We start from the raw sequence: 72,089 nt of genomic DNA on the forward strand, positions 1-72,089 counted from the left end.
CAGAGCCAAGGGAAGGAGGTCATAGTGTCGGAGGTCAAGGTCAGAGATGGGGCGGCGGTGGGCCGACCGGCCTTGGCCTCTCAAACCCTAGCCGCCATGGAGATGGGGCGGCACCGTCGTGGCCTAGGGATGTCGAGCTCCGGCCCGAGGGTGAGGAGATCGGGCGCCAGTGTCGGGGCGGTGGCTTCGCGGAGCGCGTCCACGGCGGAAAGGTCAGGGAGGCGGCGGCGGCGAGAAGATTTGGCAGCCTGCCGGCGTCGGTGAAAAGAGTCGCGCCCAGGACTTAGCCAAACGTCAGGCCTGGGCGCGCGGCGGCATATATGCTCGGTGCGATTTGCAGGGGCGGCTTAAAACACCGACCGCCCCTACAAATCGATTTGTAGGGGCGGTTCCTGAGTAAGCCGCCCCTACAAATATTTTTCAATTTATTTTAATTAATAATTTTGTAATTTATATATAAAGAACACAATGAAAATTTATATAATATTTTTTGAATTATTCTATATATAAATACTTTCATGATATATATACAGATATAATTATATATTTTGTTCTTTACAAAAAGAATATTTTAAAATTTTAAAATTTAAAATTTAAAACAACTAAAATAATTCCATCTCCACTCAATGAGCTTAAATGAAAATTTTGTAAACATCAAAGTTGTAGAACTAATCAAGATGTACAACTTTTATTTTGGTCATCTTTTTATTTGACTAAATTTGGACAGTTCAAATTTTGAATTTCAATAAATATCAACTTCAAATTAGATTTTGAAACCTTAAATGATTTCAACTACAAAAGTCATTAATATAAAAGTTGTTGAACTCATCACTATCTACAACTTTTATTTTGATCATTTCTTCTTGTGATAAAGTATTAGTAAACATTGTTCACAAATCCACATATCATTCATAGTTTCATAAACTATGAGAGACATGTTGATTTGTGAACAATATTTACTATCATTTTGTCAGATGAAGAAATAACCAAAATAAAAGTTTTAGATCTTGATGAGTTATATAACTTTGGTATTCATCACATTTCCTGATCCAGCCGCCCCTACAAATATTTTCTATTTTTTATATCACAAAAACACAAAGTAATATGAAATTTTGTAGTAATAAAGTGGATGTTCAAATAGAGTCATCTGGATGTTGCAAAGGGTAGTCTCACACACATGCATAAAATATAGTCTCATACACATACAAAAATATGTAGTCTTATACACGTACATAAATATATAGTCTCACACGCATGCATAAATGAAGTCTTACAAACACACACTTACACAAACACTCCACGTTTAACAACTAGCTAGCCCGCTGTAACGACTTTCCCTTCGACACCTTTTCGTTCCCATGGCATTATGTCTTTGGGGAGGTTCTTTTCCACAACACTGATCTTCTTAGGAAAGTCTGTGAATAGCGGCATCTCATCGTACTTATTGTAAGCTTCAACATCATCCACGCCATCAACTCCAATAATGTGTTGTTTCCCAGAGGCAACCACGTGCTTTGTCTTCTTCTTCGTGGGGAGGTTACTTTGTGGGTCAGACATATAGAAAACTTGTGCGACACGTGAAGCGAGCACCCAAGGGTCATCTTGGTAGCCTAGATTCTCGAGGTCTAGGACTCTCAATCCGATCTCGTTCAGTTGGCGTTGTTTGATCCAGCGGCATCGAAACAGGGCCACCGTTATATCCCTTCCATAGTCAAATTCCCATATCTCTTCAATGATGCCAAAGTATTGGATCTTTCGCCCTAATCCATCGAGAGCCTCTATTCGAACGCCGCTGTTTTGGTTCACATATTTACTATCCTTTTCGTGGGTATAGTACGTGTACCCATTGATGTCATAAGCATTCCAAGATGTCACTTGTCTCGATGGCCCCTCCGTCAACCTCCAAGTTAGTCGTTGCTTGTGCTGTTTCATGACCCAATCATCCGAACGGCCATTTCTCTCCGCCATAATGATAGCCAAGTGTTCATCAATATACGGTTGCATCAGTTGTGTACTTTGCAAGACACTGTAATGTGCCCGACTCACCTCTTTGTAATCATGGTCGATGAACACTTTTCTACCACTGGTGCCCTTCCCAGCCAGCCTACCCTTGTGACGAGAATCGGGTTTACCAATCCCTTTCTATACTTTTAGGTACTCTTGACAGCACAAGCACCGGGGACATTTATCCAATGACTTGAACGTTTCGCCACGAAAAAGTATACAGTGGTTGGGGCATACATGTATTTTTTCAACCCCCATTGTCAATGGACTTATGACCTTCTTCGCTTGGTACGTGTTGGCGGGAACTGAGTTTGGTTGTGGCAGCACCCATGACAGGAGATGCAATAGATCATTGAAACTACAGTCTGACCAGCCGTACTTAGCCTTTAGGATGAGCAGCTCAAGCACGAAACGTAGTAATGTCCAATGTGTTGGATAGCCCTTTTCAACACCATACACAGTCTCCTTCGATGCTTTTGTCACTCTTTCCAAATTTTCTAGACCTTTCGGGCTATTTAGTAAAATCTCTGGTCCAAGGGTTCGAATCATGTCATCTAAATCATCTTCAACTCCGACACGTGCTCCATCATCATTATTGGCACCACATTCATCGTTACCATCCCAACCACTAGCATCACCACCTTGTTCATTGCCAAACTCAAAATCCATTCGTGCATCAAGCTCTGCTGAATATTGGGACAGGGATTCTATGGTTTCGTCGTCGTATTCCTCCTCATCCTCATCGTTAACAATAACCGTTTCACCATGATGAATCCACACTGTGTAGTCCTCAACAAATCCTCGCATAATCAAATGTGATCTGATGATAGCCACATCTGTCCATGTCATACGGTTCTTGCAATCTTTACAGGGGCAAATAATTGTATCCTTATTCTCTTTCAATGTCGTTGCATGCTTCGTTGCGGCTTCAATGAGTTTATCCACCTCTTCACGGAAACCTGCCTTGAACCTTAACGAACCATACATCCAAGAGTTCCTGTACTCCATCTTTTACAACAATAACAAAACAAACATTAAAGGACTACTTATTCAGATATATATAAAAATGAATCAAAGTAATAATTATTTGAGAATAATTGTATATACCTCAGATATATATGAATATAAATATAATATAATTACATGAAGCATACAAACACACCATGGTAGAGAAAAATTAATTAATGACCCATTTATCCATAAATAATTAAAATACATATTTATTGATTACAATAAACAATTTCAAAGACAACAATTAGCAATAATTATACTTTACCCAATATCTTTCATACAAACCCTAGTCCAATTTTATCAAACATAAATTTACAAAAACGAAATTAATAAAAAAACCAAACCCTAGATCTAGATCACATGCACATGAAACATCCATAAAACTAACTAATGGTTCACTAAAATCAAGAAACATGGACCAAATAAGGGTATGATCTTGTTTCCCTCCCTAATTTATCCTAGTACATTTAAAAGTTGGGTCTCATTTGCTCATAAATAGCTCAAACACCATAGAAGAGAGAGAAAAACAAAACTCTAATTACTCACTAACCAACCATTAAAACTTCAAAAAAAAATTGGAATAGCATTTTCTTACCTTCTACAACCTCTACATCAAAGGATTTGAGACCAAAACCTTCCCCCTTTAGTAGAGCAATTTTTGGGAGGTGCCCAAGGCCTTCCCACCTTTTTTTTCACGGGTTGAAGTGAGTGACCCGAGGAGGAAGAAGGAGCTGCATCTGTTTTATATGGGGGGCATTTGTAGGGGCGGCTGGTGATTGAGCCGCCTCTACAAATCGGTGCTATAAATACGGGGCCATTTGTAGGGGCGGCTCAATCACCAGCCGCCCCTACAAATACCATTTCCAGGGGCGGCTGGTGATTGAGCCTCCCCTACAAATCAGACCCCATTTGTAAAGGCGGCTCGTAACACTAGCCGCCCCTGCTGTTCCGTTTGTAGGGGCGGTTGGTGATGGAGCCGCCCCGGCTGGTGTCTGGGCACCCTAGCACGCTACTGTAGGGGCGGCTCCATCACCAGCCGTCCCTACAAAAAAAAATCAATCTGTTTCTAAAAATCGTTTTCTACGTAGTGATTCATGAATCCAGGGGGTAGATCTATCTAGCACCGAGGAATAAAACACACTCTTACAATCTGTTTATGCCAGCACTAGCCTTTATTTGGAACTTGTCAACGAATCTTGTGGTATATATACGACATGGTGGTATATATATGTTAATTGCACTTTATTTGTTTTTCATCTTCGCGGGTTCGCCTTGCTGTCTCTTTTCTTCAAACGCGTACTAGAATCCATGAATCCAGGGGTAGATCTAGCACCGAGGAACGAAACGCTCTTACAAAATTTATTGTAGCTATGGAAGCTTAGAAGGATAGGCTAGAGATAGAAGATGAATGGAACTAGGAGCTCCTCTTCACCTTCGGATTTCTAGATCGGCGCCTGCTAGCATGGATGTGTCCTTTGTCAGCATCTATGCAGTTTGTAAGACTGCTGCTAGCCGCAGCGCTAGCCATTCCCTGGCTAAATTTTGATGTGCATCGATCGAGCAGCTGTATGGGTGATAGAGGTCGTATAGTTTGCATTGCCCTTTAAACTCCTTTTGCAACTATCTTTTCTAAGATGTTGAGATAATCATTTTATCTTTTCAATTTACTATGGGCGTCGGGATTTGAACAATGAACCTGCAGATTAAATTCGACTTTCGTTAGAAATAATCGATGTCTGGCAGTTTAGATTTGCCGAACCCGTATCGCCTATTGCTACCATATGTAGGCTTACTTAGTTTGAGCCAAAGGATGGCCATGCATCGGGTCGTTACGGGTGTACATGAAACCTGGAACATACGTTGATTTTTTATGAGGATCGAAACAGGTTCATCTGGAACTTTTTTTTAGCAGAAGTTCATCTGGAACTGCCCCACGTGCTGTCGAGCACAACAAACATCTAGAGCAGCCCGTTTTTAAGAGGCCCATCCTTTTTTTTTCTGAAAGGTTAAAAAGGCCCATCTTAAAAGCAAGACATCTCTGTGAGAGAGAAACCGGACGCCCATGTAATTGTTGAGGCCCATTAAGCTCAGGCCATTGTTAATGATAATATACCTCCAACCGCCTAAGAGAAAGCCAAAAATACCTAACCTTCCAGCCGAAGAAACAAGACACACGTTCAGTTCACACCGTGCCCCAGCCTCTAAAATGAGCGCAACAATAGCAATAGCCACCTCAGACTTCCAAAAGAAAAGAAACATAAACTACACCAAGGAGCGGTTTGGGAACCCTAAACCGCTAAACCCACCCCCCACACAAATCACAAATCCACGAGCGAGATCCATGGAGATGTACGAGATCCGCGGCGAGGAAGCCCCTGCCCCGGCCGCCGCCGTCGCGGACGGCTGAGGCGGCGGCAGTCTGTTGGGCGCCATGGAGCAGCGCATCGATCACGAGGACGGTCCACTCCAGCCCGCGGCCGCAGGTGCGGAAGGAGGAGGCGGCCTCTGTGGCCCACTGCAGCAGCTCATCGACTTCGAGGACCGCCGCCTGCAGGCCGCGAGCTTCTTCATTGTCTGGGTTTGCTGCGTGCTCATCAACGCCGTGGTCCTGAACCCCTCCGCTAACCTGGAGCACAAATTCGTGGGCTTCGTCGTCCTCATAATCCGGCGCCTGGCTCGCTCTCCTCACGCAAGCCGGGGCCGGTGCAGGGCGGGCTGCCGCGCGTGCGGAGAGATTCCTCAGGGGATTGTTCTTCTAGCAAGATCCGCTCATGCGCAGCAGCTGCATAGGGGATAGGGGTTCTGTGTGTTTCCTCTACATTTCTGATCTGATTTCTAGAGTTTGGGCGTTGGGCTCGTGTTTGATCATGTGCCATGCCAGTATGCCACTTAATGATCGACAAGCTTGTAATTATTTCTTGTTCACGTTGTAAATTGTAATACCAGCTCCCCTGTGAATAAAATGCTGCCCATGGACTTTCCCCTTTTGGTATCTATCTACATACCAGTGACCTCCATTTTAATACTCAACCAATAAGCTCATCGATGTTGATCAGTATACTGCAACTGCAACAGAGAGGAATGGGAATGAGTTATTAATTTGTAATTGTCACACATTGAACAATGTTGCAAATTTTATATAATAATCACCGCATTGGTCCAGATTTTTCTACGCGATTAAATTTTAGTCCTTCTGATCATTCCACTGCTGACTACAGTGAAGTGACTTTACATGTATCTGTTGCGCCCCTAAAACAAGCACTTTTTTGTGCAGATGACGGGGGGATCATATAGACAAGGTGCTGCATTCAAACTTACGAGATGCATGCATGGAGCAGCCATATACATGAATAATGATTATCTGTAAGTTGCAACTCCATTTTTTCCCTGATCGATCCTTTGATAAATAAACCAGCTTCCACAGTATTGCACAAGGACCTGATCCAAATGGATTTGCGCAACAGTTCTAGGTAATTGATGTGATTACATCAAGCTGAACTACTTATTCTTTCTCTTGCCATAGGTGGTTGCTAATAAATAAACATGTCTCAGTGGCAGAACCACCTAATCTAATGTCTCCCAGGAGTACTTGTCTTCCATTAGACAGTAAATACTCAAGAGAGGACACTAAACTACGCAGTTCTGTCGAGCACACCCCAAGGAAGAACTCAAAAATCTATATTTTTCCACCAGGATCATAAACGAGAGAATAAAGCTTACAACATTCTTAAGCCATTTCTTACATCACTTTATTACAGTAACAGAATATTACCTCAATTGTTTATAACAACGGAATATAACAATGTTATCAGAGTTTTCAGTGGAAATGTATATAACGACAAATTTAAGCGCTAACATGAGGAACATTTATATACATGGAATGATAACAGGCTGTAAGTCATTTCCTTTGCAAAAACATTTTGTGAAAATTTTGAATAAACACTACGTCAGCAACGTAAGGAAATCCTCGCTAAACCCACCAGGAGGTTTCCACACTCAAAAGTCGTCTACCATCCATCGGTCACCTGCAACAGGGGGAATAAAACCCTGAGTACTCGATTGTACTCAGCAAGAATTACCTGACAGGAGGAAAATCAAAGACTCCAAGGTTATGCAAGGCTTATTTGGCTTGTGGGTTATTGCATCTGCGGAAGCAGTACTAAACGTGCGTCCTTATATTAAATTTTATTAGCAGTCATCATTAGTTCATTAACTATCCATTCTACGTAAGCACCTATGCTAGTTTCAAGCAGGTGGTAAGCAATTAGAACCATTTTATCACATTTCAAGTTCCAGTTCTTACTACGGTGTTAGACCATAGCCAAGTCGGTACTGTTTTACAGAAACGGCGATTCGCGAATCAATGTATCCTAGTTGGGTACCCCGAAACACACGCCTCGCTTGTACCCCGGACACAAACAAGACCAACCCGTTCCATTCCTGTCAAGGGGTCCAGGTCCCATCCAAACTTGAACTCCAAGCCCCCAACACCTGAGACCCAGTCTCAGTATGGTGCTTAGACCTCCACCTTTCCCCGTCTCCAATCAATCGGACCGAAAAGAGCCGGAACCCACGACAAGAGCGCAACGAGCCTTCCCGCTTCCATAAGCAAGTATGTGCTCAGGATAATGAGTCTGTGACCTGACTACCATCCACAGCAATAGACGGTCCTCAATCGACATAGGCGAAACAAGTGCAATCCGAGCCTCGCTCAAATGCCTAACCAAGTCCAGATCCAAAGTACCATTCCGCCCGGTCTCTAATTATCCTCCATATATATTCCATGTGATAGTAATATAATAACAACAATAATATATTTCCTATCTCTCGAGAGTGACAGGTAATCACTTGACTTCTACCGGATCCTATAGCATAGCAATCTACACGATCCTGACATACTATTAGGACTCATAGGATAAGGATATATATATGCAAGTGGTTTTCATTCATCTCCTTAAAACTTAATGCACAAGCATAAAATAAAGTGCACAATAATAGAGGTTATGCGTCGGAGCTTGCCTGGGTAAGATATAACCAAAAGTTAGTATTCCATCGTAGTGACACGATCATCAAGGCACTATCTTTTCTGCTACTCCGATCATCTCCACGATCCATCGTTGTTCCTATTATGACATACGTGGATGCAACGTAGAGACACAATTAATCAACGGTAACCGCAACTTTTAAAAATATGATTACGCCTCTCAAGCTAACGAGCTAGCTCTAACGACTAACGAATTAGGCTACGTACCATGTTGTCAAGTAAGGCTTTGTCTCCAGAAAAATGTCTTAGTTCTAAAATGGCAAGGTGTTTGGACATTTTATTGATTAAATAAATATTTTTGAACGGGGACTCATTTAGCTACCCTAGCAAACTAATTATTATAGAGCTACAAAAATTACAGTGAGCACCTAATAATGTTAGGAATTTTCTGTGAAAGTTTCAGAGCCAATTTATCACAAAAAATTACTACAAATTTATATCTTACAATATTAAGCATCTCAAATTAATTAGATAACTCCTAAAAATATTATAAAACTATGTGAACAAAATATACTAGCAGATAGATCATGATTTTAGGAACCTAACACAATTAGTTTCACAATTTTTGGCCAACTACACAAATTTATATTGAATTTACAAGTTTGCTTAGAAACTAAATTAGGAATTGCTTAAGAAAAAGGGGAAAAACCGGCGGTAGCTAATTTGGCCCAGCAGCCCAGTGACCCAGCGCGGGGCGCGGCCCACGCGCGAGACGGCCCACGGTGGGGAGCCCGCGTGCGGGCACTTTAGCAAATGAGCCCTCGGACTTTTCCCGAACCACGACTAAGTCCTAATACTATTTCTTCCTTTCTCTGGCGAATTCACTTAACCCCTTGGATTTTTCTAAATTTCCCCAAGCGCACCCCCGGCCACCCCATGCACGGTGGCGCGGTGGCACTGGGCGTCCACGTCGGCCACCATGGGCCTCCGTGGACCCATTTAGCGGGTCGGTTGCCATCTACGGCTAAACACGCTAAGATGGGTGGCAGCTAGGGGCTTAGAGACACACTAGCGGGAGCTGCAGCGGCGAGCGGCTATCCGCGGCGGCGGCGTGTCAGTTTCGATGAGCTAGAGCCGCTAGAGGACTAACGCGTGAGCGAGTGAGCATGAGGATCTTACAACGAGCTTGCTCGTGGTGATGGTTTGGTTAGAGACGGTCCAAACAGGGCTGGCCACATGCGACCGAGGGGGGCGGCAGCGCTCTGCGATGGACAACGACGCGTCACCCTACCGACGACGAGCACCCTGGGCAAAATAGCGCGAGCACCGGATGGAGGAAGTCAAGGAGAACTCAGGGTTACGAGCAATTGAACTGTTACCGCTCCAACATGCCTTACCTCCCAACCTACCGATTCGGCGGCGCCCATGACCGACGATGAGCAAAAGGCCAAATTGTCGGTTGGTAGGGCATGACCGAGCTTGAGGGGAAGAGATGGCTAGCCTACTTCCTAAGCTACTCGCTAGAGCGAGGAATTATACGGCAAAGCCGCTGGCGCTAGGAGGAAAGGAGGAGCGGTGGCTCAGCACACCGTGCGGTCATCGAGACGGCAAGTTAAGATGGGTGGCTCCGCTTGATGGTGGCAGCTATACAAGCCTATGCGTATGGATGATGAGACCTCAAGGCTTGGCACGAAGCGCTCGGAATGGCATGGCCAGACCCGAGTAGGGCGCCCCAACGTCGACTAGCGAGGGCAAGTGAGGCAGGAAGGCATCCCATCGCTGTTGTGACCAGGGTCGTCGACCTAGACGCGGTGGGCAGCGGCACATGCTCAGAGACACGACGCGGTAGGTAAAATGAAGGGCGAGGCGAGCGCCATGTCTGCAAGGCGGCGATAGCCGCAGCTCCGTCTCGACCACGCATGCAGCTCGGTGGCTGGATGTTGGCGCGCACACCGCGGTAATGGAACCAGACCGCAGCCAGCCGGGTCGGCCAACGCAAGGCCAGGGTGCAGCGCGGCATCGGCCTGGCGCACGAGCTAGCCAACGACCGCAGCTTGGTCACGATGTGAGCCTGGCACCAACAACGTTGTGCCCGCGGTGACCGTGAACTCAGACCGAGCGACTGCTTTTGGTGACGTTAATGCATTTTAAAGCGAAGCGAAAACTACTAACGATCACAATTGAGGCCCAACTAATTCCCAATCCAAAAGTCAACATTACTAGCGACCTAGCAAACCCATCACCATGGCCAGAGAGCAACCAGAGAGGGGGATAGAAGGATGCCAACATGAGCTCGTCGCGCTGAACGCCAGTTCACGATCGAAACCCGAAACAAAACCGACAGTGCATTCTAGTGAAGTTAGGGCAATTTTTGCGACGCCACACCAACTCCAACTCATCCGTGAACTATACTATGCTAAAGTACTCACTTAGAAGCAACCAACAATACGAAAACATGAAGCTAGTGTTTAAGCATTTTAGTTAGAACTTAAACGCCAAAATGGCATTGTCTACTCCCTTTTTAGACTTAGAAAGGGCAAGAGTCCGGTTAGAACTAACAACCATTAACGCTTTCGTCACAATTTTTAATATGTCTAAACCTTATTAATTTCAACCAATAAGCATTTCACACAATAATCCATACTTCATACTAACCCATAGGAGCAAAATATTTAAGCACCATTTAACTATTTGCTCAATATAATTCACCAAAAATGACATTTTAAACATGAGTTCAAATTCTCGATGATTCAACGAAAAGTTCTAGTTTAAATGTCAGACTCGATGTTGAGCTCCCAAAAGCGCTAGTTAATAATATTCACTTCCCAAAAATTAAAGTTGCACTCTTATCTACACTATTTGCTCATCATTTTTACATAAACACTATACACACGTTATATGTTGTTTCTGTTTACAGAAATTGTTTTTTGTTTCATGTGTGCTTTAACTCGTTAAAATTTGAAAACTCGTTTGGCTAGATTTCTTAAGGCCTTAACCTAGGTGCTAAGTAAGTTCGTAACACCAGAGGTGTTACGGTCTCTGCATGCAAACTAAGGTTCCATATATACATGCCTGCTAGTAAAGCACCTTGCTATTAGTGTAACATGCATGCAACTAAGTGCTATGTGCTAATAAACATGTCTCAGCATGCAACTAAGGTTCCAACATGCAACTAAGTGCTAAAGTGAACTGTAATAAGTTGCCACCACATGCTGAACCTAGCTAGTCAATAGTAATACTATACATGTTACATTTTGACCATATTATTTGGCATCTCGTGGTGAAGTTGAATTTATTGGAGAATACCAAGTTTGAGAAGGACCTTTTAGGTTTAGTTTGTGCTAAACTCAGTACACTTATGTCAGTACTTGGCAGTTGAGCAGGATTGCAATGCGATCTGCTGCCAAAATATAATCTTGGAAGCATGCAAGTTATTAAAAATTATCATTATTTATTGGTACTCCCTCCGTCCACAGAAGGATATAATTCTCATTTTTCAAGGAGTCAAATGATTTAAAGTTTAACCAAAGTTATAACGATGGGGCAATTCTTTTATCGGATCTAAAGCAATTTGGTGTTTTCTCTTACCAAATGTTATGTTATTGCAACTCAATGAAGCATGCTACCTACACCCTCCAACTCTTAGTAATGAATTTCATTGGAAAAGAGCTTGACCTTGATATACATCATTTTTTTTGAACAAGTTGTATGCACTCTGTTACATTTTAATTAGACACAAATCAGACTGTGATGCCATATATATATTGGACATGTTTACCGGTATGTGATGCTAAAGAAGACATTGTGAGTAAAATTCTTGCATCGAAGACAAAATCTTGAAAAGGATGTACGTACTGTATATATATTTTAGCGACGACTGACAAATTAAATAATAAGGCCAACTAGCACCACTCAACTACCACCAGGCGCTATGTTGCAAGCTAGGTTCCGGTAGTTGAGTGGTGCAGATATTCTAACTGGTCACAGGTTGTGCCTATGCATGCAGTGGAGTGGGAGCAGATCGAGGTCCTTATATCCATGGCCAATGGCATTGCTTCGAGCCTCAGCCCCTAGGAGGTGTTATATACAGCGACGGAGCCAGCGCCCGTGCTACCGGGGCTTCCGCCCGGACTTACCGATCGAGGGAACGTGGAGCCCCTCCTCAGCCCCACCTTAATTTTTTTGCCTAATTATATGGATTAGGAAGGGCTAAAATCTTTTAGAAATGGAAAAAAATGGCTCTTTTAGTTATTGGGCCTTCATAGAGACAGAACATCACAACACAGGCCCAAATCTAATCGTGAAACAAACCCTATTGGGTACGGGGTACCATCGGCCGCTGCATCCCTTCCCTCCCATCCCGACTCCTCTTCGCTTGACATTCTAGCGGCGGCGGCGGCTTCCTCTTCCTTCGTCGCTGCATCTTCTGGTGGCTTCGCCCGGGGCGGGACGCAGGCGGCCACGGCGCTCGGCCCAGCGGCGCGGACGCACAGCGGCCAGGGCGCTCGCCGGCCTTGCCCCAGCGGCGCGGGCGCGCTGCTGCTGGACAACGGCGGGGAGCCGAGGAGGCCAGCCGTAGGCAAGGACACGACTACACAAGGTGGGCGGGCGGGCGCCGGCGGCCGCAGCGTGCAGTGCTGCGAAGCTCTGGAGTTTGGAGGCAGGCAGGCGAGCATCAGCCAAGCAACAGAGCAGGTAGGTGATTTTTTAAGGGTCATTTTTAACTGTAAAATTGAGTACGCAGTCCATGATGTGTGTTGAATGTTTGATTATGATAGATTTCAATTTTTTAGATTTTTAGTATGTCGAAAAGAACTTTGATGAACTACTATTCAAGTGCAAGTGGCAGTGACAGTGGCTCAACTCCACATACTAATGAGAGCACAAGTCAACCAAAGAAACTGAGGGAAGAGTTTAGTCATTCAAACCTAATTGCTGACCCTGCACAACGCAAACCAATTGATTCTTATGATCCAACAATTAGAGACCAATTAAAGAGAGCATATGCTTTGAGTGGTCCAACCCAACCTCATGAATTTAAATTTCCTTCTAAATGGATGGTTGATCAATGGAGAACGTTTCAAAAGTCTTGGTTTGATGAATTTGATTGGCTAGAGTATAGTGAGTCCAAGGATGCTGCTTTTTGCTTATATTGCTATCTTTTCTTTAATTCGGGAAAGCCTGAAAAATTTGGGACTTCTGTCTTTGCACATCAAGGTTATATAAATTGGAAGAATGCTAAGGATACTTTTCAGAAGCACAGTGCTTCCAAGAATCATACAGAGGCTATACTAAAGTGTGATGATTTTATGAACCAAAGGACTAGTGTGGGTCGAAGAATAGTTGAGGTAAGCATGGAGGAAGAAAAGCGATATGAGATTCGTCTAACATCATCTTTAGATGTTGCAAGATTTCTTATATATCAAGGGCAGCCTTTTCGTGGAGATGATGAGAGTTGTACTTCCCTCAACAAGGGTATGTTCAGAGAGATGGTTGATTGGTATAAAGATAAGGTAAATATAGTCAATGATGTATATGAAAAAGGTTCTAAAAATTGCCAGATGATATCTCCAGATATACAAAAGGATCTTGCAAAAGCTTGTGCAGAGGAAGTCACAGCTGTCAGTATGGATGAGATTCGAGGTAGAAAATTCTCAGTGCTTATTGATGAGTCCCGGGATGTATCAATAAAAGAGCAAATGGCAGTCATTCTAAGGTTAATACTCCACAATTGCAATTTTGGTCAGAGCTTATTTTGTGCATAGATTTTATTACAATTATTTCTACAATTATACTAACATATAAAAAAATGTATTGTGCAGGTTTGTGAATGATAAAGGGCAAGTGGTGGAGAGATTTCTTGGACTTCAGCATGTTCAGAGTTGTACAGCTATTGCATTGAAAGAAGCTTTGGTTGATATGCTTTCAAGTCACAATTTGTCTATCTCTATGCTTCGTGGGCAAGGGTATGATGGAGCTTCTAATATGAGAGGTGAATTTAATGGGGTGCAGAAATTGATTCGTGATGAAAATCCTTATGCTTTCTATGTGCATTGTTTTGCCCATCAATTACAATTAGTGGTTGTTGCTGTTTCCACTTCTAGTGCAGACATTGCAGATTTCTTTAACTATGTTCCTTTAATAGTCAGCAATGTGGGTGCATCTTGTATGAGAAAAGATGCCTTGCTTGCAAAGCATCAGGATGTGTTGCTAGAAAAGATTGAGAAGGGTGAGATTATGACTAGAAAAGGTTTAAATCAAGAAAGTAGCCTAGCTAGGCCAGGAGATACAAGATGGGGTTCACATCTTAAAACTTTGCTTCGCATTTTGGTGATGTGGGAGGCTATCATAGATGTGCTTGAGATAGTGAAAAAAGATTCTATTAAACCAAGAAATAATGGTCGAGCTTTAGGTTTAATTGAAAAAATGGAGAGCTTTGATTTTGTGTTCATCCTGCACTTGATGATACAATTGTTGAGCATGACAGATATTTTGTCACAAGCTTTGCAAAGGAAGGATCAAGACATAGTTGAAGCAATGCATTTGATCTCAGATGTGAAAGATAGCTTGCAGGATATGAGGGAAAATGGATGGGAGCCATTACTCAAAAGAGTGATAACATTCTGTGAGAAGAATGAGATTGAAGTGCCAGATATGGATAAGGAAATAAATGTTAGAGGGACACCTTGAAGAAGGAAGCAAAAGGTAACAAATATGCATTACTATCATGTTGAGCTTTTTCTGGTCGCCATTGATGCCCTCTTGACTGAGATGAATCATCAGTTCAGTGAAACTAGTTCAGAATTATTAGTATGCATGGCTGCTTTTAACCCAAGGGACTCCTTCTCTAATTTTGATGTGAAGAAACTTGTGAGGCTTGCTGAAATTTATGCCGATGATTTTGATATTGGTGAACTTGCTGTTTTGCCAAATCATCTTACACAATTTGTCAACCGTGCTAGAAGAACTCTAGACTTTCTTGGATGCACTGAGCTTGGAAAAGTTGTTGAAATTATGGTCAAGACTAAAATGCACACATCTTATAAATTGGTTTATCGTCTCATTGAGCTAATCTTGATACTACCAGTGGCAACAGCTTCAGTTGAGAGGATATTTTCAGCCTTGAACATTATAAAGACAGATTTGCGCAATAAAATGGGTGATGAATGGCTCAATGATTTGATGATATGTTATACTGAGAAGGAGATATTTAGAAAGATTGATAATGAAAAGATCAAAAAGCGGTTTCAAGAGATGAAAAAGCGACGTATATTATTGCCTAAAAAAGTAGTGGTACGCTCTATTCTCTTCTAAATTTATAATTTGGAGGTCTATATATCAATATATGTATGACTAATCGATTATGTCTATTTTGTGTAGGTTGCTACTTCGGAGGAATAATGTGGGGGGGGGGGGGGATTTATTAGTTTCACAATTGGTCCTTTCGGTATGAATGAACTTCATCTTTTTTTTTCATGCTGTATTTTGTGAATTTCGTCGTTGGTCGACGTTTTCAATATAATATTAATTCAAGCTATTATATATATGTCTATTGTGTGGGGCCATAGTAGAGATAAATCGCCGTAGACTTTTGTTCAACCCGACCTAAATTTTTTCCTGGCTTCGTCGCTGGTTATATATGCATGTACTCTCCTGCCATGTTGCCTCAAATTTATTTGTTAACCAAAATCAACTGAAGATGAAGTGCTCAAATTTATTTGTTAACCAAAATCAATTGAAGATGAAGTGTTTTCGGAAGTAAGTTCAAGATTGAAGAGGGGTCATGCATATGACCCCCTTTGACCTAGTAGCTTATTAAGCTCTTCCACTGGCTGATTAAGAGCCAACAGACAACCAAAGGATAGGAGCTAGCTCTCCTCCCACGACATGTTTGGTCACATGCACTCACAGGTATATATGTCCTCCTGTTCTCCACTTATTATCATATTTAAATACAATGTTCATATGCTTGAGCGTTTTCTTACCATTTCACTACGTAATTAGTATAATTTTTTCCTCTTCTTCTTGTTATTATTGGTATGTTAATTTGGTGAGCTATATATGCTCTCAGCTAGCGAAGTTCAAATATAATTTCAGATATGTAACACGATGCATGCATGCTTTTCTCTTAGGCCCTGTTTGAATCCTTGTAATTGAATTTATTTTAATAATCATAATTTAGACACAGATTAATTAAGCTTATATGGTTGTATATAGAATATATTTGTATATTGTTATGGGCCATACGAGAGAGATACTTATGTATTGCATTTCTACCGAATGGAGTGAGTTGAAGAGCGTGTTATAAGTTGTAAAGTAGAAACATCGTTTGGTGATCTATAGAATCAATTTCCATCACCCACCCTATGAATCTGAGATAGGCTAATATGTAAACTTTGGAAAATTGTGGAATGTCAAATTCAAAGCCAAATATCCTAGTCTATTAAGTAGATTCCAATTCCTCCAAAATAAAAAGATCTAAATGGCCCCTCAGAGAAAGATGGCAATGCTTATTATTTCGATTGGTTGGTCTGGTGCTGCTTTTCTGTTTATTCTTCTTGCTTTTTGGACTTTTGACTTTTCACTGCCCGCCCGCCTCTTGTCTTCTAGAACATATGTAAGCTCCGGGATGATAAGAACGAGATAGTTGGGAATTTGGGCGGTGTTTAGTTGGACGCGCAGGTAAACTTTGCATAGTGAAGATTTCCAACTGTAGCATTTCGTTTGTATTTATGAATTTATGTCCAAATATTGACTAATTAGGCTCAAAAGATTCGTTTCGTAAAATTAAAACAAACTGTGCAATTAGTTTTTGATTTCGTCTATATTTAATACTCCATACATGTACCGCAAGTTTGATGTGACGGAAAATCTTCTTTTTGTATAGTGTATTTTTCAGGAGTTTAGAGGAACTAAACGAGGCTTGGGATAAGGTCTGTCCGTCGATTGAAAAGTAAATAAAAGTTACGGTGTCAAGTACGTTAATTGTCAGCAGAGTACGTAAATTAAGCTGGTGATGCTGATGCCAAGTCAACACTTGACTCATATACCTCTCTGTCCGTTGTCCGCCGAAACGACGACAACGGTTCAAATATTTTTTTTTCTCTGCGCAATTTTTCCTCCATTTCTGAATTCTGACGTACGTACCCTCGACCTCGACAGACCACGAGACGACACACCTCCGCGTCGCCACCGCGTGCGGAAGGCATCACGCAGCCAGCGGCCAGCGCCAGCCTAGTTACACCTGCCCGCGCAAGCGCAGCAGACAGAAGCCGCGGCCGCCCCAGGTCCACTGCAAGGAGCTAGCCGCCATGTTCTCCTGACCCATCGCAAGCTACTACTATCTTCTAAGTTCTTACATCGTGCATGCTAACACAAATCCCCTCATCGTCTGCCATCAGCTCTCGTCCCGTAGTCCGTGCTAGCTATGCGATTCGATCGATCTGGTGAATTCTTGCCTTCAATTCTATTGCCCTCACGCTTTCCTCTTCCTGTCTCCTCTTCCTCCCCTTTCTCTTCCTCTGGACCCTAGATCAAGTACTAGATACCGATCTGCTTCCTAATTTGCGTCTGCTTATAATCAATCAGAGTGAGAGCACGAAAAACAAGCTAGGAGAGACCAGGCAAGAGAGGAATCACAGAAGGACACCTTCGCACGTGATTCAGAAGCGCGGATTCATCAGGAAGCTCATCGGCATGGTGACTACCGACCATCTTATAACTATATAGACACATGCCTTATGAGTTTTCCCCTTTTACAAGATTAATTTCTGTTCTATTTATTATTGTTCCACGCACGTAGGCGAAGGAGAGCATGAAAGACATGGAGAAGCAGGTGACTAAGAACAGCATGGATGCTCTTCCTCCAGTTCAGGTGATGGCCGGAGGCGAAGAACAAGATCCACTGATTTTAGTGGATCGGTGCATCAATCCGGTAAGTATTAATTGCACAACACTGTTACCTAAGAAAAAAAACACTCTCCTGTCTCCACCCCCTCTTCCTCCCTCTCTCTCCCATCTACGCTTTGATAGATCTTGTATCTGCAACAAGTATATTGTTGTAGGGGAAATGTATGGATGGATTTATATGCCAAAACCCATTGCATGTATCTTTTCTCCTAGGATTCCTCCCAGATCAAGTTCACTAATTAATTTCAACCGCGGTGTTGCCTGAATTTGATGATCTTTCATGTAAGCGTGTGTAATAGGAAAAATATTATTTTCTGGAATCAGAATAATTTCATTTCTGGGTTCTATTCTAAGTGATAACTGTATACTTTTATTTTCCCCAGATCACTCTTGTAAAACTGGATAAAATATGATCATCTTATTATGTCCATCTCATGACAAATAATTGCCCTATTAACTCTTTGCTATTCAACTATATCATCCTATGCTTCTTGTCATTGGCTATTCAATCTAGAAAATTTCACCATCAACACTACTACAAACATTTACCAATCCATCAAAATCATTTATAAAAAATAAAATTGTTTCATAAATGTTGTGCCTCAAACTGTTTAGAAACTCCAATCATGTTCATTGTACCTTTGCTTCAAACTGATGTCTTTAGAAGAAAGAGGCTTCAAATTAAAGCATTCGAGGGGCATTTAAAATGACAACGTAACCTAATAATCTATTTAATCAAAATAAATTGATGCACTGATTAGCTTATAAGACTAGCTAGTTTGGATGTGTCCTGTAAACACTTAGTTACTGAATCGTCTGCAAACATGCAATTCATGACTTGGACCATTTTTTGTTCACGTATGAGACTGAATCCTTTTTTCGGTCACTCAAGCGTATGTTCGCAGCGTTTATTAATTTGGCCATTCTTTTCTCTTCATGAATTCTCGCTGCCGGCAGTACTTTTAATGGTTAATATTAGTTACTTTTTCACACCATGCATTCTTGAATACTCATGTAGCATCCTTTGTTTTCTATATAAATCTCAGATCAATGTGATTAATTAACTATTGCTGATAGTGCTTATATTATGGTGTGGGAAAAAGTATATATATATATATATATATATATATATATATATATATATATATATATATATATATATATATATATATATATATATATATATATATATATATATATATATATATATGGAACAATCATGGGGAAACATTATTCTATATATTTTACATTGTTTTTTTAGAAAAAATAGAATTGTATTAGATAAATTTTCTAATTTAATTTCTTTGGATGCTAATCTGAAATGGAGGCATGTATAGTTGGAAACAATGGGTTGTTTAAGAATGCTTTGGTTCCATTTTATAAGGTAATTATTGGCTCTGTTTTTTAGATTCAACTTGATCATCTTAAACCATCTCTTGGCAACTCAAGCTTACTTTGCATCATCTACCAACATTAATTATATATTTGCTGTGTGTTTTAGATGTTCTTTTTTACGAAACTGGAGGGGTGCAAGTCCCTACTGAGAGATTAAATTAAACAAATAAGGAGTCACCAGTTACAAACAACAGTTCAAAGAGACAAAAAGAGAAGAGAAAAAAAGTAAATTCTAAAATGCAAATTACAACAATTATGGATCCATAGGTCACAGATTGTTGAGACACAGGCTTGACTTTGCACTAAATTTCAGCAAAGTGATTTCCAATCATCCTTCATGCGCTATTAACTTAGATTTATCAATCTGATCTCGTGAGAAAGCTTTTCTTTGAAGCTAAAACCATTGTCAAGAATGAATAATAAGTGCTCAGAACATTTGAAAGAATAGAAATAGAGGCATGAATGATAGCAGCTGTGGATAGCCGGGTGGTACCTATTGCATTGTGAATATGTATTCTCTGTACCCAAAAAAAACCCTACCGCATGCATGGATATACACCAAGACCTAGATTAAAGTGGCAAATCGAAGTACTAACTTGGAGCTTCCGGCAATATATATACTTCTGGTGTTTATGGCTAGGTTTTAGCCGTGCACAAATAACTCATCAGAACACCGTACCACTGTGATGTATAGTTAAATCTCATGATATCAATGCAACAATCATCAATGAAGTCATCACATGACTACATATATCGATGATGTTATTAACTCGTTATTCCATATCATTATCCCTCTATGTCTTTATGACCATGTTCAAATCATCATGCATGTAAAAGTGTAGCTTTGTTATCTATCTTTCAACAGGCACCTAAATTCACACATTGTTGTGGTGCCATGCTTTATTGTGAATGTTGCATCTGATATAACACAATGCATGCATCTGGGCATCTTAATTTATTAACTAGTTAGTCTTGTGATGGTAGTGTTTATCATGATGGCATGAGTGTCAAACACGTACACGTAGTAGTATGCACATACTGATCAAACAAACTTGAAATGTCCCATCTTATGCTTCCCTTCCTCTTCCTATATGTATATATGCCACCTTGATAGAGTGTCTAGTGAGTGTTGATTTTAACCTTAAGGACACGTGCATCCTTGACATGTTTGCTTTTCCACCGTTTGTGTATACGTAGGTTGAAGGCGGCGGCGGCGGCATTGTTGCTGCCAAGATGAACCTAAGCCTGAAGAACTGACGGGTCCCCTATTGGCTCATTGCAGGTTGCGTGATCGTCATGACCAACCACATCCACGCTGCCCCAAAGTTTATCCCTCCAGAGCTAGCTATGTTCGCATTATTCCTATGTGGCACTGGCCTCGTGTTCCTCGCCATGATGAAGATGATGTGAGAGCATGTCATAATTCCTAGTCGTCATTATCGTTGAATGTTGAACCCAACAATCCTAGCTAGTACGTCTCGTGTTCTCCATGCTACCTATATGGCTATATTGCCTTACAATTTCAGCTTATTTACATGCCTGCATGTGTGAGACAAAGTTTGTGTGATTGTAATAATTCCAGGACACATGCGAACGCGTATATATACTGGAAATTGTTAGACCTTCGTTCTGGCTCTTTTGGTCGTTGCTTTGCTCGTATGTTTCAGACAGATGGTTTATTTTGGTAACGCTTCTTAACTATTCTACTAATGTTTGGTATAAATCGCATTTGGATTTTCTCAACAGTAGTGTTGAAATGGTTTTATGTTGGATAGTTTGTAGGTTCACAAATATAACAACAAATAAACAGTATAGTTTTAGATATTACTACTTCATTATCACGCGTGCTTTGGGATTTATTCGAGCACTTGATGTCCTTTTCTAATATGTTGTTAACTGATCATACTTACTAGTATCATATATGGCCATTGATTTAATACCTAGTGACTAGTGAGTAGATGCTAGCTAAGAACTAAACCAAACTAATAAGTAGGCCCTAAGTTTAATATATGTCCTGCATGATACTTACTAGTATCATGCAAGCCATGCATGGCCTTACCGGTCGGGGTGCTGAATTGGTGCTGCCAAAACAATGGGAGCCAGGAGTCAGCTATCTTGTTACTCGGGAGGCCGGGACAAAGCCCATCGTGCACGAGAAAAGGGAGGACTTGGCTTCCAGAACCTGGCTGCTCAGTCTGCTCCTCAAGTTGCTACATCGAATTTACAGGCTATGGGTTTCTGCATTTAGATACCTTGGCACTCGATCCTATCGAGAAGGGAGATGTGTAGTTATTCTGAGATAGAGAGAGTAGTTGCTGCATATAGTTAAGGTACTATTATATATTCACAATAAGTTGTCATTACATGAAAACTGTTTGGAAACATATGTAAAATGTGTCTACGCTACAACAGAAAATGATTTACAGAGACCCCTCCCTTCGTTTACAGAGGCTACACTTATTTTTTACCGCCTCTATGAATCGCTAGCACTAGTGTAGGACTGAGCATCAGTTCCGGTTGGGAAATCATTTTACTTCCGGTTTCCCAACCACAGGATTGCGAATCCGGGACTAAAGGCCCCCCTTTAGTCCCGGTTCTAAGAACCGGGACTGAAAGTGGACATTTAGTCCCGGTTGCTTAAGGACTAAATGAAACTTGGGATTGGTTTTGTGGTCTGTTGTTTAAGGACTTGGGGTGTTGGTGATGGCTCTGATTGGGTGTTTATTTTAGATCAGCAAAAGGTATGTGTGCTGCCTTCATCATATTGAGCTTTACTGCATTACATGTGTTACAAAAAAGTATGTAACTCTAGGTTGGTTTATCGTAGGGAATTTTAAATGCAGTGCAAAACTGGGCTCCAAATGCAGAACACAGAAATTGTGCAAGGCATATATATGCTAATTGGAAGAAACATTTCACTAAAAAGGAGTGGCAGAAGAAGTTCTGGGCTTGTGCCAAGGCCCCTTGTCTGATGTTGTTCAACTTGGCTAGAGCAAGGTTAGCTAGGGCAACAGTTCAAGGAACTCAAGCTATTCTTAACACTCATCCACAACACTGGAGCAGGGCATGGTTCAGGTTAGGATCAAATTGTGATAGTGTGGATAACAATTTGTGAGAGTCATATAACAAGTGGATTGTCGAAGCTAGATATTTTCCAATAATCACTATGTTAGAAACAATAAGAAGGAAAGTGATGGTTAGGATCCATGACAATGTTACTAAATCACATAGGTGGTCTACCTTCATATGCCCTAACATTTTGAAGAAGTTGAATTCTTACATCACAATGTCAAGCCACTGTCATGCAATATGTAATGGGGCAGAAAAATTTGAAGTGGTGCACTGGGAGAATAGATTTACAGTTGACTTGGATAAAAAGAGTTCTCATGTAGATACTGGCAGCTATCAGGATTGCCATGCCCACATGCCATATCCTGCATATATTTTAAGACTAGCAGCTTAGAGGAGTACATTGTCAACTACTACTCAGTTGATGATTTTCGGAAGACATATGCCTACTGCCTTAACCTAGTTGAAGGCATGACCAATTGGCCTGTATCAGATAGACCCCCACTTAGAGCTCCAGGATATGTGAGGATGCCAGGTAGGCCCAAAACTGAGAGAAGGAGGGACCCAACTGAGCCACCCAAACATACAAAAATGTCAAAAGTTGGGACTCTTATCAGGTGCTCCAAATGCAAGGTTGCGGGGCATAACAAATCTTCCTGTGACAAAAAAAAACAGCTGCAAGTTCTTCCAATCCTGGGCATACAGGAATAGGTACTGCTGCTTCTTCCAATGATGGCTATGCACAGTCGACGGCTCCTATTCAGGGTGCTTCCAAAGCCATTGTGATGATGTCAAACACTGATGAAACCTGCTCCACCTCAAAAAAAAGGAAGAATCCTATAGTGACTACATGCCAAGGCTCCAAATCGAACGTAACAGATGTCTTCCTTTATATTGTTTCTAAATATCTTGCATACTATGTTGCCTAACACTCTTCCTGGTTTCTTGCATTCCAGAAGATGGTCACCAGTAAAGCAAGTGCAAAGGTAACAACTACAACCGGTGGTTCTGCTACTATGCAGCTTTCAGCAAATGCGCCAAGACCTCATGCAAGTGCAGGTGTTAGCATCAACATCACCTCTAGGACAGCATCTGCACAAGTATCTGTCACTGCTCCACGTTTGGGGAAGGCTAAAAAAAGTAACCCACGCCCAGGACCTATGCTCATGCTTCCACCATGGGAATCAGCAAATCTGTGATGCTCTAGTTCATGTGCAAGCAGACTTATGTATGGATGTGTGCTATTTGTACCTAAATTTATGTATGTGCAACCAGACATGCACGTGTTTGTGTAACCAGACTTGTGATATTTGTGCTTCAGACATTTGCAGACTTATGTATGGATGTGTGCTTCAGACATTTGGAGACATTTCTTGCTGCCATGTTTTACCGTCTTTTGGTTAAAGTTCTGTTTTTTGTTAATAACTATTTTACAATAAAAATTACCATATTTCAGTAAAACACAAACACCATATTCTCTTCACATATTATAATGTGCCAAACAATACATCAGTACTACACATTACATTAGAGATTAACATTACATTATGGGGTACCCAATCTAGACAGCATTTCTCTTCCTTCTACACTAACCTCATACCAACTACTACCATGACTAGTCCCAATAACACCAGAAACAACACAAGCCTCTGCATCTCCATCTTCACTTTAGCAAGGGAGGCAACACATTCTTCATCCTTGGCTAATAAGCGTGCATTCTCTGTTTTCGCTTGCTCAAGCTGCTTCCCGACAGCAGCAAGTAAGCGTGCATTCTCTGTTTTCTCTTGCTCAAGCTGGTTCCCGATAGCAGCAAGATCTTGCTATAAATTGCCCCTCTCCCTTTTTAGATTCCACACGGCATCACGCAAATCGACTAGAAGATCTCGTACAAATCATCATGCGGAGCTTCATACCACCCACGGAAGGAACATCCACCACTCTGTGTAGAAAATTTTCCCCAAATTACCATCCAAAACCAGAAATTGGCAACCAAAATCAAGGATTCAGAACACCATCAATTCAACATTCACTCACCCGAGCACGATAGCACTTGAAATACCTACAGCCTGGATTATCGTCGCTCCATGAGATCCAACGAGCAGCCTTCTGCCCGTAGTAGCACAGCACCGCTGGCTCGTAGGCGAGAGGACCGACCCGGTAGGGTATCGGCGACTGCCGTACGCCTCCATCGCCGGCCCAGGATGCGCGCGATGAGCTCGTACTGGCCGAGGCCGACATCAATGGCAATGGTGGAGCTTTGGTTACGGTTCAGTGGAGAATAACGGGGGAGAGAGGAAGCGGAGAGAGAGAGAGAGGAAAGGAGCGACGGGAATGGCCTAGGGTTTCGCTCGGCCGCTGGCCACATCCTTTGAAACGACGTCAACGTGGTTGCCGTGTCGGCGGTCCACCTAGGCACAAACAGCCTGTGAAACCAACCAAGGTGCAAAAATAACCGGTTTTCATAGATGGAGGAGGAAAGATTCCTGGTTTTATGGTTCAGGGAGGAAATTCAGACGACTGCAAGAGATGAGGGAGGAAAAATGGACTTTTGCCTTTAAAGGAACATAAGTCTCAGTTTCCGCGGCCCAATCAGTCCAGGCTAGGTGAGGCCCGGCCAGACCCTGTGTAACTTAAGGCCCATCCGAATTTGCCGAGCAGTCACAACACTAGACATTTTTTGGCGGTGGACTGCCCTTCCCCTCCATCATATTCCACAGCAACTTGTGTAGTCTGGATCGTCACTACGCGACATCGTTTTCTAGGACCCACATGATTGCTACTTTGCGCACAAAAAGACATCATACATGAGGTCACCGCGACCCACATGATTCCCATTAATTATAAAAGAAGCGCACACCCCTCTTCAGCCCCGCACACCCAGTCACCCACACCCACCACGTACACACCCCTCTTCAGCCCCAGGCTCCAGCACCGTCCGCAGGCCCGCACGAATGGCCAACCAAGGAGAGCTGCTGCCTAATCGCGCCGTCGTCGTCCAAGCACAGGCAGGCCACCGCGACCACCTCCTCGACGCCGCACGCGCGCTGATGCTGCTAGGAGCAGCCGCCGCCGTCTCAACCTCAACCGACGCTGACGCCGCGTGGGTCTTCCTCGCTCTCGTCACCTGGATGCTGGGCGTGTGCCTCCTTTCTTTGGTGCCAGTGGCAGGTCGGTTCCCACAAGCTGATCGTTTGGCCGGCGCTGCCATTGCCAACGCCGGCGCCGTCATCAGGCGCTTCTTTATCCCATGGAACTAGCTTTATTATGTTGCATGCGCGCAAGTGAAGAGGCGGTGGTGGTACGTACGTGTACGTTCTTTATTATGTTGGTCAATAAGGATGGGATGATCTAGATACCCATTATTTACTTTCGTCGTTTCCCTTTCGAAGCATGTATGTTTGTTCGGGTACTAGTATTTTTTTTTTTGAAACTTCGGGTATTAGTATTTGGTCAAACTTGTAGCGTGACTGCGTCTGCGTGAGTGATCAAATTGCTGTTCCCTGTGCGTGTTAATGTTAAATGGGCTGTACCATATAGTGTGTATATATATATATGTTGGGCCGGACGCTGGTGCTTTCTTCAGTCCAGCAGGTCCCATGATTTGAACATAGGCCTCAGTTTCGCCGGCCCGATCGATCAATCCAGACTGGGTGAGGTTCAGTCAGTCAGGCGTTAGCAGGAGAACAGGCCTGTGTGGAAATTAAAGTCCATCCTAGTTTGCGACCACGCCCCTCCCTATTTTTTTTTGGGGGAACACGCCCCTCCCTATTGGCTGGGCAGTCACTACACTATTTTTGGCGTGCGGTGTTGGACTGGCCTTCCCTCCATATATCTATGAAACTTCACTATTTTCCCATCCCTCCTGGATTCTTTTTTCACCCCCTGGAATGAAACTTCACTATTTTCACACGCTTTGCTACCTTTTATTTCATCTACCCTATTAATACACCATCTTTTTTTTCCTACGTCCACATAAGAAAACGACCTCCCACTGAAATGTCTCCTCTAAGTCCACCCAAAAAATATACCAAGGAAACAACACATTTCAAACGAACTATCCAGATACACTCTAAGCCTTCTCTCTCCTTACTCATTACACAATCGAAAGACCTGAATTAAGTTTCAGATACACTCTAAGCCGCCTTCTCTATCCTTGCTCGTTACACAATCGAAAGACCTGGATTGAGTTTATCAAATCTCCTCATCTTCGCTCCCCGTAACTAATCACCCCGCGCGCGGCCTCGGCAGAAAAAAAAAAAAACGGACGGTTCCCTCCTATCGCCTCGACCCACTCGCGCCCCCCTACCCCCGACGCCGACGCCGACGCCGACATGCCTCCTCCACGCCATGCCCTGGTGCCTCCCAGCCCTCCCCACTGACGCCGGCGGCTTACCGCTGCCCTCAGCCATCCCGCACCCAGGAGCACCCACGCGGAGCATCCAGGAGCGCTCGTCCTCGCCGTCAACGTCGCCGTCGCGAGCCGCGGCCGGCCTAGCAATGGCGGCGGCGAACTTGCTCGCGAGCCGCGACCTTGGGCGAATCACCGACGCCCACGCCCAGGGCGCAGCCTCCGGCGACTCCGCTGCCGCCGCTGCCTTTTCGTCCGGCCCCGTCGCCAGCCCCCGGCGTCTCCTCCCGCGACGCCTCCCCTGACCTCCTCTCCGGCGCCCTCCCCGACCCAGAAGGCCGCCCCTGTACTGGCCTCGGCGCCCGGCGCATCACCGACGCCCGCGTCAAGGCCGACCTCGCGCCGCCCCATCCGCTCCAGTCCACCATCCAATCGGCAACGACACATCGCTCTCCTAACGCTGAACAGGCGGAGGCGTACGGGCTTGGGTCCGTGTCACGTGCGAGTACAGCTTGATCTACTCCGACGGTGGGAGTGGCTGGTGGTAGTGGGGTTCGGTGGTCAGCCGCTGGCCGTGAGGGCAGGACAGAACTGGCTCATCGGACAAGGGCATTGGCAATGAGGTAACGCGCAACAGGTGTTCGATGAAATGAGCGGGCATGCAATTTTAGGTTTGGCTTCGACTGCAGTTGTGCCGATGGAGCAGCTGCGTTCAAGTGCAAGATGGCTTAGTTGTGCCATTGGTTAGAAAAATAATATGGAAGCTTATCCTCTTTTGTTTACGATCTAGCTGAATTTTTGGCTAAAGAATTCTCTGTGCACATGCTTTTCCCGGATCTTGATAACTATGCAGGGATACATACATATTGAAAAATTATTTGTTGTAGCTGTGTAAAGAACATTAAGTTTTGGACAATTTCCAAGCATACATGAAAAGGAAGGAGCCTGATCTAAAGAAGCAAAAGGAACCTCTTCTACAGATGTCACAGCTGCACTTGCCAATCGTTATCACCTCAAATTTACAACTAAGTATGTTTCTTCCCTCTGGTTTCTTTGTAAGCAGGTAGAAAAGGGTGCTGGAGTTTTCTGCGATATGTTTCTGAAGATACCCTGCCTGCTAGGCTCTAGAGTTAGATGTAAATAACTTTTCAATGTTTCTAAATGCAGGATGAAAAGACAAGGCTCTAAAAATTATTGCTATTGTAGAAAACTGCCCTGGTGGTATGTATGAAAAGACAAGGCTCCAATTTGCACATGCAGGAACTGTTATTCCTTTTTTACTTCCTTCCTGGTCTCTTACTTGAAGGCTCAGGTATGTTTCCACCTCTTTCGCTTAGTCCAGTTCTTGAAATCCTTCCTCTGAATTATATGCCTTGTTTGACACATTTATCAGGATTACAAGGCTCCAATTCGTGACTGAATGTTCTTTGTTTATTTTCGTGCTGGTTGCCACAGGGTGTTGCTCGATGCCTTGGCACCATCGACATCTTCAAGGAGTTCGGGGAGGACGCCAAGGTCTAAGACTGCAAGAGGGTCGTCATCATCGATTTGTGAGGAGAGTGACCAAAAATATTTGTTTAATATAACTTACAATTCAAGGCAGATGGGAATCAGTTAAATATTATTGTTGATTACACTGACTTGCATTTCATTATAGAACAACAATAATAGAAACATTGAGTGTCATATCCAGTATTTCAGTTAGCACTATATTTTCCTTTTAGTGAAACAGCACATGATAATGCTATTTTCATTGATTAAGGCAGGATTTTTTTTTCTCAGTTCTGCCATGTACATCCAAATCTATCCAATATCAACACTGCCTTCATCAATGGCGCCCTTGGGCAACAAGCTCAGACCTGTAAGACCCACTAGCCTACTCCCTTACTCTCTTAGTGCTCTTTCTCATTGCTCTAATTGTTGTGCAAACAGAAAACAGATACAGTAGTTGCTTTCACTACTGTGGTATTATTATATGTATTGTACATAATGTACATTACTAATGGAAGGTAAGAAAAGTTTGGAAACAAAGGGAGAAGAAAAGAGGGGATAAAAAGACTCCAGGAGGGCCTAGCAGATTTAGCTAGGGGTTTGGCCCCAATAGAGAATTAGATATCTGGAAGGTTTTGAATTAGATATTGTGAAGCATATCAAAGAAAGAAATTACAGTCCACCCTCAATGAAAATACCAAATTGTCAGCTTTTGCTGCCATCCCCATCAACAAGGAGCTCTATAGCTCTTGCTGCCATCCCCATCAACAAGGGCCTCATCTCGTCTTCGAGAAAGCTCCGATTTAATCCTTCCTAATTTTGATCTGTGCTCATGGACCTCGGCCCCATCCGTTCGATTGTCCGTCGATCTGCAGAGCGAGCGCGAGCTCCGCTGCTGCCACGCCCTCCCTCTCTGGCCGGTGGCAGGGCGACATGTGCAGCAGGCCGGAGTGGCCGCCTCCCCCTCGAGCTAGCGCGCACGCGCTCCTCGCCTCGCCTGTCGCCTCCCTGCGCCATGGACGCCGGCGAGTGCTCCACCTCCACCAAACCCCCGCAGCCCTTGGCCGCCTCCCTGCCGTCCCCCTCCGTGTGGGTCAGGCTAGGTACGGCAGGGCAGCCGCCCCCTCCCCTCCTCCACGGGTTCCTTCATCTGCACGGCTTCTTGATTCTTTTTTTTTTTTGGTTTGGTTGTCCCATTCCTGATTACTTAGCAGTGCCCGGTGGTGGAGGTGGCCGAGGACGACTCCGTGGTCTGCTCCCTCGTCGCGCCGCCGGCCTGCGGCGGCGGTGGGGAGGAGGTCGCGTGGTGCGAGATCAGGCGCAATGCCGGGGACGCGTCGTCCGCCACGATTCGGAACCTCAGGTGCTCTATCCCTGCCTGTGCGGATTGCGTCGATGCCGTTTTCGTGTTCTTGCGGATTCTCTGACTCTGGTGCCGTGTCGTGTAAGACTCCGTTGTTTCACTGCGTGTCCTTGCGAGACAAGTGACAAAATGTCAGAAAAAGTCAACTGACGGGGACTTTGTGTGAGCTCTGTTCATCGCCTCGTCAGTTGTTACAGGAATTGGTGGTAGGTTACAACCTAATTGGTTGTCACGGCTCCAATGTTGGAATGGATGTGTTACCTTTACCTTTAGTGCTTGCCTGCATACCTCGAATGTTCTCCAGTGTGGTCCCTTGAAAGCGGTACAGTGGTAGTGATAGCGAGGCTAATTTGTTGCCTGTTCCCCTTTTAGTCGACTTGGAGGTACCAGCTTTTTGTATCCTCGTCTGTTCCAGATTGGGTTTATCTGTTTTCCTAGATTGTTGTAGTCTAAAAGTTGTTGAGAATGCTCATTATATAGCTAGAGAAGTCAGGCAAGTTGCAGTTTTGCTGCGGCGGGATTTGCCTACATTTCATATAAATCATAGATTCCAATTGGTAGCAGTTTGTCTATACATTTGATTAGTATGGTTGTGCAAAATCAAGAATGGAAATGCATATTGCAAACTCACATATTGCATTCTTGGCACTCTCTTTAACTTATTTGATGACTGGAAGATATGTCTTGCCAAAAGGAAAATAAAAAAGGTTTTATCTTTGTGTAATCTCTTGGCTCACGAAATTAACCTTTTTTCCTTTGTTGTGCCTCATAATTTTGTTGTCTATTTTTTCTATGATTTGTTTTTGTTGAATTCCTCCTGATGTTACATGCTTCTCATGTCTTCCCTGTTCCATTGATAAAAAACGGATGCAATTATTTTTTCTGCAATGTAATTTGGCCGTTTTAGAAGAACAGTGGTGTTATTTTAAAATAGCAGAATACACTGTGCTAGCAGTAAGTTAGTGTTGAATAATGTGCTGCAGACATACATATCTCCTGATTTATTCTGTTAATTAACTTTTACTAACGGGCAATATACTATTTAGTTAGTTGATCAATCATTTTTTTGTTGGCCAGTGATTTCTGAATTGATTTTCATCCATCAGCATAAACTGAAATACTAATCAAATTGCAGATTATCCAACCTGTATTTCCAAAGATGCTGATGGCGTGGCCAAAGCCGAGAAGAAGTCATTGGCTTCATATGCCTCATTGGCTTCTTTTTCTTTGGTTGCATCTCCAGATGAGTCATCGGCCAATCATGCTGATAATTATTTGTTCATCCGGTCTTTAGTTCTCACTTACAACCTGAGATGGCTATTCTGAACTTTGCTGCATAAGGTGTTTGCTGAAATGGTTGGCGCTTAGTAGTTATCTTTGCCTTGTCGACAGGTGCAGTAAAGGTAATATCTGCTAAATTCTCAAGATGTTGTTTTCCCTTAGTCGTCCTTCATAGCAACCATGCTTTATTTTTTCGACATGAGCACGAAGTGCTGGCTAAGGGTTGGTGATGATTGTTTTCCAGCATCAAATTTTGCTAGCTCATTTAGTTCCACAAAGGTGGAGAGCTAGGCAAGTTGCTCATCTGTGGGAGTTTGCTCGAAACGTACTGATGTGGGAGTTTTTGTTTCAGGGGTTACAGATGATGGTTTGTAGACACGTGCATTTAGAGACCCAGTCGGCAGCTTCTATGGCTTTGAAGTCACCACATGAGTACCACCAATGCCTCCTATCCTACATATGGTTTTTGGCAAGGTTAGTTTCCATGTATATGGATTGTTGAATTACTGTTAGCTTGTAGCATTGTTTATGTGGGGCTCAGCCATGTCCGTTGAACTGACCGAGAAAATGTCAATATCATTGTCTGATGAAAATCAAGTTGGTGCCAAATACTTACACGTTTCCTCCGATGGTCATGCTAGGATCTCCATCATCATATGCGGATGACAAGCATCTCGATTTTGCAAGTCTGGTGACGAGCATCTCGATTTTGCAAACATCATGAAGAGCACACACCAAGTCTGACCACGACCATCTCGATTTTGCAAATACCCACGAAGATCCCACGTTCACATATGAATTATCGTGGTATTTGTCATTCCTGCAGCTTCCTGCAATTCAGCTATCTAGGTTTAAGTATTTATCATTGTGTACAGGGGATGATGTGTGAAAATCAAGTGTTTTTTTTTTTGTTTCGTTAGTTTGTGAATTTGTGTTCCTTTCATCGGGTGATTTATTTTTAAGCTTTATGATTTAATTTTTCTAGACGTCACCGTAGCGTGGCCGCGCGCCTGGTTGCCGTGCAACCCTTCTTCGGCGACGAGGCGCCTGACGGAGTCGGAGCTGCGGCTCCGCGACGCCCCGTTCGGGAGCCCCTTGCCCTAGCGACGCCCGACGCAAGAGCTGCATCGATGCCCCATCGAGGCCGCGGCACCCCCGGGCGAGAAGCGACGCGACCGCTCCCACCTATGGCGCAGAACAGATCGCCGACCTCCTCAACCTCGCGTCCCTAGCCGCGACGTCCACCTTTTCGAACCCAGACACCTTGGCCCACGGCTCCATCTCAGCGAGAGGTACGCGTGCCGCTTCTTGCGCCCAGCACGTTGCAGGTGTGGATCATCATGGTGGGGCGTTGATGCGGCTCACCGTGAACTATGGAAAAAAAAAACATTGGTTGTTTTCATGTGCGTTTCCAAGATAAATCCGTTGCGTTAGCACGGACATTATACTAGTGTTTGCCTAATCCATGCAAGGTGTGTCGCCTGTGCATGATGATATGCCTGCTACCTCAGTACCTCTATATATCTATGAGAAGATGCGTGAGGGGTCCTCTAGAATTAAGCTCCGATCCGTCTATCTGGCCGTGCCTGCACGGCGTGCTGTTTATTCTACTTTGCATGCTTCGGTCTGAAAATATGCAGAGACTGATGGTTTGATGCATGTCGTATAGGATCCATATACAGTTGTTCAGGAGTTGATCTTTCAATTAATCTCATAAAAAAGAGGATGAAGAAGGAGAAGCATAGATAGACAGATCATAGCACAAATCATCACAAATACCGCCGCCCCCGCCGCCGCTGGGGGGCCAGCAGGGGGAGGCCTCGTCGCGGCCCTGCGGGAGCTGCTCGAGCTTAAGGACGGCCGCATCCAGGCTTCGGCCTTCTTCTTCGCTTGGGGAGGCTCCGTGGTGCTCCACGGGACCGTGCTCAACCGTGCGGATAATCCGGAGCATGTCCTGGCTGGATACGGCCGGTTCGCCATAGGCGCGTCCCTTGGGTTTCTCACGCTCAGCGGCTTTGACCGCCTCGGGCGCGCTGCGGCTCGCGCCGAGGAAGTGCTCAAGGGATTCTTCCAGTAGGCGGTAGCTGACCGGCTACATCCGCAGCGAGATAAATCGACGATGCGTGTGTATTCCCCTCGATCTGTTGTGTTAATAGTTCTAGCGCTTGGGCTCACGAAGTGTATATGTACTTTTTGAGAATATGTGCTTTCGATATATGTTACAAGACATGATACTTGCATATATGGCATGCTGTCAGTTTCCGAGTGGCTAAATAATTGCAATTAAAGTTCTCCTTAGGGTTGTATTTCCAATATCCCTGTGAATATAATGCCCACAAATTGTCCCTTCATTGGACGTTCATGTGCACTCATGTCCTCAATTTTCATCAGATCTGAATATGTCCTGACTCCTGAGCTGAGAGAGAACCGGGGGAACGAGTAGTTAAGCTGTGATTGTTATACAAAATAATGTTGCCGGTCTTGCGTAAATTATCAATTTCTGTCCCTTTTTGATATTTTTTCTCATCCCAACAAAGAGATGGTTTTGATTTCTCTTGTTTTTTATGTCCCTACTAAAACAAACACTTGCTGTGCAGATGGTGGCACGCTAGACAGAGGGCGCATACTGGATTCAATGAGACCAGGGCTACAGGACATCAAAACAATTTTTGGCTAATCACTGATCAAGTGATCATAACCTCACAACAAACTGCATCGATTTGCATGCCTCTGCATCATCACACAATTAAGGTATATGGCCATGGATCCACATATGCGACTGGAGTCTAGACTCTAGAGACTGCTCGCAGGATGCTAGCCAGTAACCATTTCTAAACTATATATGGTAACAATTACCAATAGTAGCATCTAGCTACTTGTCAAGTTGCACCGCTATTTAGCTGCATATCAAGTAGTGTTACCGATTTAGCTGCAGTAACTTAGGAGTTTCAACTTGATGCATCATACTTTGACAGTGTTTTAATCATGAGTGACAACATATGATAAGTGAAGCATCCAGATGGTGCTGCTTAATTGGAAGTTATTTTCCTAGAGTAGTTCAGGATATGACACTTTAAAAACATAATATAGGATTCACGCTACTCATTGGCGTGGCACCCTGATCCATGTGTATGGAGTGGCAAATTAATTCCTGAGGTGCCAGTCAGAGATGGCAAATAATGTGCATCAACATGTGTTAAAATATAATATATCATTCCTTAGCATGATCATAGAGTTAAAATATATATTGTAGCATAGATGATTCCACCATTTATTTTCAGGCAGAGAAGTTTTGGCACAACTAAAAGTGAAATAATCTCAAATTTGGTGAAGTATATATGCTTTCAGTGCTAGATGTTGGGATATATATATAAGTCTACATATAGACGGGTGTGATAAGTAGACAAAGAACTGTGCATTCCTTGTGCTATGAGTTAGAACTACCGTTTTATTGTAATACAAAGTTTTGGTGTCTACTTCCCTCCTCCTTTTGGCCATTCTTCCAGTTGGGCGAGGCAATGAAAACAAATAAACGTATACAGCGAGGGTCCGAGGATGCAAAAGTGATGAATTGAATCGTTATGAACTTGATGGTGTTTATTATTGTGCAATCAATCTATTTTCAAGTGGTCAGATGAAGCATTGTTGCAAATTTGAGAAAAAATAAGTTAATAAATGTCTTATATATAGACCCCCTCTGATTCCAAATATTAAAAAGTTGAGTACACTGTTGCATGTAATTAAATATTGCACCCATCTGTTCGGGCATATTAGGAATCAAGAAACTCAATTATGCGTATTTAATGTACAAAAGTTGTACTGATACATTCATATTCAACAGATACACATTTATTTTGTTATAGTTGATGATGTATTATAGGAGACAAATTGATGGTCAAAGAATGAACTTAAGACTTTTTTAGTTCTATCATTCTCTTCAAAAAGACATAGGTAGTACCACTATCAACCACTATTGTCTATTGTGCATAGTCAAATATCATTCATCAGGCAGCCTGATATGATTAATCAGAGTTTAGTTTATCATGCTTTTCATTATGTATTAGTGGCAAATACTTACTTTTAATTTACAATGATCTCGATGAGCATTCTTATTTTTACAAATTACAAATAATTAAATACCCACATACTAATTAATTAAAGAGATTGACAATAATTATCTTTTTTAGCAGAATAGTAGGATATGATCTTACTGCAAAAGTATATTAGAAAAGGCAATTTTTATATGACAGGAGGAAAAAGTTACTATATAAAGTTATATAGTTGTATATTTCCATGATTATATAGCTGCACTATAAGCTAGCTAGCTTTTTTTGAATGAACGGGCACAAGAAAGTGCCTATTTCATTGATATAGCAGAGAAAGGTACAACTATATTAGAGGATATCCGAGAGACTTTTTAAAACTCACACTCTAAATCATCATTTTGAGAGCCATTTGAATAAAAAAATTCTTTCTAATCTTTCAGCTCTTCGACAGCTTTTTTATATCTTGTGTACACTCTAAAGAGTTAACCTCGCTCTCCATCTTTGACTTGCGAGAAATCCTGAATAGATGAAGGCTATATTTGGATAACCAATTAAATAAGCTGTTGGAGAGTATTTTTTCACCAAAATCTCTATTCCTAACTATTATGAAGGATATAAAGAGTCTTTTAGAGTTGCTCTTAGAAAGGGCAAAAAAGAAACGAAAAGAGGTAGGGACAAAACCGAAAGCCAACAAAATTACTAAGGTTTTTTGCGCCCGTTTTACCGGTTGCCGCTTCCGTTTTATCTGTGCAAGAAGTGACAGAGGGCTTGATTCTCGCTTAGCAAAAACCCTTTGCGTTTCTCTCCTTCTAGATCTCCCAAATGATAATATGATAATTAAGGAGGGGGAGACTTCCTAAGCTAGCTTTTGCATTGCATGAATGTTGGATAATAACAAGTTCTTCCTAAAAGGCCAGCGTATGGTTTGGACTTGAATAGTGAAAACCACGTGTTATTTGGGTGATCCAGATACTTCAAGGTGTACAAGTTCATACTGCATGGTTAGACATTATATACACACACACACACACACACACACACACACACACACACACACACACACACACACACACTTTCTGGTACTAGAAGATGTTCATAATGGTTTGAGTGTTTGAGATTTAGCTTTCCCCTTCTTTCAAGGGAAAGGCATCATATATATATATAGAAGCTCAAACTCCATTGCATGTTTCCCTTCGTACATATTGATATATATGCACCATGCATATGACAGTGAGATTATGAGTTTGATCGACATGTTCCTGGTTTTGTCCACCTTTTGCATATGCAGGCTAATTAAAGGTGCCTTCGTTGAGATGTGGCCAAGGTAAAAACATGGCCTGAAGAAGAGTGGCAGCTCCCATATAGTATATGGGATCATATCGTCACAGCTTCCGTGATCGTTCTGATCCACGCCACCCCAAAGCACCCACCTGCTGATGCTTCCACAGGTAGCGGCCATCGTCGTGTTCCTGTGTGCCGTCTGCTTCATTTTTGCCACCATGTTAAGCAGATTGTGTGAGCAAGATAGGTCTTGTTCATATGCATGTCTCATCACCTCGAGAGTGGAACGCGGTCAAGTCATGGTACCACGTTCCCCCGTGCTGCCGAGCGCGTGCCTGTCGTGTTTGCGGCTTTTGCGCTGCACAATGCTCGAACGGTTTCAGCAGTTACATTAATTCATATGCACGATTGAACAAAAGGTGTGTTTCAGACATGTAATAATAATTCCAGGATATGTTCGACTGTTGAACTCCAGAGCTCTCCTGGCTCTTTTTGTTTGGTTGTTGCTAAGTTTTGAGACATCGGTCTCTGTTACTGCAAGTACGGACACGTTTATCTGGTAATTCGATTCAATCAATGTACATTTTGAGACCGACGATGCCCTCCTCCCCATTTCAGCTCGTCAATTGCATCCGTCTCAGCTTTCCCAGCCCAACAAGCTTAGGCTCGGCCGGGGTACGTACGGTGCTGCCCGTGCCCGGTAGAAGAAACGACATGGCATATTGGCATATATATACTAGACATTTTCTAGACAAAAAAATTATTTACATTTTCTCTGCAAAAATTAAAAGCTGCAACCCAATTGGGAACCGAGTCCTTGTTCACAGCAGCTTACTGTGTATCCTAGCGGGTGGAGTGTTCAAATCGAAACAACTAAAATTCAGGGACCACTTGTTGTCCGATGACTAGATCCGCGTAGCTGAGTGGTGCAAAATTTCTAATTTCTCCCGCTAGCAGCCACACACCACACCCGGCCCTCCCTCCTACGTACGGTGACTAAACTAGTTGCTAGTGCACACGTCCATATCTGAATCTATCATCAGCGTTACCTATAGCACGCATGCACCTACTAGCTCTACCGACACTACGTAGAAAACGATTTTTTTAGGAACGGTTCGATTTTTTTAGGGGTGGCTGATGATGGAGCCGTCCCTACAGTAACGTACTAGGGTGCTCAGACACCAGCCGCCCCTACAAACGGAACAGCAGGGGCGGCTAGTGTTACGAGCCGTCCCTACAAATGGGGTCTGATTTGTAGGGGCGGCTCAATCACCAGCCGCCCCTGGAAATGGTATTTGTAGGGGCGGCTGGTGATTGAGCCGCCCCTACAAATGGCCCCGTATTTATAGCACCGATTTGCACCAGCCACCCCTACAAATGCCCTCCATATAAAACAGATGCAGCTCCTTCTTCCTCATCGGGTCACTCACTCCGACCCATGAAAAAAAGGTGGGGAGACCTTGGGCACCTCCCAAAAATTGCTTTACTAAGGGGGGAAGGTTTTGGTCTCAAATCCTTTGGTGGAGAGGTTGTAGAAGGTAAGAAAATGATATTCCAAACTTTTTTTGAAGTTTTAATGGTTGGTTAGTGAGTAATTAGAGTTTTGTTTTTCTCTCTCTTCTATGATGCTTGAGCTATTTATGAGCAAATTAGACCCAACTTGTAAATGTACTAGGGTAAATTAGGGAGGGGAACAAGATCATACCCTTATTTGGTCCATGTTTCTTGATTTTAGTGAACCATTAGTTAGTTTTATGGATGTTTCATGTGCATGTGATCTAGATCTAGGGTTTGATTTTTTTATTAATTTTGTTTTTGTAAATTTATGTTTGATAAAATTGGACTAGGGTTTGTATGAAAGATATTGGGTAAAGTATAATTATTGCTAATTGTTGTCTTTGAAATTGTTTATTGTAATCAATAAATATGTATTTTAATTATTTATGGATAAATGGGCCATTAATTAATTTTTCTCTACCATGGTGTGTTTGTATGCTTCATGTAATTATATTAGATTTATATTCATATATATCTGAGGTATATACAATTATTCTCAAATAATTATTATTTTGATTTATTTTTATATATATCTGAATAAGTAGTCCTTTAATGTTTGTTTTGTTGTTGTAAAAGATGGAGTACAGGAACTCTTGGATGTATGGTTCGTTAAGGTTTAAAGCAGGTTTCCGTGAAGAGGTGGATAAATTTATTGAAGCCGCAACGAAGCATGCAACGACATTGAAAGAGAATAAGGATACAATTATTTGCCCCTGTAAAGATTTGAAGAACCGTATAGCATGGACAGATGTGACTATCATCAGATCACATTTGATTATGCGAGGATTTGTTGAGGACTACACAATGTGGATTCATCATGGTGAAACGATTATTGTTAACGACGAGGATGAGGAGGAATACGACGACGAAACCATAGAATCCCTATCCCAATATTCAGCAGAGCTTGATGCATGAATGGATTTTGAGTTTGGCAATGAACAAGGTGGTGATGCTGGTGGTTGGGATGGTAACGACGAATGTGGTGCCAATAATGATGGTGGAGCACGTGTCGGAGTTGAAAATGATTTAGATGATATGATTCGAACCCTTGGACCAGAGATTTTACTAAATAGCCCGAAAGGTATAGAAAATTTAGAAAGAGTGACAAAAGCATCGAAGGAGACTGTGTATGGTGTTGAAAAGGGTTGTCCGACACATTGGACATTACTACGTTTCGTGCTTGAGCTGCTCATCCTGAAGGCTAAGTACGGCTGGTCAGACTGTAGTTTCAATGATCTATTGCATCTCCTGTCATGGGTGCTGCCACAACCAAACTCAGTTCCCGTCAACACGTACCAAGCGAAGGTCATAAGTCCATTGACAATGGGGGTTGAAAAAATACATGCATGCCCCAACCACTGTATACTTTTTCGTGGTGAAACGTTCAAGTCATTGGATAAATGTCCCCGGTGTGGGGCCAGCCGGTACAAGAACAATGACCTTTACGGTGGGGACGAACCATCCACGGGGAAAAAGAGGAATAAGAAGGGTACAAAAAAGGTGGTACAAGAATCTCAGCCCCCAGAGGACACTCCATTAGGCAACGATGCAAAGCAGAGAAGAATTCCTGCCCTGGTAATGTGGTACCTGCCAGTGACCGACCGCTTGAGATGTATGTTCCTAAACCCTAAAGAAGCCGCACTCATGACATGGTGGGGTGATGAGCGCAAGGTGGATGATGATAAGATTGCACACCCGACTAATTGTAGTCAGTGGCAAAGGTTTGATGAGAAGCACAAAGAATTCAGTGATGACTCAAGGAATGTACGGTTTGGCCTGAGCACCGATGGAATGAATCCCTTCAATGAGAGGATGAGCAACCACAACACATGGCCAGTGATCTTGACCATGTACAACATTCCAACATGGTTATGTCAGAAGAGAAAGTACCTTCTCCTCATTATTCTTATTTCTGGCCCTAAACAACCAGGCATTGATATAGACGTGTTCCTCGAGCCCTTGATGCAAGAAATGGAGAGGCTATGGAGGCATGGGGAGCAGATGTACGATGCGTTCCGAAAGGAGGACGTCATATGTAGATCAATAATATTTGTTACTACCAATGATTACCCCGTGCTGTTTGCTTTGTCTGGACAGATCAAAGGGAAGACAGGGTGCTTGGTTTGTTTGGATGGTACTACATGGGTGTACCTAGATGCATCCAAGAAGATAGTTTACCTAAGGAACCGACGCTTCTTAGGACCTGTTTGGCAGGGCTCTTCTCCGGCTCTGGCTCCGGCTCCTCCAGAGGAGCCCTGCCAAACATTTTCTTGAAAGAGCCATTTTTCAGTAAAAAACAGAGGAGCCGGAGCCGGTTTGGAGGAGCCACAATTTGTGGCTCCTCCAAAACGGCTCCGGCTCCTCCGGAGGAGCCCCTTGGGAGGAGCCATGCCAAACAGGTTCTTAAAGACAGGTCACAAGTACCGCAGCAAATTGTTCTTTATATTTTATGACAATGCCCCGGAGATTGAACCCCCTCCAGAGAGACGTCATAACGGAGAACATGTGTACAGAATGGTGAAAAACATACGCGTCGTCTATGGAATGAAGAATTCGGATGGGACGAACAGAGATAGAAGCACACCTCCTGTCGAAGGCGTACCTTTCAAGAAACAATCGATCTTATTTCAGTATCTGCCTTATTGGCCAGACTTGGAGGTCCCCCATGCCATTGATGCTATGCACGTGCAGAAGAATGTCTTTGAGAGTCTCATTGCTACCTTGATGGACACATGCAAGTCAAAGGATGGTCTGAAAGCACGGAAAGACATGGTGCAGCTAAACGTGATGCCATAGCTTCACCCGGTACCTGAGGCTAATGGAAATACACTCTGCCCGCGGCGTGCTTCAACCTAACACCAGACGAGAAGAGAGCTATATGCACTTTCCCGAGGGGGATAAAAGTCCGGATTGGGTTTTCAGCAAATGTGAAGAAGCTAGTGTCGATGAAGGACTTGTCAATAACACACTGCAAGGCTCACGATTGCCATGTGATGCTGACAGTGTTTCTACCTATTGCAATCAGGGCTATAAAGCCAGAGTTCTTGAAAATGGCCATCACCCGCATGTGCTACTTCTTTTCGAAGATCTCACAGAAGACAATTGGCAAGGAAGAGCTGAGTGACCTACATGAATTTGTGGTGGAGACACAAAACCAACTGGAGATGTGTTTACCTCCTGCTTTTTTTGATATAATGCCACATCTCATGATTCACATGGTTCATCAGATACAGGCGCTTGGCCCTTGCTACTTGCATGAAATGTGGTCATATGAGCGGTTCATGTCGGTTTTAAGTCGATACGTGCATAATCGAGCATACCCAGAGGGCTCCATGATAGAGGGTTACAGTACTGAAGAAATCGTCGAGTGCTGTCAAGAGTACCTAAAAGTACAGAAAGGGATTGGTAAACCCGATTCTCGTCACAAGGGTAGGCTGGCTGGGAAGGGCAGCAGTGGTAGAAAAGTGTTCATCGACCATGATTACAAAGAGGTGAGTCGGGCGCATTACAGTGTCTTGCAGAGTACACAACTGATGCAACCATATATTGATGAACATTTGGCTATCATTATGTCGGAGAGAAATGGCCGTTCGGATGATTGGGTCATGAAACAGCACAAGCAACGACTAACTACATGGTTGAAGGACCAAAACATACCGCCTGAAGAAACCATAGACTCTATTACCATTAGTAGGTTGACGGAGGGGCCATCGAGACAAGTGACATCTTGGAATGCTTATGACATCAATGGGTACACGTACTATACCCACGGAAAGGATAGTAAATATGTGAACCAAAACAGCGGCGTTCGAATAGAGGCTCTCGATGGATTAGGGCGAAAGATCCAATACTTTGGCATCATTGAAGAGATATGAGAACTTGACTATGGAAGGGATATAACGGTGGCCATGTTTCGATGCCGCTGGATCAAACAACACCAACTGAACGAGATCGGATTGAGAGTCCTAGACCTCGAGAATCTAGGCTACCAAGATGACCCTTGGGTGCTCGCTTCACGTGTCGCACAAGTTTTCTATATGTCTGACCCACAAAGTAACCTCCCCACGAAGAAGAAGACAAAGCACGTGGTTGCCTCCGGGAAACAACACATTATTGGAGTTGATGGCGTGGATGATGTTGAAGCTTACAATAAGTACGATGAGATGCCGCTATTCACAGACTTTCCTAAGAAGATCAGTGTTGTGGAAAAGAACCTCCCCAAAGACATAATGCCATGGGAACGAAAAGGTGTCGAAGGGAAAGTCGTTACAGCGGGCTAGCTAGTTGTTGAACGTGGAGTGTTTGTGTAAGTGTGTGTTTGTAAGACTTTATTTATACATGCATGTGAGACTATATATTTATGTACGTGTGTAAGACTACATATTTTTGTATGTGTATGAGACTACATTTTATGCATGTGTGTGAGACTACCCTTTGCAACATCCAGATGACTCTATTTGAACATCCACTTTATTACTACAAAATTTCATATTACTTTGTGTTTTTGTGATATAAAAAATAGAAAATATTTGTAGGGGCGGCTGGATCAGGAAATGTGATGAATACCAAAGTTATATAACTCATCAATATCTAAAACTTTTATTTTGGTTATTTCTTCATCTGACAAAATGATAGTAAATATTGTTCACAAATCAACATGTCTCTCATAGTTTATGAAACTATGAGTGATATGTGGATTTGTGAACAATGTTTACTAATACTTTATCACAAGAAGAAATGATCAAAATAAAAGTTGTAGATAGTGATGAGTTCAACAACTTTTATATTCATGACTTTTGTAGTTGAAATCATTTAAGGTTTCAAAATCTAATTTGAAGTTGATATTTATTGAAATTCAAAATTTGAACTGTCCAAATTTAGTCAAATAAAAAGATGACCAAAATAAAAGTTGTACATCTTGATTAGTTCTACAACTTTGATGTTTACAAAATTTTCATTTAAGCTCATTTAGTGGAGATGGAATTATTTTAGTTGTTTTAAATTTTAAATTTTAAAATTTTAAAATATTATTTTTGTAAAGAACAAAATATATAATTATATCTGTATATATATCATGAAATTATTTATATATAGAATAATTAAAAAAATATTATATAAATTTTCATTGTGTTCTTTATATACAAATTACAAAATTATTAATTAAAATAAATTGAAAAATATTTGTAGGGGCGGCTTACTCAGGAACCGCCCCTACAAATCGATTTGTAGGGGAAGTCGGTGTTTTAAGCCGCCCCTGCAAATCGCACCGAGCATATATGCCGCCGCGCGCCCGGGCCTGACGTTTGGCTAAGTCCTGGGCGCGACTCTTTTCACCGACGCCGGCAGGCTGCCAAATCTTCTCGCCGCCGCCGCCTCCCTGACCTTTCCGCCGCGGACGCGCTCCGCGAAGCCGTCGCCCCGACGCTGGCGCCTGATCTCCTCACCCTCGGGCCAGAGCTCGACATCCCTAGGCCGCGACGGTGCCGCCCCATCTCCATGGCGGCTAGGGTTTGAGAGGCCAAGGCCGGCCGGCCCACCGCCGCCCCATCTCCGACCTCGACCTCCAACGCTGCGACCTCCTTCCCTTGGCTCTGTCCTTGAGGTCTCTCGGCCCGCTACCGCGCCGTTCCAGCTTCACCGCGCGGGGTTCTTCCTCTGACCTAGAGAGCCGCCGCCGCCTGTCTCCGTCCTCGACCTCCCTCGCTAAGGCCTCCGTCTCCTCCAGGTACGCCAATCCCCTTCTCCATTCCTGCTTCTTCTCTAGGTATGTGCTATAGGGCACTGAAAATTATATGCTAATATTCATCATTAGAAACCAATGTGGTACTTAGTGACATTCCCTGATAGCCAATTTATGCATTACTTGTTCTAAACTGATGGTACTTAGATAGTGATGGTACTTTCTGCATAGTGATGGTACTTGTTTTCAGATGATGGATTGATGGATTAGTTATGTCGATCATGTAAGGTACTGAAGAGGGCTTTGCCATTGTTAGTAGGCAATGGTGCTGATGTATTGCACCTGTTAATTTGGGGATGATGGTATAGTCATAGTGTCATACAGAGAAATTATACTTGTTGGACACACAGAATTTGTTGAAATTATTTGTAGCAGCTATTGCTCATGGAACCACTACAGAACTTGCCAATACATAATTTGGAAACATTGATTGCATCTTTTACTAGTATGACTGAAATTCACGCCTTTATTATTTGTAGCATCTATTGCTGATGGAATTATAATTAGTTTTGATGGAGTGATTGTTTCAGTTACACTTAGTTTTGAACTGCGGCACTACCTAGTGGGAACTGGATTGCTGTTTTGGTAATAGTCTATTCATGCATTATATAGTGTGAAGTGAAACTGCATTGGTACTGGTCTATTCATGCATTACCTAGTGTTGTTTTCTGAACTGCATTACAGGGCACTAGTAAGTATATTCATGCATTGGTACTGAAAGTAACTATGCTAAGTGTCTGTAGTGTTGTGTTAGTACTATTAAATTTCTAAAAACAGGATAGTGGTGATTTCAGCTAAGTGTCAGTGCTCATTTCAGTTAAGTTTCGGTGCTCATTTTAGTTAATTTGCAGTGCTCATTTCAGTTCAGTTTTAGTGCTCATTTTAGTTTCAATTTCAGTGCTATTTTCTGAATGTGAACTACCTGATGCTGTGATCTACCTGATGTGTTGGTTGTATTGTGCTCTAGAATTTCAAATTCCAAATAATGGTCTATTGCTGTGATGACCTGTAGCTAGTTTCTTGACTTGCCTCGAGTAACTGGTAAGCTGCAGTTGGTTACATATTGCCACCTAATTGAGACATACTGAAAACCTGAACCTAGACAAACTGTTAGCTTGTGCATGTGGCTCTTGGATGGTACTATCAGATTAAATTGACTTCATTATTTTTTGCTAGTTAAAAGAATGAGACATGGAAGTAAAATCAATTACCAATCACATATATTTCCATGTTTTTAGACTGCACCTAGAATGATTAATTAATAGCATTAAATTGAAGAGGAAATGTCATTAGCAGATGCCAATGTCAGTTCCACACTGCTATCACAAGTTTTTACAGATGTATTGATCAAAGCCTTGCTAACCTATTTGCATAATTATTGGTAATTTGCATAATTACTTGGCTTATCTTTGAGGTTTAAGTAAATCAATCTTCTGTACTGTACATGGAAATATATTTATCAGAATTTACATCATCAAGCATCATTTGCTTGCCTATTGGCCTCAGCATGGCTTCTATCGGCTACTAACACTTGTCGGCTTCCTACAGGCCAATTTGTTTTTGCTTCCTACAGGCTTACCGATAGTACTTGCCTATCGGCTTCCTACATGGCAGCAGCTGCTGCTCTATCGTCTCCACTCTGTTTCTTATCCTCTCCTCAATGTTTGGTAGCCGCAGCTGCTCTATTTGTTTTGTCAAGCTCGTGCTGCTCTATTTGTTTTGGCAAGCAGCTGCTGCTTTTTTTGGTCTCCTCTCCTCTCCTCTTCTCTCCTGTCCTCTCCTTTTTGCATATGATGAAACTGTCATCTCCATATAATATCTGAAATGAGCTGATGATCAAATTCTTGTGAGGAACTAGGCATCATCTACCTTACCTTCATGCACTTATTTGTTACGATGCCTTGATGCTCCAAGATCATGATCAAATGATTATTGACATATTTCTAAGGCCTCTTACTCATACTCCTACTTCTACTACTACTACTAGTACTACTGCTTCTACTACTACTACTACTTCTACTATTGCTGCTGCTCCTACTACTACTTCTACTACTGTCCTACTACTACTAATTTCTGCCTTTTGCTTATAGCAGTAAGTGATTTACTATGTTTTCACATTGTCCTGTCTTTTGCCATCAGCTGCTGCGCTATGTTTGCTAAGCAGCTGTTGGTTTTTTTGCCAAATCTCCCCTCCTCTCCCCTCCTTCTCCTCTCTTCTCTGTTATGATGCCTTGATGCTCCAAGTTCAAGATCAGATGATGATTAACATGTTTCTGAGGCCTCTACCACTGCTACTTCTCATTTTTATATTGTTGTTTTATAGGACTACTTTGGTTTATAGACCTTTTTGATTTCTTATACCTTCTCGCGTACCTAAAGCACACTTTCTTGCATCTTTTAGAACAAAGCACGAAATAATGTCATGGACAACAGACAGTGCAGCTCGATGCCTCGAGCATGATGAGCAGCCAACCCTTGAGGAGCAAGCACTAGAGGACCAGCTTACTCAGGAATAGATCGATAACGAGGTAGAAAAGGATCTAGAAGTGATGCTTACTCAGGAGGAGTGTGACAAGGAGGAAGGCCCCGAAGGAGAGGCTACTGAAGGCGAAGAAGAAGAGGATGATGAGTCAGAAGAGGGATATGAAAGTCCCGAGGATCCTTTCCCACCTGAAGCAAGAAGGAGGCCAACGGAGAAAGATTTGGACAAGGATTTTGACCCGAACGAGGAGGTAGGGAAGAAGCCTTAGCATGTAAATTTTGCTAAAGCTTTGGCTGTGTTACCTCTGCTAACACTTTGACCTATCCTATATACAGGTCCCTCCTGAAACTCAGAGAAGACGACGTCGACGTCCGCGACATCTCGCTGGACAAGATGGAGTAGAGGAAAGGAGAGCAGAGGCAACAACCACAGAGACGGATAACGATGCCTCTGCTCCACAAACTCAAGACACAACCACGACTACCAAGCCTAAGAGGAAATGGGGGGATATAAAAGGAAATCTGTATCCAAATAAGGCTTGCTATGTGATAACAGAGGTTGGGCCAGCAGGGGAGATCCTTGAACCGAAGGAATTAAGAGGATGATTCCGTAATGCGATCGGGGCCCTAGTAAGAGATAAATTGAACCCAGCAATCCCTAACTGGAAAGAGGTACCAGAGAACATAAAGAATGCACTATGATATAGGCATCTGAAGGTCAATTTTAGATTTCCAGAAGGTAAGCACGAATTGGTAAAAAAAATGCTATCAGGATGATGGGAGAGTAATTTCGACGTTGGAGGTCGGAGCTCAACACAAAGTATATCCAAAAGGGGTTAACTCCCTTCAACGAGTTCGGCAAAATAACTCCTAGTCAATGGGAGGAGCTCGTGGCTCAGAAGACTTCAGCGGAGGCATTGGAGCTCAGTGCCCGTAACACCGAGCTGGTGAAGAGGAACAAACACCACCATCATCTAGGCCCCGGTGGCTACTATGCCAAGGAAGAGCAATTTAGAAAGATGGATGAAGAGGCCGCAGCTACTGGGAATATCGATGTGATGAACTTGAAGGTACGCTCAAGGAACTGGATATATGCGAGGAGTACAGAACCATCCGACAGTAATCTTAAGTTTGATAAGCCGGAGACCCAAGAGGCGGTATCAAGGATACTGAAATATGCTGAAGACAAAGAGACGGGCTCATTCAATCCTTCCAGAGAGAGGGACGAGCTTAGCCTTGGCTTGGGAAACAAGGAGCACACAGGCCGCACCAGGGGGCTAGGGAAAAGGATGACCTAGAAGCAAGGATTCGAAAAGGACAGGCACATGTACAAGAAACATGGCCGAGACCGGGAGACTAGTCTTGAGCTCCAAGTGAAGGCTCTAGTTGCGAAGGCGCTGGAGGAGCAAGGAATGTCTACGGAGCCACGTATATTAATGACGCCGCCGGGAGAACTGGCATTAGTTGGCAGCCCTCCGAAAGTTCCTAGCAGCCAAGGTTCCACTGCAGCCACAACCCCAGTCGATCTCATACGGGAACCTACTAGTTGCACCTTGGTGTTTCTCAGTGGCCGGCAGAACACTATGATGGAGGTGGCAATGGGTGTGGCATATCCTCCCGGTGGCTTACACCACAATAATAAGATACCGTCGGAATACACTAGGGTCGAGGTGCATACAGTGAAGCCCGAGTTCATGCAGTGGAGGATAGACTACACAACTCCCGAGGGGCTGGTGTTACTCGGAGATGTTATGGGGCAGTTCATCCTTTGGCACAAACGGGACATTATATTGACTGCTTCTTCGCCGCCTCCCCCTCTCTCAAATTTCGAGCGAGTTGTTGAGGCCGGGGAGATATTTTCACCGTCTCGTGACCCCCACATTCCTGAGACGCCACATTCTTCCCCGCCTCCTATCGAGCATGTGCCTGATGAGATGCCACAACCTTCTCCAGCTCGTACCGGGCAAGTGCATCATGAGATGCCACAGTCTTCTCAACAAGCACAACCGATACATGAACAACGAGTGCCTCCTGAAGAAGGTGATGCACAAGAAGATGAGGACGTGCCTGAATGGGAACTCCAAAAGAAGATTCCAATCAACATAAGGCCAGTTTATGTTCCGATCAAAGACGTCTCATCGGTGTCCAAGTTGTATTCCCATGATCCGTTCAAGCCTGAAAACCAAGTTAAAAAAGTCCCATCATGGGGTTTTGAGGAGGCTGTCAGTAGCAAACTCCACCAAATTGCAAAGCAGCATCCAAATGTTGATGACATCGAATGGTCAAAGGATTGCCCGAAAAAATATGAAAGAGGCGAACCCTTCCTACCAAACCGGGACATCCAGCGCCCACCACTTGGAATGAGAAGGTTCCATGATTGGTACTTGCGTGTTCTCCCAACGAGCATAGATATCATACAAGCATGCTTTCCCACCGACACATTTGGAAGCCCAGCCGGGAAAATTGTCTTTGCCTTCAATGACATGCACACACGCTTTCACCTGGGAGAAATGGAGATGAATCTAATTCGCACGTGGTGCCTGTAAGTCCTTGTCCTCCCGATATGATATGAATGTAATCTTTGAATTTTGTTGTAACTAACCCACGTCGTGATTTGTAGAATGCAAGTGCACATTGTCAAACAAATGCCAAGTGTGAAAGCCGGGTATGTAGACCCTCAAGCTATAGCCCAAACAAATTTTAATTACCCTAAATGGTGGACACTGGATGTCAAAGAGCTAGCAGCTACAAAGACTCTTCGGGAGAAAGAGCGCATCCGTAGTGCGAAGCTAAGGGAAGAGTCCCTTAAGGTTGTGGCATACATTGCCTTGGCTTTCAAAAATCTCCAACACCACTCTACTATATGGCTACCATACAACTTCGAGTAAGCTCAACTCTATACTTAAAGCTTTGTTCGATATATTTCATTCGATACAAAAGGGCTTATCTAGTTCTATGATTAAATCCATGCAGCAACCACTGGATTTGTATAGCCGTCGATGTCGGGAGGAGCATGGCATGGGTCTTTGATTCATTAGATAAGGACACGGTGACATACAAAGACTTCATATCGATTCTCAAGACGTATACATATCGACAATCCTCATTAGCTTATATGTTTGTATACATACTTGTAACGTTCACTTTTGGATACTAACAAGTTGTATTTGCTAAAATAATTCGAACAGGGCATTTAGGTTCTATGTCACTAATCATCATGGAAGGCATGATCCAGCAAGGAAGGAAAAGCTGGCTATAAAAACACTATGTGCGGTAAGTGTAACTTACTTCTTCAGTACTCCGTTACATGGCTGTCAAAAGCATTACTAAACATTTTCATATGCAAAACACACAGTGCCCCAAGCAGAAGCCTGGGAGTGTACATTGTGGATACTATATATGTTCTATGATGGGTAACACCGGTGCCTACAGGAGACACCCCTTAAGGGTAAGTTTGAACCTCTTCACCCGTAGTATAAAAACTTCGTAAATGGTATGAAATACTAAACCGAAACTTCGTAAATGGTATGAAATACTAAACCGATGGTATCTTATTATTGTGGTGTAAGCCACCGGGAGGATGTGCCACACCCGTTGCCACCTCCATCATAGTGTTTTGTCGGCCACTGAGAAACACCAAGGTGCAACTAGTAGGTTCCCGTATGAGATCGACTGGGGTTGTGGCTGCAGAGGAACCTTGGCTGCTAGGAACTTTCGGAGGGCTGCCAACTAATGCCAGTTCTCCTAGCGGCGTCATTAATATACGTGGCTCCGTAGACATTCCTTGCTCCTCCAGCGCCTTCGCAACTAGAGCCTTCACTTGGAGCTCAAGACTAGTCTCCCGGTCTCGGCCATGTTTCTTGTACATGTGCCTGTCCTTTTCGAATCCTTGCTTCTAGGTCATCCTTTTCCCTAGCCCCCTGGTGCGGCCTGTGTGCTCCTTGTTTCCCAAGCCAAGGCTAAGCTCGTCCCTCTCTCTGGAAGGATTGAATGAGCCCGTCTCTTTGTCTTCAGCATATTTCAGTATCCTTGATACCGCCTCTTGGGTCTCCAGCTTACCAAACTTAAGATTACTGTCGGATGGTTCTGTACTCCTCGCATATATCCAGTTCCTTGAGCGTACCTTCAAGTTCGTCACATCGATATTCCCAGCAGCTGCGGCCTCTTCATCCATCTTCCCTAATTGCTCTTCCTTGGCATAGTAGCCACCGGGGCCTAGATGATGGTGGTGTTTGTTCCTCTTCACCAGCTCGGTATTACGGGCACTGAGCTCCAATGCCTCCGCTGAAGTCTTCTGAGCCACGAGCTCCTCCCATTGACTAGGAGTTATTTTGCCAAACTCGTTGAAGGGAGTTAACCCCTTTTGGATATACTTCGTGTTGAGCTCCGACCTCCAATGTCGAAATTACTCTCCCATCATCCTGATAGCATTTTTTTTATCAATTCGCGCTTACCCTCTAGAAATCTAAAATTGGCCTTCAGATGCCTATCCCATAGTGCATTCTTTATGTTCTCTGGTACCTCTTTCTAGTTAGGGATTGCTGGGTTCAATTTATCTCTTACTAGGGCCCCGATCGCATTACAGAATCGTCCTCTTAATTCCTTCGGCTCAAGGATCTCCCCTGCTGGCCCAACCTCCGTTATCACATAGCAAGCCTTATCTGGATATAGATTTCCTTTTCTATCCCCTCATTTCCTCTTAGGCTTGGTAGTCGTGGTTGTGTCTTGAGTTTGTGGAGCAGAGGCATCGTTATCCGTCTCTGTGGTTGTTGCCTCTGCTCTCCTTTCCTCTACTCCGTCTTGTCCAGCGACATGTCGCAGACGTCGACATCGTCTTTTCTGAGTTTCAGGAGGGACCTGTATATAGGATAGGTCAAAGTGTTAGCAGAGGTAACACAGCCAAAGCTTTAGCAAAATTTACATGCTAAGGCTTCTTCCCTACCTCCTCATTTGGGTCAAAATCCTTGTCCAAATCTTCCTTCGTTGGCCTCCTTCTTGCTTCAGGTGGGAAAGGATCCTCGGGACTTTCATATCCCTCTTCTGACTCATCATCCTCTTCTTCTTCGCCTTCAGTAGCCTCTCCTTTGGGGCCTTCCTCCTTGTCACACTCCTCCTGAGTAAGAATCACTTCTAGATCCTTTTCTACCTCGTTATCGAACTGTTCCTGAGTAAGCTGGTCCTCTAGTGCTTGCTCCTCAAGGGTTGGCTGCTCATCATGCTCGGGGCATCGAGCTGCACTGTCTGTTGTTCGCGACATTATTTCGCGTTTTGTTCTAAAAGATGCAAGAAAGTGTGCTTTAGGTACGCGAGAAGGTATAAGAAATCAAAAAGGTCTATAAACCAAAGTAGTCCTATAAAACAACAATATAAAAATGAGAATTAGCAGTGGTAGAGGCCTCAGAAACATGTCAATCATCATCTGATCTTGAACTTGGAGCATCAAGGCATCATAACAGAGAAGAGAGGAGAAGGTAATGTAGGGGCGGCTGCTAATGATGCCAAGTTCCTCACAAGTTCTTGATCATCAGCTCATATTCCATATAATGTATGGACTTGGACAATTTCATCATCGGCAAAACAAAGAGGAGAGGATAGGAGAGGAGAGGGGAGATTTGGCAAAAAAACCTACAGCTGCTTAGCAAACATAGCGCAGCAGTTGATGGCAAAAGACAGGACAATGTGAAAACATAGTAAATCACTTACTGCTATAAGCAAAAGGCAGAAATTAGTAGTAGTAGGACAGTAGTAGAAGTAGTAGTAGGAGCAGCAGTAGTAGTAGAAGTAGTAGTAGTAGTAGAAGCTGTAGTACTAGTAGTAGTAGTAGAAGTAGGAGTATGAGTAAGAGGCCTTAGAAATATGTCAATAATCATTTGATCATGATCTTGGAGCATCAAGGCATCGTAACAAATAAGTGCATGAAGGTAAGGTAGATGATGCCTAGTTCCTCACAAGAATTTGATCATCAGCTCATTTCAGATATTATATGGAGATGACAATTTCATCATAGGCAAAAAGGAGAGGAGAGGAGAGGAGAGGAGAGGAGGCCAAAAAAAGCAGCAGCTACTTGCCAAAACAAATAGAGCAGCACGAGCTTGACAAAACAAATAGAGCAGCTGCTGCTGCCAAACATAGAGGAGAGGATAAGAAACAGAGTGGAGACAATAGAGCAGTTGCTGCTGCCATGCAGGAAGCCGATAGGCAAGTACTATCGGTAAGCCTGTAGGAAGCAAAAACAAATCGGCCTGTAGGAAGCCGACAAGTGTTAGTAGCCGATAGAAGCCATGCTGAGGCTAATAGGCAAGCAAATGATGCTTGATGATGTAAATTCTGATAGATATATTTCCATGTACAATACAGAAGATTGATTTACTTAAACCTCAAAGATAAGCCAAGTAATTATGCAAATTACCAATAATTATGCAAAATAGGTTAGCAAGGCTTTGATCAATACATCTGTAAAAACTTGTGATAGCAGTGTGGAACTGACATTGGCATCTGCTAATGATATTTCCTCTTCAATTTAGTGCTATTAATTAATCATTCTAGGTGCTGTCTAAAAACATGGAAATATATGTGATTGGTAATTGATTTTACTTCCATGTCTCATTCTTTTAACCAGCAAAAAATAATGAAGTCAATTTAATCTGATAGTACCATCCAAGAGCCACATGCACAAGCTAACAGTTTGTCTAGGTTCAGGTTTTCAGTATGTCTCAATTAGGTGGCAATATGTAACCAACTGCAGCTTACCAGTTACTTGAGGCGAGTCAAGAAACTAGCTACAGGTCATCACAACAATAGACCATTATTTGGAATTTGAAATTCTAGAGCACAATACAACCAACACATCAGGTAGATCACAGCATCAGGTAGTTCACATTCAGAAAATAGCACTGAAATTGAAACTGAAATGAGCACTAAAACTGAACTGAAACGACCACCGAAACTTAATTGAAATGAGCACTGACACTTAGCTGAAATGACCACTATCCTGTTTTTAGAAATTTAATAGTACTGACACAACACTACAGACACTTAGCATAGTTACTTTCAGTACCAATGCATGAATATACTTACTAGTGCCCTGTAATGCAGTTCAGAAAACAACACTAGCTATTGCATGAATAGACTAGTACCAATGCAGTTTCACTTCACACTATATAATGCATGAATAGACTATTACCAAAACAGCAATCCAGTTCCAACTAGGTAGTGCCGCAGTTCAAAACTAAGTGTAACTGAAACAATCACTCCATCAAAACTAATTATAATTCCATCAGCAATAGATGCTACAAATAATAAAGGCGTGAATTTCAGTCATACTAGTAAAAGATGCAATCAATGTTTCCAAATTCTGTATTGGCAAGTTCTGTAGTGGTTCCATGAGCAATAGCTGCTACAAATAATTTCAACAAATTCTGTGTGTCCAACAAGTATAATTTCTCTGTATGACACTATGACTATATCATCATCCCCAAATTAACAGGTGCAATACATCAGCACCATTGCCTACTAACAATGGCAAAGCCCTCTTCAGTACCTTACATGATCGACATAACTAATCCATCAATCCATCATCTGAAAACAAGTACCATCACTATGCAGAAAGTACCATCACTATCTAAGTACCATCAGTTTAGAACAAGTAATGCATAAATTGGCTATCAGGGAATGTCACTAAGTACCACATTGGTTTCTATTGATGAATATTAGCATATAATTTTCAGTGCCCTATAGCACATACCTAGAGAAGAAGCAGGAATGGAGAAGGGGATTGGTGTACCTAGAGGAGACGGAGGCCTTAGCGAGGGAGGTCGAGGACGGAGACGGGCGGCGGCGGCTCTCTAGGTCAGAGGAAGAACCCCACGCGGTGAAGCTGGAACGGCGCGGTAGCGGGCCGAGAGACCTCAAGGACAGAGCCAAGGGACGGAGGTTGCAGCGTCGGAGGTCGAGGTCGGAGATGGGGCGGCGGTAGGCCGGCCGGCCTTGGCTTCTCAAACCCTAGCCGCCATGGAGATGGGGCGGCACCGTCGCGGCCTAGGGATGTCGAGCTCTGGCCCGAGGGTGAGGAGATCGGGCGCCAGCGTCGGGGCGGCGGCTTCGCGGAGCGCGTCCGTGGCGGAAAGGTCAGGGAGGCGGTGGCGGCGAGAAGATTTGGCTGCCTGCCGGCGTCGATGAAAAGAGTCGCGCCCAGGACTTAGCCAAACGTTAGGCCCGGGCGCGCGGCGACATATATGCTCGGTGCGATTTGCAGGGGCGGCTTAAAACACCGACCGCCCCTATAAATCGATTTGTAGGGGCGGTTCCTGAGTAAGCCACCCCTACAAAAAGAATATTTTAAAATTTAAAACAACTAAAATAATTCCATCTCCACTAATAGAGCTTAAATGAAAATTTTGTAAACATCAAAGTTGTAGAACTAATCAAGATGTACAACTTTTATTTTGGTCATCTTTTTATTTGACTAAATTTGGACAGTTCAAATTTTGAATTTCAATAAATATCAACTTCAAATGAGATTTTGAAACCTTAAATGATTTCAACTACAAAAGTCGTGAAAATAAAAGTTGTTGAACTCATCACTATCTACAACTTTTATTTTGATCATTTCTTCATGTGATAAAGTATTAGTAAACATTGTTCACAAATCCACATATCACTCATAGTTTCATAAACTATGAGAGACATATTGATTTGTGAACAATATTTACTATCATTTTGTCAGATGAAGAAATAACCAAAATAAAAGTTTTAGATCTTGATGAGTTATATAACTTTGGTATTCATCACATTTCCTGATCCAGCCGCCCCTACAAATATTTTCTATTTTTTATATCACAAAAACACAAAGTAATATGAAATTTTGTAGTAATAAAGTGGATGTTCAAATAGAGTCATCTGGATGTTGTAAAGGGTAGTCTCACACACATGCATAAAATGTAGTCTCATACACATACAAAAATATGTAGTCTTACACACGTACATAAATATATAGTCTCACACGCATGCATAAATGAAGTCTTACAAACACACACTTACACAAACACTCCACGTTCAACAACTAGCTAGCCCGCTGTAACGATTTTCCCTTTGACACCTTTTTGTTCCCATGGCATTATGTCTTTGGGGAGATTCTTTTCCACAACACTAATCTTCTTAGGAAAGTCTGTGAATAGCGGCATCTCATCGTACTTATTGTAAGCTTCAACATCATCCACGCCATCAACTCCAATAATGTGTTGTTTTCCGGAGGCAACTACGTGCTTTGTCTTCTTCTTCGGGGGGAGGTTACTTTGTGGGTCAGACATATAGAAAACTTGTGCGACACGTGAAGTGAGCACCCAAGGGTCATCTTGGTAGCCTAGATTCTCGAGGTCCAGGACTCTCAATCCGATCTCGTTCAGTTGGTGTTGTTTGATCCAGCGGCATCGAAACAGGGCCACCGTTATATCCCTTCCATAGTCAAATTCCCATATCTCTTCAATGATGCCAAAGTATTGGATCTTTCGCCCTAATCCATCGAGAGCCTCTATTCGAACGCCGCTGTTTTGGTTCACATATTTACTATCCTTTCCGTGGGTATAGTACGTGTACCCATTGATGTCATAAGCATTCCAAGATGTCACTTGTCTCGATGGCCCCTCCGCCAACCTACAGATGGTAATAGAGTCTATGGTTTCTTCAGGCAGTATGTTTTGGTCCTTCAACCATGTAGTTAGTCGTTGCTTGTGCTGTTTCATGACCCAATCATCCGAACGGCCATTTCTCTCTGCCATAATAATAGCCAAGTGTTCATCAATATACGGTTGCATCAGTTGTGTACTCTGTAAGACACTGTAATGCGCCCGACTCACCTCTTTGTAATCATGGTCGATGAACACTTTTCTACCACTGGTGCCCTTCCTAGCCAGCCTACCCTTGTGACGAGAATCGGGTTTACCAATCCCTTTCTGTACTTTTAGGTACTCTTGACAGCACTCGACGACTTCTTCAGTACTGTAACCCTCTATCATGGAGCCCTCTGGGTATGCTCGATTATGCACGTATCGACTTAAAACCGACATGAACTGCTCATGTGACCACATTTCATGCAAGTAGCAAGGGCCAAGCGCCTGTATCTGATGAACCATATGAATCATGAGATGTGGCATTATATCAAAAAAAGCAGGAGGTAAACACATCTCCAGTTGGTTTTGTGTCTCCACCACAAATTCATGTAGGTCACTCAGCTCTTCCTTGCCAATCGTCTTCTGTGAGATCTTCGAAAAGAAGTAGCACATGCGGGTGATGGCCCTTTTTAAGAACTCTGGCTTTAAAGCCCTAATTGCAATAGGTAGAAACACTGTCAGCATCACATGGCAATCGTGAGCCTTGCAGTGTGTTATTGACAAGTCCTTCATCGACACTAGTGATGAGGACATCGCCATGCTGGACACACCGACGCCATGGTCTTCCCCAAGTTGCAATTTGTTCCCAACTCAGCTGCCACGTCGCCCTCGGATTCAGCAGACACGTCGTCATTGTTTCGGTCATAACTTTCTCATACGACATCGAAACGGGCCGTTCTTGGATGCGTTGGAAAGGGGACGACGACGCCGTCGTTTTGGATCTAGTCCCAGCTCCAGAAGGTCCGTGGATCATTCTGTGTGACCACGGCAAGGTGCTGCATCACCTATTTGGGCCAACTTGGCCATGTATCGTGTCGGGCCTTAAGCCCAAGTTGTGGGCGCTCAACCCCTGGCCGTCCCCAACCCTAGGTCGAGTCTTAGACTATAAACACAGCCGTCATCTCTGCTACACAATGGGGTTTTGTTTAGAGTTTAGTTTTCTATCGAGAAACTGAATCGTTCATTGTAACTGTGGTGACAAATCCTTTTACAGTGATCCAGGGCCCCCGTTCTTGATCTCCTCCACTGTGTCGATTAGTCCTTTGGAACCGAGTTCTAGAACCCTCTATTGATATTCGCGTCATTCATATTTGCAATATCAGATTGCGTGTTTTACCTTCTTGCTTGTGCTCTTCGATTCGCTTGCAGGAAAAGCCTTCTTGGCGAGGTCAATCAAGTTGTGCTTGGTTGATAACCAACGGAGCAGTGGTGTAATGGTTGCAGGGTTCGAATCGCGTCTGATTTGAAGTCGGATCGCCAACGTCGAGATCTCCACAAATCGAACTTACCGGCTACCTCTCGTAAGATCGGGCCTGTACTCATCAATTGGTATCAGATATTTCAGGTTTACCGCAAGGTATAATCTCGTTTGCCTTAGATTCGTATTTGTTCATTACCTAGAGTCTACAAAAAGCCCAAAAATATTTCAATTTCTGCTGTCCTATCGCCCTTTGTGCCTTTGCAATTTCGTTTCAGATTCGTGTTGTTGAGTTTGTGTCCGTGGTCGAGTCTTGTTGCTGGTTTAGGATTGTGTTCGTGGTCGTAGTTCAATCGCCCGTTGCTGTGATTTTTGTTTTCCGCCGCTATCCCATCCACCATTCCCAAACAACAAGTCAAAGCCACCACATTACTCGACTTGCCCCGCTAGCCGCCTTGTGTCACTTCTCGCCGCCGCGCAAACCCTAGACAGGTTGCCAGCCACTCTTATTTTGCCTGCATTGTAGCCCTCCTTACAGCATCAGGCGAATACCTACTGCTGTTAGTCACAGTGACGATCCTGTGATCGGTGTTAGAGTTTCGGGACGCTTTGCCCTAACTGCCGCCGCCATGTTGTGCCTTCCGGAAAACATACCTTGAGATACCTTCGGTAAAACATGCATAACTTTTCGCTCGTTTATCCGAAAAATCTGAAATTTTTTCAGCAGCTTCTTGACACCATTTGGGGCCGACCCAAACTCAGCTTCGCCCTGTTTGGTTTCATCAAAATTGCCAAAAAAATCAGGAAAATATAGAAAAAAAATTGTCAAAGTTTTTGCACGCTTTTCAGAGAACGTGCTGAATTTCTGTAGACCACATCCCACCTCAGTTGTAGGTGCCAATTTTTGTGGTTGCATCTTTTGTGATCCTTGTTCAGAGAAAAGTATATTAAAAATAGTAAAAAAATAAAAAAGTTTGTTTCCTACTAGTGCCTTTTGGAAAAATCCGGGAAAAAATTCAGGAAAAAGGAGAAATCCGGGCTATTTGCTTGTTCTGTGAGTTCTTTCGATCGTCCTTTGTTTTCACCTTGTTGCGCTACGTCTCAACACGTCCTAGCCAGCACCTGTGATTTGTACTTTGGATCCGGATTGAACAATCATTAATCTGCATTCGTTAATTGTTAATCCTTGCTGTCATATTGTGTGCCTACCCATAGCTCCACATATTCTTCTGTCAGCACAGGTTCATCTTGCAACTGTTACCCACGCTCCACAATAGATTGCTTCGCCATTTTGGTTTTGCTCCTGTTTGGCGTTGGTAAGAATACAGGCAAGACGGTGGTAAGCCGCTTGTGATTTTGCATTCCACTTTCACCACCACCACTTGTTTCCTTTTAGTTGATAGGGATAATACTTTGGTGTTGTCTTTTTCTATCTTCTAACCATGGCAGGAACTCCGACGGACTTCAATGAGTGCGTGTCCAAGGGCGAGCTTACAATGTTCATGACTGAACAACGCAATCTTATGACCGAGCTGACGCGCAACGTGAACAATCTGGTCACCCGCATTGAACAGCTTGAGCAACGCCCTCCACCTTATCGTGCTGATGATGAAGATGCGGATGCTTTTGGTGATGAAGATGCGTATGCTGACGGTGGTGCCCGTCGCCGCCTCAACTTCAATCGTCGCGGTATGGAAGGTAATAATCATGGTAATAATGATCCTTTTGCTAAAATTAAATTTAGTCTACCTTCTTTTGCTGGTAATGTTGATCCAGAGGCATATTTAGATTGGGAGCTTGCTGTTCAACAAAAATTTGATTCTCATAATGTTCCCGCTGAGCATAGAGTTAGACTTGCTACTAGTGAGTTTACTAATTTTGCTTTGTTCTGGTGGAGTGATCTTTGCAATGCCAATAATGCTGCTGCTGTGCCTCAAACTTGGAATGTTTTAAAGCAACGTATGAAATCTTGTTTTGTTCCTCCTTATTACCAACGTGATTTACGTTTGAAACTACAAACTTTAAAACAAGGTGATAAAGGAGTAGAAGCATACTATCAAGAATTGCTTATTGGTTTAGCACGTTGTGGTATAAACGAAGATGATAATGATGCTAGTGCTAGATTTTTTGGTGGTTTAAACCATGATATACAGAACATACTTGATTACAAAGAATGGCGCAATTTTTCCCAATTGTATCATCTTGTTATTAAGGCAGAACGAGAAGTACAGGGACACAAACAACACCAGCCTTTCAGGTCTAACAATGGGAGGAATTTTCAGCAGCGTTCCGAGCCGGAGACGACCAAGCTTCCTGTTGCATCACAGCCATCTACACCTCCATTTTCTTCTGGGGTAAGTAAATTGTCTAATGTGCAGTTTCCACAGCTGAAGAAAGGTGGCACTCCGGGTGCTTCTACTAGCTCCTCCTCGTCTAGCTCTAAAATCATTTGCCACTGATGCAAAGGCATGGGACATGTCATGAAGGATTGCCCCAGTCGTCGCGCTTTCATTGCTACCGAGGATGGATATGTAAGTGCTAGTGATGTTGAAGATGATTTAGCCCTTGCTGCTAACATTGATGCAGATCCCACCGAGGGCGATCAAGACAAGGAGGCCATCACCATTGACTCCGTGGCTGCTGCCGCGGACTACCCTAGCCTTCTTATGCAGCGTGTGTTGAGTACACGTGTGGGACATGAAGAAGAGATGAAGATCCAACGCCACAATTTGTTCCACATGTATCTCATTGTGCAGGGTTGTCGTGTTCTCACTATCATTGATGGCGGGAGTTGCAACAACTTGGTGAGTTCAAATTTGGTTGACAAGCTTGGCTTGACCACACGACAACATTCGTATCCATATAAACTTCAATGGTTCAATAATAGTGGTAAGACTAAGGTAACTAAATCAGCACGCATTAGCTTTTTCACAGGCTCTTATCATGATACTGCTGATTTTGATGTTGTCCCTATGCAAGCTTGTTCCATTTTGTTAGGTCGACCATGGGAATTTGATAATGATGCTTTACACCATGGTAGAACTAATACATACACTATCATATATAAGGACAAGAAAATTACATTGCTGCCTTTGTCTCCTACGGATATTGTTAAACATGCTAATGAGATTAAAAATAAACCTCCAACAGACATTGCTAAAAATAATGGGATTAAGTTAAAAGGAGGTGCTTTTCTTGCTACAACTTCTGCTACTGCTGAGTTATGTGATAATCCTGATGCACCATGTTATACTATGTTTTGTCAACCTTTTATGTCTGGTGCATTGCCTGCTGTCGCTAACCTTTTGCAGGAGTTCGCTGATGATGGGATGGAGTCGAGGACGACTCCAATTCTAGAAGGAGGGGATGATGAGGACATCGCCAAGATGGAGTCGAGGATGACTCCAATTCGAGAAGGGGAGGATGATGAGGACATCGCCATGCTGGACACACCGACGCCATGGTCTTCCCCAAGTTGCAATTTGTTCCCAACTCAGCTGCCACGTCGCCCTCGGATTCAGCAGACACGTCGTCATTGTTTCGGTCATAACTTTCTCATACGACATCGAAACGGGCCGTTCTTGGATGCGTTGGAAAGAGGATGACGACGCCGTCGTTTTGGATCTGGTCCTAGCTCCAGAAGATCCGTGGATCATTCTGTGTGACCATGGCAAGGTGCTGCGTCACCTATTTGGGCCAACTTGGCCATGTATCGTGTCGGGCCTTAAGCCCAAGTTGTGGGCGCCCAACCCCTGGCCGTCCCCAACCCTAGGTCGAGTCTTAGACTATAAACACAGCCGTCGCCGCTGCTACACAATGGGGTTTTGTTTAGAGTTTAGTTTTCCATCGAGAAACTGAATTGTTCATTGTAACTGTGGTGACAAATCATTTTACAGTGATCCAGGGCCCCCGTTCTTGATCTCCTCCACTGTGTCGATTAGTCCTTTGGAACCGAGTTCTAGTACCCTCTATTAATATTCGCGTCATTCATATTTGCAATATCAGATTGCGTGTTTTACCTTCTTGCTTGTGCTCTTCGATTCGCTTGCAGGAAAAGCCTTCTTGGCGAGGTCAATCAAGTTGTGCTTGGTTGATAACCAACGGAGCAATGGTGTAACGGTTGCAGGGTTCGAATCGCGTCTGATTTGAAGTCGGATCGCCAACGTCGAGATCTCCATAAATCGAACTTACCGGCTACCTCTCGGAAGATCGGGCCTGTACTCATCAACTAGCTTCTTCACATTTGCTGAAAACCCAGTCAGGACTTTGATCCCCCTCAGAAAAGTGCATATAGCTCTCTTCTCGTCTGGTGTTAGGTTGAAGCATGCCACGGGCAGAGTGTATTTTCCATTAGCCTCAGGTACCGGGTGAAGCTGTGGCATCACGTTTAGCTGCACCATGTCTTTCCGTGCTTTCAGACCATCCTTTGACTTGCCTGTGTCCATCAAGGTAGCAATGAGACTCTCAAAGACATTCTTTTGCACGTGCATAGCATCAATGGCATGGGGGACCTCCAAGTCTGGCCAATAAGGCAGATACTGAAAGAAAATCGATTGTTTCTTGAAAGGTACGCCTTCGACAGGAGGTGTGCTTCTATCTCTGTTCGTCCCATCCGGATTCTTCTTTCCATAGACGACGCGTATGTTTTTCACCATTCTGTACACATGTTCTCCGTTATGACGTCTCTCCGGAGGGGGTTCAATCTCTGGGGCGTTGTCATAAAATCTAAAGAACAATTTGCTGCGGTACTTGTGACTTGTCTTTAAGAAGCGTCGGTTCCTTAGGTAAACTATCTTCTTGGATGCATCCAAGTACACCCATGTAGTACCATCCAAGCAAACCAAGCATCCCGTCTTCCCTTTGATCTGTCCAGACAAAGCAAACAGTGCGGGGTAATCATTGGTTGTAACAAATATTATTGCTCTACATATGAAGTCCTCCTTTCGGAATGCATCATACATCTGCTCCCCATGCCTCCATAGCCTCTCCATTTCTTGCATCAAGGGCTTGAGGAACACGTCTATATCAATGCCTGGTTGTTTAGGGCCAGAAATAAGAATAGTGAGGAGAAGGTACTTTCTCTTCTGACACAACCATGTTGGAATGTTGTACATGGTCAAGATCACTGGCCATGTGTTGTGGTTGCTCATCCTCTCATTGAAGGGATTCATTCCATCGGTGCTCAGGCCAAACCGTACATTCCTTGGGTCATCGCTGAATTCTTTGTGCTTCTCATCAAACCTTTGCCACTGACTACAATTAGCCGGGTGTGCAATCTTATCATCATCCACCTTGCGCTCATCATCCCACCATGTCATGAGTGCAACTTCTTTAGGGCTTAGGAACATACGTCTCAAGCGGTCGGTCACTGGCAGGTACCACATTACCAGGGCATGAATTCTTCTCTGCTTTGCATCGTTGCCTAATGGAGTGTCCTCTAGGGGCTGAGATTCTTGTACCACCTTTTTTGTGCCCTTCTTATTCCTCTTTTTCCCCGTGGATGGTTCGTCCCCACCGTAAAGGTCATTGTTCTTGTACCGGCTGGCCCCACACCGGGGACATTTATCCAATGACTTGAACGTTTGGCCACAAAAAAGTATACAGTGGTTGGAGCATGCATGTATTTTTTCAACCCCCATTGTCAATGGACCTATGACCTTCTTCGCTTGGTACGTGTTGGCGGGAACTGAGTTTGGTTGTGGCAGCACCCATGACAGGAGATGCAATAGATCATTGAAACTACAGTCTGACCAGCCGTACTTAGCCTTTAGGATGAGCAGCTCAAGCACGAAACGTAGTAATGTCCAATGTGTCGGACAACCCTTTTCAACACCATACACAGTCTCCTTCGATGCTTTTGTCACTCTTTCTAAATTTTCTAGACCTTTCGGGCTATTTAGTAAAATCTCTGGTCCAAGGGTTCGAATCATGTCATCTAAATCATCTTCAACTCCGACACGTGCTCCACCATCATTATTGGCACCACATTCGTCGTTACCATCTCAACCACCAGCATCACCACCTTGTTCATTACCAAACTCAAAATCCATTCGTGCATCAAGCTCTACTGAATATTGGGACAGGGATTCTATGGTTTCGTCGTCGTATTCCTCCTCATCCTCGTCGTTAACAATAACCGTTTCACCATGATGAATCCACACTGTGTAGTCCTCAACAAATCCTCGCATAATCAAATGTGATATGATGATAGTCACATCTGTCCATGCCATACGGTTCTTGCAATCTTTACAGGGGCAAATAATTGTATCCTTATTCTCTTTCAATGTCGTTGCATGCTTCATTGCGGCTTCAATGAATTTATCCACCTCTTCACGGAAACCTGCCTTGAACCTTAACGAACCATACATCCAAGAGTTCCTGTACTCCATCTTTTACAACAACAACAAAACAAACATTAAAGGACTACTTATTCAGATATATATAAAAATGAATCAAAGTAATAATTATTTGAGAATAATTGTATATACTTCAGATATATATGAATATAAATCTAATATAATTACATGAAGCATACAAACACACCATGGTAGAGAAAAATTAATTAATGGCCCATTTATCTATAAATAATTAAAATACATATTTATTGATTACAATAAACAATTTCAAAGACAACAATTAGCAATAATTATACTTTACCCAATATCTTTCATACAAACCCTAGTCCAATTTTATCAAACATAAATTTACAAAAACGAAATTAATAAAAAAACCAAACCCTAGATCCAGATCACATGCACATGAAACATCCATAAAACTAACTAATGGTTCACTAAAATCAAGAAATATGGACCAAATAAGGGTATGATCTTGTTCCCCTCCCTAATTTACCCTAGTACATTTAAAAGTTGGGTCTAATTTGCTCATAAATAGCTCAAGCACCATAGAAGAGAGAGAAAAACAAAACTCTAATTACACACTAACCAACCATTAAAACTTCAAAAAAAGTTTGGAATATTATTTTCTTACCTTCTACAACCTCTCCACCAAAGGATTTGAGACAAAAACCTTTCCCCCTTAGTAGAGCAATTTTTGAGAGGTGCCCAAGGCCTTCCCACCTTTTTTTCACGGGTTGAAGTGAGTGACCCGAGGAGGAAGAATGAGCTACATCTATTTTATATGGGGGGCATTTGTAGGGGCGGCTGGTGATTGAGCCGCCCCTACAAATCGGTGCTATAAATACGGGGCTATTTGTAGGGGCGGCTCAATCACCAGCCGCCCCTACAAATACCATTTCCAGGGGCAGCTGGTGATTGAGCCGCCCCTACAAATTAGACCCTATTTGTAGGGGCGGCTCGTAACACCAGCCGCCTCTGCTGTTCCGTTTGTAGGGGCGGCTGGTGTCTGGGCACCCTAGCACGTCACTGTAGGGACGGCTCCATCACCAACCGCCCCTAAAAAAAATCGATTCCGTTCCTAAAAAATCGTTTTCTACGTAGTGATTCATGAATCCAGGGGGTAGATCTATCTAGCACCGAGGAATAAAACACGCTCTTACAATCTGTTTATGCCAGCACTAGCCTTTATTTGGAACTTGTCAACGAATCTTGTGGTATATATACGACATGGTGGTTTATATATGTTCGTTGCACTTTATTTGTTTTTCACCTTCACGGGTTCGCCTTGCTGTCTCTTTTCTTCAAACGCGTACTAGAATCCATGAATCCAGGGGTAGATCTAGCACCGAGGAACGAAACGCTCTTACAAAATTTATTGTAGCTATGGAAGCTTAGAAGGATAGGCTAGAGATAGAAGATGAATGGAACTAGGAGCTCCTCTTCACCTTCGGATTTCTAGATCGGCGCCTGCTAGCATGGATGTGTCCTTTGTCAGCATCTGTGCAGTTTGTAAGACTGCTGCTAGCCGCAGCGCTAGCCATTCCCTGGCTAAATTTTGATGTGCATCGATCGAGCAGCTGTATGGGTGATAGAGGTCGTATAGTTTGCATTGCCCTTTAAACTCCTTTTGCAACTATCTTTTCTAAGATGTTGAGATAATCATTTTATCTTTTCAATTTACTATGGGCGTCGGGATTTGAACAACGAACCTGCAGATTAAATTCGACTTTCGTTAGAAATAATCGATGTCTGGCAGTTTAGATTTGCCGAACCCGTATCGCCTATTGCTACCAAATGTAGGCTTACTTAGTTTGAGCCAAAGGATGGCCATGCATCGGGTCGTTACGGGTGTACATGAAACCTGGAACATACGTTCATTTTTTATGAGGATCGAAACAGGTTCATCTGGAACTTTTTTTTAGCAGAAGTTCATCTGGAACTGCCCCACGTGCTGTCGAGCACAACAAACATCTAGAGCAGCCCGTTTTTAAGAGGCCCATCCTTTTTTTTCTGAAAGGTTAAAAAGGCCCATCTTAAAGGCAAGACATCTCTGTGAGAGAGAAACCGGGCGCCCATGTAATTGTTGAGGCCCATTAAGCTCAGGCCATTGTTAATGATAATATATACCTCCAACCGCCTAAGAGAAAGCCAAAATTAACTAACCTTCCAGCCGAAGAAACAAGCCAAAATTAACACCAACCGGGACTAAAGGTCCCTCTTTAGTCCCGGCTCGATGACCCGGGACTAAAGGTGGCATCTTTAGTCCCGGGATCATTGTCCCGGTGCGGTAACCAGGACTAAAGGCCGTTACCGCCCGGGACAACAAGTCCATTCTGTTGTAGTGACACGTTCAGTTCACACCGTGCCCCAGCCTCTAAAATGAGCGCAACAATAGCAATAGCCACCTCAGACTTCCAAAAGAAAAGAAACATAAACTACACCAAGGAGCGGTTTGGGAACCCTAAACTGCTAAACCCACCACCCACACAAATCACAAATCCACGAGCGAGATGCATGGAGATGTACGAGATCCGCGGCGAGGAAGCCCCCGCCCCGGCCGCCGCCGTCGCGGACAGCGGAGACGGCGGCAGTCTGTTGGGCGCCATGGAGCAGCTCATCGATCACGAGGACGGTCCACTCCAGCCCGCGGCCGCAGGTGCGGAAGGAGGAGGCGGCCTCTGTGGGCCCCTGCAACAGCTCATCGACTTCGGGGACCGCCACCTGCAGGCCGCGAGCTTCTTCGTTGTCTGGGTTTGCTGCGTGCTCATCAACACCGTGGTCCTGAACCCCGCCGCCTGCAGGCCGCGAGCTTCTTCATTGTCTGGGTTTGTCGTGGGCTTCGTCGTACTCATAATCGGCGCCTGGCTCGCTCTCCTCACGCTCGCCGGGGCCGGTGCAGGTCGGGCTGCCGCGCATGCGGAGAGATTCCTCAGGGGATTGTTCTTCTAGCAAGATCCGCTCATGCGCAGCAGCTGCATAGGGGATAGGGGTTCTGTGTGTTTCCTCTACATTTCTGGTCTGATTTCTAGAGTTTGGGCGTTGGGCTGGTGTATGATCATGTGCCATGCCAGTATGCCACTTAATGATCGACCAGCTTGTAATTATTTCTTGTTCACGTTGTAAATTGTAATACCAGTTCCCCTGTGAATAAAATGCTGCCCATGGACTTTCCCCTTTTGGTATCTATCTACATACCAGTGACCTCCATTTTAATACTCAACCAATAAGCTCATCGATGTTGATCAGTATACTTCAACTGCAACAGAGAGGAATGGGAATGAGTTATTAATTTGTAATTGTCACACATTGAACAATGTTGCAAATTTTATATAATAATCACCGCATTGGTCCAGATTTTTCTACGCGATTAAATTTTAGTCCTTCTGATCATTAATTCCACTGCTGACTACAGTGAAGTGACTTTACATGTATCTGTTGCGCCCCTAAAACAAGCACTTTTTTGTGCAGATGATGGGGGGGATCATATAGACAAGGTGCTGCATTCAAACTTACGAGATGCACGCATGGAGCAGCATATACATGAATAATGATTATCTGTAAGTTGCAACTCCATTTTTTCCCTGATCGATCCTTTGATAAATAAACCAGCTACCACAGTATTGCACAAGGACCTGATCCAAATGGATTTGCGCAACAGTTCTAGGTAATTGATGTGATTACATCAAGCTGAACTACTTATTCTTTCTCTTGCCATAGGTGGTTGCTAATAAATAAACATGTCTAAGTGACAGAACCACCTAATCTAATGCCTCCTAAGAGTACTTATCTTTCATTAGACACTAAGTACTTAAGAGAGGACACTAAACTACGCAGTTCTGTTGAGCACACTCCAAGGGAGAACTCGAAAATCCACATTTTTCTATTAGGATCATAAATGAGAGAATAAAGCTTACAATATTCTTAAGCTATTTCTTACATCACTTTATTACAGTAGCAGAATATTACCTCAATTGTTTATAACAACGGAATATAACAATGTTATCAGAGTTTTCAGCGGAAATGTATATAACGACAAGTTTAAGCGCTAACATGAGGAACATTTATATACATGGAATGATAACATGCTGTAAGACTTTTCCTTTGCAAAAATATTTTGTGAAAATTTTGAATAAACTCTACGTCAGCAACGTAAGGAAATCCTCGCTGAGCCCACCAGGAGGTTTCCACACACAAAAGTCGCCTACCATCCATCGGTCACCTGCAACAGGGGGAATAAAACTCTGAGTACTCAATTGTACTCAGCAAGAATTACCCGACAGGAGGAAAATAAAAGACTCCAAGGTTATGCAAAGTTTATTTGGCTCGTGGGTTATTACATCTATGGAAGCATTACTAAACGTGTGTCATTATATTAAATTTTATTAGCAGTCATCATTAGTTCATTAACTATCCATTCTATGTAAGCACCTATGCTACTTTCAAGCAGGTGGTAAGCAATCAGAACCATTTTATCACATTTCAAGTTCCAGTTCTTACTATGGTGCTAGACCATAGTCAAGTCGATACCGTCTCACAGAAACGGCGATTCGCGAATCAATGTATCCCAGCTGGGTACCCCGAAACACACGCCTCGCTTGTACCCCAGACACAAACAAGACCAACCCATTCCACTCATGTCAAGGGGTCCAGGTCCCATCCAACTTGGACTCCAAGCCCCCAACACCTGAGACTCGGTCTCAGTATGGTGCTTAGACCTCCACCTTTCCCCGCCTCCAATCAGTCGGTCCGGAAAGAGCCAGAACCCACGACAAGAGCACAATGACCCTTCCCGCTCCCATAAGCAAGTATGTGCTCAGGATAATGAGTCTATGACCTGACTACCATCCACAGCAACGGACGGTCCTCAATCGACATAGGCGGAACAAGTGCAATCCGAGGCTCGCTTGAATGCCTAACGAAGTCCAGATCCAAAGTACCATTCCGTCTGGTCTCTAATTATCCTCCATATATATTCCATGTGATAGTAATATAATAACAACAATAATATCTTTCCTATCTCTCACGAGTGATAGGTAATCACTCGACTTCTACCGGATCCTATAGCATAGCAATCTACACGATCCTGACATACTAGTAGGACTCATAGGATAAGAATATATATATGCAAGTGGTTTTCATTCAATTCCTTAAAATTTAATGCACAAGCATAAAATAAAGTGCAAAATAATATGGGTTATTCACTGGGGCTTGCCTGGGTAAGATAGAACCAAAAGTTAGCATTCCATCGTAGTGACATAATCATCAAGCACCATCTTTTCTGCTACTCCGATCATCTCCACGATCCATCGTTGTTCCTATTATGACATACGTGGATTCAACGCAGAGACGCAATTAATCAACGGTAACCGCAACTCTTAAAAATACGCTTACGCCTCTCAAGCTAACGAGCTAGCTCTAACGACTAACGTATTCGGCTACGTACCACGTTGTCAAGTAAGGCTTTATCTCCAAAAAAATGTTTTAGTTTTAAAATCTCAAGGTGTTTCGGCATTTTATTGATTAAATAAATATTTTCGAATTAGGGCTCATTTAGCTATCCTAGCAAACTAATTATTATGGAGCTACAAAAATTATAGTGAGCACCTAATAATGTTAAAAAATTTCTATGAAAGTTTCAAAGCCAACATTATCACCAATTTATCACAAAAATTTATACAAGTTTATATCTTACAATATTAAGCATCTCAAATTAATTAGATAACTCCTGAAAATATTATAAAACTATGTGAATAAAATATACTAGCAAATAGATCATGATTTTAGGAACCTAACACAATTAGTTTCACATTTTTTGGCTAACTATACAAATTTATATTGAATTTACAAGTTTGCTTAGAAACTAAATTAGGAATTGCTTAAGAAAAAGGGAAAAAATTGGCGGCAGCTAATTCGGCCTAGCAGCCTAGTGGCCCAGCGTGGGGCGCGGCCCACGCGCGAAACGACCCACGCGCGGGGCTGGCACTTTAACAAATGAGCCCTTAGACTTTTCCCGAATCACGACTAAGTCCTAATACTATTTCTTTCTTTCTTTGGCGAATTCACTTAACCCCCTGAATTTTTCCAAATTTCCCCGCGCGCACCCCGGCCACCCCGTGCACGGCGGCGAGGCGGCACTGGGCGTCCACGCCGGCCACCATGGGCCTACGCGGACCCATTTAGCGGGTCGGTCGCCATCTATGGCTAAACATGCTAAGATGGGTGGCGGCTAGGGGCTCAGAGACGCACTAGCGCGAGTTGCAGCGGCGAGCGGCTATCCACAGCGGTGGCGTGTCAGTTTCGATGAGCCAGAGCCGCCAGAGGACTAACGCGTGAGCGTGTGAGCATGAGGAGCTTACAGCGAGCTTGTCCATGGTGATGGTTCGGTCAGAGGCGGTCCAAACAGGGCTGGCCACATGCGACCGAGCGGGGCGGCGAGGCTCTGCGATGGACAACGGCGCATCACCCCACCGACGACGAGCACCCTGGGCAAAATAGCGCGAGCACTGGATGGAGGAAGTCAAGGCGAACTCAGGGTTACGAGCAATTGAACTGTTACCGCTCCAACATGCCTTACCTCCCAACCTACCAATTCGGCGACGCCCATGACTAGCGACAAGCAAAAGGCCAAATTGTCGGTCGGTAGGGCATGACCGAGCTTGAGGGTGAAGAGATGGCTAGCCTACTTCCTAAGCTACCCACTAGAGTGAGGAATTATACGGCGAAGCCGCTGGTGCTAGGAGGAAAGGAGGAGTGATGGCTCAGCACACCGTGTAGTCATCGAGAGGGCACACGAGTGAACCCGAGCAAGTTAAGATGGGTGGCTCCACTCAATGGTGGCAGCAGTACAAGCCTATGCTTATGGACGACGAGACCTCGAGGCTTGGCATGAAGCGCTTGGAATGGCATGGCCAGACCCGAGCAGGGCTCCCCAGCGGCGGCTAGCAAGGGCAAGTGAGGCAGGAAGGCATCCCATCGCCATTATGACCGGGGTTGTCGACCTAGACGCGGCGGGAAGCGGCACATGCTCAGAGACTCGACGTGGTAGGTAAAATGAAGGGTGAGGCGAGCGCCACGTCTGCAAGGCGGCAACAGCTGCAGCTCCATCTCGACCACGTGCGCAACTCGGTGACTGGATGTTGGCGCGTGCACACCACGGTAATGGAACCGGACCGCAGCCAGCTAGGTCAGCCAAAGCAAGGCCAGGGCGCAGCGCGGCATTGGCCTGGCGCACGAGCTAGCCAGCGACCGAAGCTCGGTCACGACATGAGCCCGACGCCAACAACGTTGTGCCCGCGGTGACCGTGAACTCAGACCGAGCGACTGCTATTGGTGACGTGCACACATTTTAAAGCGAAGCAAAAACTACTAACGATCACAATTGAGGCCCAACTAATTCCCCTATCCTAAAGTCAACATTACTAGCGACCTAGCAAAGCCATCGCCATGGCCAGAGAGCAACCAGAGAGGGGGATAGAAGGATGCCAACATGAGTTCATCGCGCTGAACGCCAGTTCACGATCGAAGCCTGAAATAAAACCGACAGCGCGTTCTAAGTTAGGGCAATTTTTGCGATGCCACGCCAACTCCAACTCATCCGTGAACTACACTATGCTAAAGTACTCACTTAAAGGCAACCAACAATATGAAAACATGAAGCTAGTGTTTAAGCATTTTAGTTAGAACTTAAACGCCAAAATGGCATTGTCTACTCCCTTTTTAGACTTAGAAAGGGCAAGAGTCCGGTTAGAACTAACAACCATTAACGCTTTCGTCACAATTTTTAATATGTCTAAACCTTATTAATTTCAACCAATAAGCATTTCACACAATAATCCATACTTCATACTAACCCATAGGAGCAAAATATTTAAGCACCATTTAACTATTTGCTCAATATAATTCACCAAAAATGACATTTTAAACATGAGTTCAAATTCTCGATGATTCAACGAAAAGTTCTAGTTTAAATGTCAGACTCGATGTTGAGCTCCCAAAAGCGCTAGTTAACAATATTCACTTCCCAAAAATTAAAGTTGCACTCTTATCTACACTATTTGCTCATCATTTTTACATAAACACTATACACACGTTATATGTTGTTTCTGTTTATAGAAATTGTTTTTTGTTTCATGTGTGCTTTAACTCGTTAAAATTTGAAAACTCGTTCGGCTAGATTTCTTAAGGCCTTAACCTAGGTGCTAAGTAAGTTCGTAACACCAGAGGTGTTACGGTCTCTGCATGCAAACTAAGGTTCCATATATACATGCCTGCTAGTAAAGCACCTTGCTATTAGTGTAACATGCATGCAACTAAGTGCTATGTGCTAATAAACATGTCTCAGCATGCAACTAAGGTTCCAACATGCAACTAAGTGCTAAAATGAAGTGTAATAAGTTGCCACCACATGCTGAACCTAGCTAGTCAATAGTAATACTATACATGTTACATTTTGACCATATTATTTGGCATCTCGTGGTGAAGTTGAATTTATTGGAGAATACCAAGTTTGAGAAGGACCTTTTAGGTTTAGTTTGCGCTAAACTCAGTACACTTATGTCAGTATTTGGCAGTTGAGCAGGATTGCAATGCGATCTGCTGCCAAAATATAATCTTGGAAGCATGCGAGTTATTAAAAATTATCATCATTTATTGGTACTCCCTCCTTCCACAGAAGGATATAATTCCCAT

The 72,089-nt window shown here is 43.4% G+C and overlaps 2 long non-coding RNA genes and 2 pseudogenes across 7 annotated transcripts; all 4 read left to right on the forward strand.

Moving 5' to 3' along the window:
- The first annotated feature begins 5,446 nt into the window (after nucleotides 1-5,446).
- LOC136524446 (uncharacterized) lies at nucleotides 5,447-15,400 on the forward strand (annotated as a pseudogene).
- Nucleotides 15,401-15,665: 265 nt separating this feature from the next.
- Nucleotides 15,666-17,936, forward strand: LOC136519482 (uncharacterized). Of its 3 annotated transcripts, XR_010774934.1 has the most exons (4): nucleotides 15,666-15,910; nucleotides 17,162-17,445; nucleotides 17,588-17,698; nucleotides 17,802-17,936. It is a non-coding gene; the product is annotated as an uncharacterized lncRNA (long non-coding RNA). The 3 variants fall into 3 exon arrangements; XR_010774935.1 differs by lacking the exon at nucleotides 17,162-17,445 and having other exon boundaries at nucleotides 15,740-15,910; XR_010774933.1 differs by lacking the exon at nucleotides 15,666-15,910 and having other exon boundaries at nucleotides 16,965-17,445.
- Nucleotides 17,937-22,369: 4,433 nt separating this feature from the next.
- LOC136524447 (uncharacterized) lies at nucleotides 22,370-23,083 on the forward strand (annotated as a pseudogene).
- A 3,548-nt stretch (nucleotides 23,084-26,631) lies between these two features.
- Nucleotides 26,632-36,651, forward strand: LOC136519985 (uncharacterized). Of its 4 annotated transcripts, XR_010775095.1 has the most exons (9): nucleotides 26,632-27,343; nucleotides 27,608-27,749; nucleotides 27,888-28,032; nucleotides 28,176-28,581; nucleotides 30,710-30,977; nucleotides 31,208-31,329; nucleotides 31,497-31,662; nucleotides 33,453-33,606; nucleotides 36,190-36,651. It is a non-coding gene; the product is annotated as an uncharacterized lncRNA (long non-coding RNA). The 4 variants fall into 4 exon arrangements; XR_010775092.1 differs by having other exon boundaries at nucleotides 26,632-27,749; XR_010775094.1 differs by lacking the exons at nucleotides 33,453-33,606; nucleotides 36,190-36,651 and adding exons at nucleotides 31,841-32,147; nucleotides 32,525-33,113 and having other exon boundaries at nucleotides 26,632-27,749.
- The last annotated feature ends 35,438 nt before the right edge of the window (nucleotides 36,652-72,089 follow it).

Source organism: Miscanthus floridulus, chromosome 18 (genome assembly GCF_019320115.1).
Source record: "Miscanthus floridulus cultivar M001 chromosome 18, ASM1932011v1, whole genome shotgun sequence".
Lineage (NCBI taxonomy): Eukaryota > Viridiplantae > Streptophyta > Magnoliopsida > Poales > Poaceae > Miscanthus > Miscanthus floridulus.